The 72,089-nt window shown below is 42.3% G+C and overlaps 1 protein-coding gene across 1 annotated transcript; it reads left to right on the top strand.

Annotated features, from left to right (window-relative positions):
• Positions 1-45,929: 45,929 nt before the first annotated feature.
• FGG (fibrinogen gamma chain) lies at positions 45,930-68,361 on the top strand. The gene is made up of 9 exons (XM_086962331.1): positions 45,930-46,058; positions 46,151-46,198; positions 48,163-48,349; positions 48,717-48,810; positions 51,219-51,349; positions 60,404-60,537; positions 65,007-65,191; positions 65,356-65,633; positions 68,039-68,361. Exons 1-9 carry the CDS (start codon positions 46,008-46,010, stop codon positions 68,236-68,238), a joined length of 1,308 nt encoding a protein of 435 aa, XP_086818457.1. The 5' UTR covers positions 45,930-46,007; the 3' UTR covers positions 68,239-68,361.
• The last annotated feature ends 3,728 nt before the right edge of the window (positions 68,362-72,089 follow it).

Here is a 72,089-nt window from a genome sequence, read left to right as displayed (position 1 = left end):
CGCGGGTCGGAGCCCGGGGCGAAGACCGGGCAAAGAGCGGGCCGTTTAAGGCCGTTAGAGGCAGTTAGAGACTGGGCTGGGCCACCCCATTTGATTCTTCAACTACACTCTTCACTTTGAATCCATTATGGCAACACGCGAGTTTAGAGACAGAGCAGCCAAATCTAAACTAAAAAAAGGTACCTTGGACGATTTCATCACCAGGACCCACACTGCCATCGATAACGAAATAACTAAGATGCAACACAGGGTTTCATTAGAACTCGAAGCTGCTAGAAGACTGTCAGTCGAGTTAACTGCCGCCAAAAAATCCTTCCTTGGTCCTATTGCTTGGGCGAAAACACCAGAGCGCCCGCCAGGCTTCACACCCACCTTGATTGTTACAAACGCCGTCATCCATGCTACACAAGCAGTTAGTATATCTCCCCCACAGGGGAAATTTCCACAAAACCCCATTCCCTCTCCAAATTCTCATCTGGGTGCGATTGTATAACAAAAGAAAGGAACTGAGGAGGGCTTACCCTCCAAAGTCGAACCCATCCCCGTTTCACAAGAAAAAGGTGGTAGTTTACCCAAATCACAAAAGCACCCACACAATAAAAGGAAGCGTAACCCTACCTCGGCATACTCAAGAAAAAAGGCCAAAGTGGCGAAGGCGCAGCTACCAACAAAGGCACCTCCCCTTGCTACACTGCCACTACCAAAATCTTCTCCCCTGGTAACATGCCCAGAAAACACTCCCCTTCACACAGTAGTCATCCAAGAAAATAACGACCTTATCATAGAAAGTGACACTGCAGGAACCCCGCTATGTACCATTAAAGGGAAGGATGTTGAATTTCTCACTATTGTCTGGGAAACACTAAAAAAACTACTTTCCCCACTAGAAAAGAGATTCACACACATAGAAACACAGCTATTGGAAATAGAAAAAAGCATACTAAATCTGGCAACCATCACCATGCAGAACCCCAAACTTACATGCTCAAATGGACCCTTGCCGCCAGCAGCACCTTCTGATCCTACTATTCAAGTTGCTGTGAACCCGCGGCCCCCTCCCAAGGTCAAGTCATCAGGAACCATTAACACACTTCCGCCTGCTGCAACCTCTTCTTCTACTATTCCCACTGCTACACCCAAGGTCAAACCAACACCCAAACCCCGAACCAAGGTAGAAACCCATAATCCTCCTAGTAGGGTAATGTCAAATACCATGCAATCAGGGGCTGCATCCCTTCCGCCACCCCCCCTAGCTATACCCGGCCAAAGAGCACCTGTCCCGACTGACCTTCTCAATCTGAGGCAAAATGGCCAGAATACAAATCCCCCAACATCGCAGAGAGCCAGCACCAGTTTTATAAGATCAAGGGGATTTGTGGATCTTCCCCCTGAGGTTAGCCCCTATGTTGTGGTGCTGACTGGGGTAACCGAATTGACGTACAACCAGCAGGAAAACTTTGCCTCTCTAAAGAATAAGGTGATCCACTGGTTGGACGCCAATAAACCAATACCCAACCACCTAAGGAGCAAACTCCTTATGGTACGGAGGGTACCTTGGGTAAGGACCACACAAAAGTCCATCTGCGGAGACTGTGTGATCATCTCCTTTGAGGATTCTAACACTGCTCACGCCATTTACTCATGGATCAACCATAGTTCAACTGCATCAATAATAGCAAGACCACTCACTTTTTTCTATCCACCATGTGCCCCTCCAGCTCAGGGGGGGAATTGGAGTAGGATGCAGGCAAGGAACCACACATGGGGAGTACAAAGCAACTGGTGGGTAGATACACTCGGAGGATGGAACGGGGTCCCGACTTCCAATAGATACGGATGTCTCGAGGAAGTGGACTGACTTCTACACTCAACAACCACTGTACCCCCCCTCACCCACCCCAAACTGCGCCCGTATTCAGTCTACGGGCATCGCACCAACAACTAGTGTTCTAAATACACACATGGTCGGTCAATCTCTTCCATCAACACCAGCCCACATAGTGACAAATGATCCTAGAGTAGGGGCATGTAGGCAAGTCACATGCTCACCCAAGGGCGTAACTATTGATTCCAACCTGAGGCTGGAACATAATCCCCCCATTCCACACAGCCTCAAATTAAATAGTGCCCCATTGGACGCCCCCCCCCCACCCAACCAGTGTGGGAAACCTGTAGCACAAGAGCGCCTCGTAATACTAGATACTAGAAGTACACCAGAGGCTCAAGGCATAATTTCCATTTTGTCCTGGAATGTGGCAGGGCTAGCTAACAAAGTAGACACCCCTGACTGGACAGACCTAGTAGAGGGCTATGACATATGTCTCTTACAAGAGACATGGGCTAGAGAACAATTCAGCCGCCAGGGATTCGCTATCTTTAACACTGAAGCGAAATGGGGAGGAAAGGGCCGACCCTCAGGAGGACTTTCGACCTGGGTTGGGTCCCATTTGGCTTGTAGGGCCACACATCTGGAAACTAATTCCTGTGACTTCCAGTGTGTCTCCCTTGATTGGCCATGTGGAGGGAAGCTTGTATTGATTAACTTTTATTCAAGGCCAGTGGGGATTGCTGCAACATCGGACCCAGTGGAAGATTTAGCACAGTTCCTCGATACACATAATTTCTCTTCCCCTTAAATCATAGGTGGAGATTTTAACCAGCAATATGAACCACTTCCTGACTACATGGAAGGCATATCCATCGAGGAGGATGACCTATGGGACATTCCTACCCTGACAGATCCAGTGACCAAGGCATGTTCCCCTCTTGCCATTCAGATAATGTCCCTCACTCTCAGTCACTCTCTGAGGGCGTGTAACGGCCGGACTGAGGGTGATATCCCGCCTAAAAACACCTTTAATAGGTCGGGCTACGAGTCACGGATCGACTATATAATGGTTTCAACCAGGGATTGGAGGAGGGTGAAAGACTTTAAAGTTATCACCAGATACGATAGCGATCACAATCTGCTCTCATTAAAATTCGAGATCCCTGACCGGCAATCAGATAAGGTAGACACTAATGCACCATCACAGCCCGACCTAGTGCTATCCAGCAATAGGCGTAGAATAAAATGGACCAAATTGCTGGAAAATCACAATAATATTGAGAGACTCTATGCACTAGTCGCCCCCGCCCTGGAAAAAGTAGAGTGCTGCATGAACCATTCAGCCAGCGAATCCGAGACCAAAACCACGGGTAGCTTGGGTACTCAGGCACAATTGGCTGTTCTTGGCAACATCCATTTGGAGCTATGCACTAATCTTGCAGAGGTACTGAACCCAGTTGCCAGGCCTCGCAAGCCCAAACAGAGAAGAGCGACCTGGTTCAATGCCTCTTGCAGGGAAGCAAACACCCTATTGTTGGAATCACTTAAAGCACGAGATACTCCGAACACAATCAGAGAGAGACGAGTAGCCTATAAATCTGCCCTCCACACTGCAAAAATAGACTGGAACGAGGAGAATTGGACAAAAATAACAGCTGCCCTCGCTTGCCAAGACTCACGGACCTTTTGGCAAATTGTCAGGCACGGCTCGGCCGAACCACTTGCAGCAGTCGAGGCCTGTATAGCATCATCTGTTTGGGAGGAACATTTCAAAAACCTATACCATCCACACAGCAGTGATAGTGGAAGAAGTGAACTTGCTGGAGAGTCCCCCAAAATCAAAAATAGTCTAATTGACATGGATGGTTTCAGCATAGAAGAAGTCACCCTGGCAATTTCCTCCCTGCCTGCAGGTAAGGCGCCGGGCCTAGACAGGCTTCCAGGCGATCTTTACAAGCACGAACCTAAAGTCTGGGCTCCTTATCTTGGGGTATTATTCAATTCCATTTTGAAAGGTCTGCCAATCCCTTCCACCTGGCCAGGGGCAGAAATAGTGCCAATTTTCAAAAAGGGGTCCCCCCTCCTCCCTGCAAACTATAGGCCTATAAGCCTAATTGATGTTTCCCAGAAACTCTTTTCTAAGCTCTTGTTAAATCGCTTACATGAGTGGATCAGGGACTTCAACATCCTTAGCCCTTTTCAAGCAGGCTTCAGGGAGAAGGTCTCCACAGTGGACCAGGTCTTTTGCCTCGCCCTCATACACTGGAAAACAGTACAGCTGGAGGGTGGCAGCCTCTATACTGTTTTTGTGGACCTGAGGGCAGCGTTCGACCTGGTCCCGAGGAACAAGCTGTGGGAGGTCCTTGATAAACTGGGGGTCCCCGAAGGTCTCTTGAATATGATAATCCGCCTCCACACTAGTAATTTTGCCCAGGTTAGATGCGGTAGGATAGGGGAATTGTCTGAGAAGTTCCCCGTTGGCAGGGGGGTAAGGCAGGGTTGTGTGCTTGCACCAACCCTGTTCTGCCTCTATGTCAACGGGGTAATCTCCCACTTAGCGGGCGTATCCAACTCTGACGCCCCAAAATTGGCTGCTGAGAGGGTCTCAGCCATCATGTTTGCCGACGACACACTGCTTTTATCCAAGTCGGCAAAAGGCATCCAGCGCATCCTTGATGGTTTTGTGGACTTCTGTGAGGCCCATGGATTAGAAATCAACACCACCAAGACGAAATTCATGGTCCTCAACCCCCCACAGAAATTTCACTTCAGTCCAAGCATCGCACATATCAAGCTGGAAAGGGTAAAAACCTTCGAATACCTGGGAATCGTATTAAATGATAAATTTACCTGGAGCTCTCACCTGGAGAAAGCTGCACTGAAATTGACCCAGCATTCGGGAGGCATAATGAAGCTCTTGGCAAACAACAAATCCTCAATCAGGCCGATCGGCCCCCCATTACAGATTTGCAAATCCCAGGCCAAGGGGGCTGTCATCTATGGATCTGAACTCTGGGGCCATGAAAACAAATCAAAGCTGCTGAAGGTGGAAAACAAATTCATTCGTAACCTTGTTGGGCTACCACCGAGCACCCCCCTTGTCCCCCTCAGGATGGACCTAGGCCTATGCCCGCTTGATGAGGATCTGGCTCTACGCCCACTGGCCTTCTGGCGTAGAATATGGACAACTCCAGAATTGGCCATTTACAGGGAAGGACTCCGGGAGGTTCTTGCCACTCCAGGTGCCGGAAAAATTAAATGGCTCAATTCTGTTAAATTAGAACTGGAGGCCTTAGGTCTCTCAACTATGTGGTCTGACCCCCAGAACATGTGCCATATCCTCTCTAAAAAGGATCTAGCCAGGTCATACCGAGAAAGCAAACTTTCCCTGATACTCAACCACCAACACCTCGGGTCCTTGACAGCTTCCTTTTTGTCCCACAAGGTGAATTACAACATGGAACCTACTCTAGATAAAATGTATCCCTCACTACTGAGAAAATTATATCTCCAGTGGAGACACGGATCTCTCCCCATCAGAACTCTCACAACCAAATGGAGTCATGATCCAAGTAGCACCTGTCCAGCATGCAGAAAGTCGGACGAAAGTGAGCTCCACATCCTTTTTTTCTGTCCAGTTTATCATGGGATCCGTAGGCACTGGATTCTCCCCCTATGCAGGAATCTGGGATTCAAGAAGTGTCTGTCCGCATTTAGAGTCTTAAAAACTGATTTGTCAGACCATATTGTGTTCGCTATGGCCAAGTACTTGGGCGCCCTCTGGTCCATCAGAAGGAAATGCCTCAAAACATAGACTTGAGTACGGATCTGTTTTTAGTATATAAGGATTTCTTTCTAGCAATGTTTTTATGAATTTTACAAGTCACTGTATAAATCATTTAAATGAATTGTTTTATTGTCTTTTATGGTAAACTTTTACCGGAATAAAGATTTTTGAACTTGAACTTGGTTTATTAACCTTGTAGGAAATGCATATCCAAAGCAGGGCTTGACAACAGCAAGTTGCTGAAGAGCAGGGACCCTGTGTGGTAGTCAATAAAGGTGGGAAATCTCAGAGTGGGCCAAGTCCATGCCAGGAAAGGCCTCAACATTGATCAGATGCTGCCCGTCATCCCGCTAGGTCTTGACATAGAACATTATCTGGAAGTCGGATCTCCTGCAGGGAGAACCTGCAGCTTGAGGCCAACCAACGATTTGATATCGGCAGTTGTGGCGTCAATGGTGGCCCCAGTCTCTGTTGTTTCTCCAGGCACAAAGTTGGCTAAATGTTTCTTAGGACTACTTCTGGCAGTTTATGGACAAGAGGAGTGTGCTTTCACACTCTAACATCAGCCAAGGGTTCAGGACCAAGGGGAACCACTTGGTGGTCAGGACTATACCAGAGGCCAGAAACAGGGTCCAGGGCAGGTCCAGTTCTAACTGGTCAGCAGGACAGTCACAGGGAGGGAGTCCTCTGAAAGCTTGTGTCCCTGTTGCTCAAACAGGAGGTCAGCCGACTGACCCTTGCAGTCACTGCTAGGGTCCTGGATTCACGCCAGATCCAGTCTTAATTCACATTCTTCAGAAAGAAGAGCTGTTCTTCTTAAGATTCTTCACAGGCCCAGGAGTGTTCTGAGGAGAGGTGTGGGCAGTCTAATGTTATACCCAGTGCCAACCTGTGGGTGGAGAGCACTACTTTATCTACCCCCTAAACCACTTCAGGACAGTTCCTCCCCTCCCACTGGGTTTGGAGCCAGTCTGACCAGAGAGGCAAAAGGGAGTTAGGCCTAGGTGTGAGTTTCATCTGCTAGTGGCAAGATAGGCATCCTTTTATGCTCAGGAATGGTCTTGGCACAGTCCCTAGGCCATCCTGACAAGGGCGTATACCCTCCCCCCACTGAGAGCCCTATTTCCACTGCCGGAAAGCTATACATTGACTACAGGGAAACCTTCAGGGATAAGGTGAAATCTGGACACTGGCAGGAAAACTTGTTGGTTTTAGGCAGAAAAATGATAACTTTCTAAAACTGTTATTTCCAAAATGGTAATGTAAATTCCGACTTGTCCATTAAGTTAGATTTCAAATCACTGTTAAAACGAGTCCTTGAAACATTTTTCTAGCTTCTCCCAAACTGAAGTCATAGTATAAACAAGTGTTAACCTTTGGGAGAGCCAGTCTTGTCACAGTGAAAAACGACTTTTGAGATGCCAGGGCATGTAAAACATTAAATATAAATGTCATACTTTTAAATACAATAAGCATAAAATGGAAGGTTTAGGGCTGGCAAACTGTTTATTGAGCCAGGTTGAAAAGGCAGTTTAAAACTGCACACCCAGTGTGCAGTGGTCAATCTGGAGACATGTTTTAAGTGGGATTTTCTTTTTGAAAATAAAAAAAGAAATGGCTCATCTAACTATGGGAGTCCTCTCCAACGGTGAGTGGGGCATTTATGAGTTTTCAGTGCTTCCTAAATTCACTGTTTTCCTGGCAGTGACAGACAGTGAAAACTGACCTCCAATTCTGCCCATCCAAATTTTCTGGGCGGAATTAGAGGTCTACCTCCGATGGCCCTTACTCCATAGGGCCAACCTAGGTGTTTAATAACGGAAGAGACTAAGTAGTCTCCTTCGTGATTAAACCTAAGGTTCTCACGCTTTCAAGCTTGGATGGTGGATCTTTATCTTTGCCATATTTATGCCATAAAGATTGGTCCCTCTGTCTTGTGGCATAATAACTCCACCGATCCTCGACTAGAAGCTCAAGAAAATTGACTTGAAAACAATCCTTGAGAGACCGAAACCTCCCTGTTATCCAAACCGTCCGTTTCTGGCTTCTACATTGTTCAACAACCAGTATAACTCCTTCAAATCATAATATTTTAGTCAATGAAACTGAATAGCTGAAGCTCTTCCTCAAGTGAAGGGTCTTCCAATGCTTGTGCACCCACTATTTGCTTAAATGGATAATAGATCATAAAAATAGCACTCAGAAAAGGTCCCTCAGAGGTAAGAGCTTCTTATATAATATCAATTGAAAGACCTTCTTCAGGTTCCAAAGTCTCCAGCTGCCGTGATTCAGTCTGTGTTCAGGCTGCTCTTGAATGGGAGCTATTAGATGCTGAATGAATGGTTGCTGTGGATGGGAACCAGGCATCACTTATGTGATGGTGGTTAATTCCATAGAGACTTGTAGTTCATAAGTACTGTTTCCATCGGCCCTCACAGTTAGGGAGACAGCGCTATGGCATTCGATAAATGTTAAAACTCACAAAATAGGTAACCTGATGGTATATCTACATAACTCACAAAATGTAAGTTATGAGGGTGGGGGGATAGACACACACATGTGTTAAGACGAGAACCCTAACTCACCCTAAGGTGACATGCTTCATCATTGGGTTCCCTCTTGCACATTGTGACTGCAAGTTACACAGTATGGGCCACAACTCTCCCACAGGATTGGAGCGTGAGGTGTTTTTAGTCATCCAATGTAGGTCAGAGTGAGGAGCAGAGTGCAAAAAAAGTCAGAAAGTTGGTTAAAACCATCTCCTGGATAGACAAAGTCAATCCTTTATTCGTGTCCCCAGTGGATAGATTTTAAAACAGCTAAGTGAGAATAGGGATATGGATGTTCCCTATTGGGCTCTGGTCAACATGTTTCTGCCTAGTTAGACAGGATGGTTCTTGGCATTCTTCAGGACCAAATGCTTCGTCACTTTGCTAAAACAGTGAATAAATAATAAATAAAACACCACACTGTAACTGTTATGGCATTGATCAGTGGCACCAGCTTTAGTCAGGTCAACCTTCTGTAAGGATATAGGAACAAATATAAAAAATACTGTATGCAGTAAAATATCCCTTTATTTACAAACCACCACTGTCAAACACACTCACTGCACAAGTGAATAAAAGTCATAATCATGAGTAAGCAATTGTGTTTAGTCTCACCAAAAGGAGACTACTAGTCTACATCAGTAGCGGCTCATGGAGGGAGTGGTGCGGGCGGTGTGGCAGGGAGTGGCAGGGTGGGTTGTAGTAAACCACAGAATAGGGCAGAACGGAGGTAAGTACATAAATAAATAAAGAAAACGAATTACACTGCAATCGCTGCATCACCGTTTGGCGATGGAGCGCGCGCATTGTAATTCGTTTGGTTTATTTATTTATGTACTTAACTCAGTTCGGCCGTATTCTGTGGTTTACTACCCCTCCCCCTGCCCCTCCCCCACCTCACAACCCGCACCACTCCCTCCAAGAGCTGCTACTGGTCTACAGCCTCCTTCGAAAAGTCCTTTAGTAACTGGTTCGATAAATGTTTCCAACAAAAATTTGATTCCATGAGCAAATTGAAAGCCATGCTTTTTCAAAAGGATGTGGCCTTAACTTCAGCCAGAGAAATGTTTGATCTCCAGGTTGCAAGGTCTTCGTCTGAGATACAGACACTACTCCACACTAACTTCCCGCTGCATTTTGGGGAGCTGGTCCACTGTATCTTTAACATGTCTTATACAAAAAGATTGGTGCACTTTTTTAAATGTATCTGCTCTTGTTTGGTTATCACCTTTCAGATGATTTTCTGAGTTATATCACATTTCATACACTCATGTTGGGAAGCATTTTTGGAGGACTCCTGCTTGTCCTGCTACTTGTGCCGGGAATCCTGACTTTATTTGATCTACTCCCCAATGGGCGTCCCAGGTCAACTCGGAATGGAGACAGCACTGCTAGTGCTGCGTTTCCGTGAGCTCATGGTGCTCTGCTTCGGCACACCTCTGCTTTAATAACTGAACAAGCATTGGTTCACATCCTTCAGGCCTGTCTGGCTTGACTGCATATAACATGTCTTATGCTGTCTGCTTTGCATCCACCAATGTGTCCTGGATATATGTCTCAGATTAGAATTGGTTGTGCTGCAGGACATTGAAATACTGATGGACTCCTTAAAGACTGATGAGTATTGTTATCCCCAGCATATTCAATTAATGATTAATGCATTCTTAGAGCCACCCCGGGATGCTGCAGCTCCTGGTGATGTGAACTGTGGCTCTGCGGAAAACTTATGGGATACAATGATGGAGCAAGGATTCGCACGTAAAGCGCCTTGCTCTCTTTCAAGAACCTCGTCTAATGTATAATCGTACTAATCTTACTATTCGTCGTTTATTATACGTTTTCCCAAACACGCGGGTGTCCCCCGGATGCTTGCTTGTATGTCTTTTCCGTATTAACGAAGCTTGCACTAAAGCATCGGCTGCTTCGCTGAAATTCAGTCTGCGCATGCGTCGGTCATACCCATGTGATGTGACGCACTCGCATTCTGGAGGGAATCTGTGCTCATGCGCACTGATGCAAAAATGGCCGCTTGTCTCTCACCACGCATTCTGCTTGCCACTGCTGCTTTAGCCTATCTGTCTTTTCGCACTAAACAATAATGCTATAGTCATTACAAAATAAGGGTTGGTTAGAATTTTATCATGGTATACAGTGTGATCATTTTTTTTGTGATTTTAATTTGTTTTCGCTTACTTTTCATGTACCGCGTCTTTGTGGGCTGGGGCATACATGAGCAACGCCATGCTGAGGCTCCTCTGAACCCCGTCACGTGACTGGGGAAAATCCTAACTGCGCAGAAGCTGAAACCAGCCAGCTGGCTCCTGAAGCCCGATGCGCCTGGGAACCCGTCCCGAAGATGCAGTCTTGTACCTTGAACTGTCATACACTGTTGCTATATGCTGTACACTTGTATTGTATTATGTATTCCTATGCCTGGGAACGTGAACCCAAGGGGCGGGTGTGCAAAATTGAATATTAATGATGAGAAAGCCGAACTCTAGGACGTGGTAATGACCGCACCACCTCTCCTGACCAATCATAATATGGGAAACTGTCACTTGCAACATTAGTGGGTGGTCTGAGGGACTCCAAATTGGTATAATTACCCTAGTTTAGCTTAGGAAAATTGTCCGACTTGTCCGAGTAGCAGACCTGTCACTGACCCTACGATCTCAATAGGTGCTCAATCTGAAAGTGCTGCGGAGCACTCTGTCCATACTTTCCACAAACTCCTAAGGGGTGGAAATAATCCTAAGTGCTGGCGAAGCACTTTGCTGGGAAATTCGAAAACCCAATCGGGGCTACTGGCGGATTACTTGCAGGAGGGGGTAACGCAGGCGTTGCTGTCCGAAGCTGTGGGTGTTGGTCGTACCCTGGGAGGCCCAGTCCTTTGACCCGAACCTGAGGGGTATCCTGTCCTGATCTGTCCGTGGGTTGTACCTGTTCGCATTCTGGCATTCCTTTTCTGAGGGTCCCTGTCCCCGTCTTCCCAACTGACCCGTGGCCAGGGTTGGTCTTCGATCTGAATTAGGTAATTATTAGATTGTGGGTTTGCGTATCTCTCTTTCTCTCTCTCTCTCTCTCTACTTTTCTACTTTAAGCATTTTGCCTGTGATCTTGCTCTATTGCCATTGAAATATCAAGCACATGTGTCTGATTTTTAGTTTGTTCCTTCTCTCCCTCTCTCCTTTAGGAGTTCATTGATTTTATCATATGTAATAGCATGTTCCCGTTTTCCCCTTTCCTTTAGTAGATTGCAGTGAACTTAGCAAGAATAGTCTTAAGCACTTAGGATAAGTACATGTTTTAGGTCCCATCCATAACTCTTGTCTTAGTAAAAAAAAAATTGCAGTGACTAGTTCTGTTCTAAAATCCTACCCTTAGTCTTCCCATATATCCTAATGGTCATAATTTTAGTGCAAAGTTACCTATTGGTGTTGATTTTGATGTTTGATATATTATTCTGCATATCACTTATTGTCTTGGCATCTTCTCTTTGAATTCTTATATAAAGTTTCAAACTTCATCAGGTGTCTGTGGTCATTTTACAGAAAAGTGGATAAGTGTGTACTGACATATAAGAGAATATTTTTAGGTTCCTGTCTACTATTTCCCTTTTAGCTCCAGGTCCGTCGTAAATTTGTGCCTGTGGTAAGTCAGGTACATGGTAAGCAGAGGTAATCCTGAACCATTATTACTCATAGAAGCGTGCAGGATTTCACCCGGTTCACGTGAATCATTATTGAAATTGAATGCACGCCAGGGCCCAGTGCGTGTAAGAAATTGGTAAACCTTGGTGACCCGGGTGAACTGCGCGCTCTATCAGTAATGTCTGGTAGCAGAGGATGGTTTGGACTAGTTAGATTAGGTAGACAGGGAAGTTAATAAACAAACCGTGAATATAAAGAGTGCTGCTGATTTCTACTGCATTGGTTCAAATATTTTGAAATGTTTTAAAAATGTTATATGTAAATGTGCGTGATTTTTTTACATTGCTGCTATAGATATTACATGTTGAAATAACCCAGAATTGTTTGTAAGTGTTCAGTGTAGTCCGAATCCCCGGGGAAGTATTTAGCTAACGGTGAGCAGAATCCGGTTAGCTGTTGAAGTCACTAGTTTGAAATTATTAGTGCAGGGTTAGGAATAACTGGAAGCACTAATTAGGACCTTTGTTGCATCTGAATAAATGATAGCTACGAGTCCGGTATAAAACTTTCATTGCGATATCACCTAGTAAGGGTCGCATACGGAAGGAGTAGTAGGGTCTCCGAGGCTTGACTGGTAAGTAAAATAGTTCACTGGTGAAATCCCGGCTCAGTACATATCCCTGACTAAAGTGGATGAGTCGGAAGAATAACGGGTTCTATATTACTCGTGTGTGAGGTTAGGCAAAGAAGTCTATCCGGAGTGAATGAAAAGTAGACAGAAGTGGTTTACTTGCAGTGAAAGGAAGTTTTTCTATCTCTTTAGAACGCTCAGACATAGTGGCAGACGTTGTGTGTTAGTAACTAAGTTTTACATTCGCACTTTAGAGAGAGTAAAAAGTTTCCGTTACCTTGTGAAGGAGGGAGTCAGTCGGAGAGCTGCTCTGACGTCACTCCGTGCCGCGCTGATATTGGTCAAGACAGCGGGTGTGTAGCGGAGCTGAATTTGTGAAGGAGGGGTGAGTGCCGAAGCGTGAGACTCTGTCTCGCGAAAAGGCCGCGCACCCATTGGCTAAGGATTTTTTTGTATTCTCTGACCTGATTGGGTAGTGCGAAAAATAAGTCGCGCTAGCATTGGAAGCACAAAGGTAAACAAAATTAATCAAGCCGAGTTAGAAGCGAGTCTGGAGAGTTGCATGTGGTATCCAGATTTCATACCGAATCCAAAGTACCTAGGATTTCATAAGGATCAGCTTATACGAGGTAGACCGCACATGATGTATGGAGTAAAGAGGAAAATGTCATTCTCTGATAAAATAAAGAATTTTTTCAAAACTGACAAGTCCATTAGAACGAGGGAAGGCGTTCTCATTCCCCCGCCAAACACCCCTGCTTCTTTCATGTTGTTTGATAAAGGGTATCACACTTGTGTCTGGTTAGAAAATTGGGCAAAGTATACTGCCGAGGACGGAGTCTTAGCATTCCCTGTTGAAGGTACATTTAATGGTCGGATTTTGTTTAACTTAAGGACCCGCATGAATGAATTACACCCTAGACCTAGGCTGACCCAGTACGAAGCTCTGGAGGAATGGGAGATTGAGGCAGCAGAGCGAGATAAACCCCGAATGGATAAGGGAGTAAGTAAATGGTATCCCAGGCTTCCAACGCCAACCAAAGAGCAGAAAATGAAACAGTGGAGGCAATCCATGTTGACTGAAGGATTATTTCCCATGATGGGGGTATTAGAAGAAAAGAGAGGAAAATGTAAAGAAAAGACCCATCACATAATGCCCGCAGGGGACTCAGAAGATGAGCACCTGGAAGACCTGTTAATGAAAAATCCACCTCCCTATATTGCAGAGTCAGAACCTGTGCATTCTCCAAACCCTTTTTCAAAATATCCCAGATGTAGGAGGGATAGTGATACAGATGGAACAGGTACAGACAGTAAAGTCAGTGACGGGGATGGGTTTTGCAGACCTAAATCCACAGTCCCAAATTATCAGCCGTTCGGAGAAGGTCCACCCCGATTGGTCACTCCGACTGCTCCGAGTATTTATCCGTCCTTGGTACCTCAGGTATTGCACGACAATTCTGCAGAAAAGGCTCTACGAGAAAAAGAAAAGGAAGCCCTGGCTAGACAGCGAGAGGATTTAGTTCGAACAATTGCCCAGATACATCCCCATCCTGACTCTCTGACTATTCCAGTAACTATTGGCCCAGCTATTCCACTGTATAGAAATGACCTGACTAGTCCACGTCCTCCTGTTATCACCCCAGTGCTGCCTACTCCTAGCGGCCCTTCCCCGAGGAAAGAAGTATTCATTGATGAAGATCAAGAAAGTGAATGTGAATCTGTGGTGTTGATGGATTTGCCCATTAGAGAGCCTAGGGCTAGTACAGCGGGGGCAAAAAGTCAGACTAGACCCAAAGAGGTGTTGATTGAAGGTGCATCTGGGGTTAGGAGTGCTACTGTAGTATCCCCAGAAGAATTAGACAGATGGACCAAAGAGCTGGAAAAGGGGACCACTCCCCAACCCAAAGCATTAGAGATATATAAATTGAGAATAGAAATAGAAGAAATGATGGCTGGAAATGTAGGAGTTGAGCGCCTAAGCTCATACAATGAAGAGGAATTATTGTTTATCAGCAAAAATCTTACCCGAAACGCTAGAATACTCCATGAAAGGATAATGGATACAGCCACAGAAATGGGAATTGATGTTAGTCGCTCCAAAATTCTTCAGAAACCCTACAGAGTAGACTTTTCAGACAAAGATTTAGAAAACCTGAATGTGATGGGAAAGCAGATTCAAGTAAAAGAGTTGTTAAAGCTTTTGCAGAAGTGGGGAGAGGTGGGAAAATGGAGAACCCGGTGGGCGAAGAAAAAGGAAGACAGTAGAGCGAAATCACAAGCGTCAGAATATATGCTGAAAGAAGTAACTCCCGCAGAAAAATTGTGTCCCATGCGAGAGGTCCCGGGAGGCAAATATGTCCATGTCCCTTGGTCCCGACAGGATATTGTGTCATTTACAAATGACTTCCCGAAATTACGGGAGAAGCCTGTTGATTGGTACAGGCAGGTAGAACGCTTCATAAAAGTTCAGAAATGTCTGCTGAAAGACCTGGATGGGTTTTTCGACATTGTGGTCCCTGTAGATCTGTGGACCGACTGTAAAATTGAAATTGATTGGCCCAGTGAGGAATTTCCCAGAGATGAGAAAACAGGAGCGCCTGCACCTGAAGTAATGAGGAAGTATGAACAAGTCATACAATATCTCAAGAAAAAGGTTCCCGCAAAGGAAACAGATTGGACCCGAATAGATAGAACTACCCAAGAACGAGATGAAACGGTCCATTCCTATTACGAGAGGTTACTGCAAGTGTTTAAAACATACAGTGGTATCGATAATGTGGACATGAAAGACATGACCCATTTCAGTTACAGATTTGTGCTAGGATTGAGGCCCGAAATATCTCAATGGATTAGAGACAATAAAATCAGTTGGCAGGGAAAACCAATAGATGATGTCCTGAAATACGCAAAATACTGCGAAGATGAAATCGAAAACAAAAGGAAGGCTCTCAAGGAAAAAGTGATGTGGGCACAGGTGAAATTGGCTGAACAACAAGAACAGCAGTTAAGTAACTTGAATTCTAATAAGAACACACAGAATGCCACTGCTGGGGGAGGAGGAAAGCCCCGGGCTAAAATGAGTCGGGTGGAGGCTATGAAGAAATTCCCGTGCCACGGGTGCGGCCAGATGGGGCATTGGAGAGACGAGTGTCCACACCTGCAGGCCGGTAATGCCCCTGTAAATGGTTTAAATCCACAGGTGCAGAAAGCGGGGACAAGAAAGAACCAGCAGCAGGTAAAATTACCCCCAGTACCTCGCGCTCCTAGACAGAATTTTAAGAATCAGTGTCAGCAGATTGAAAGGGCGGAAGCATGGGAAGTCGAGAGTGAAAGTCATTCCACAATATTTGTTAAATGATACCTTCCTCTGTGAAGATCAAGATTGATGGGGCCTGAGAGGGGAGGATGAGGAGTGCGTACTTGGCGCCTCCTTGCCGGTAGACCAGACTGGACCATACATTGAAGGAAAGGTTGAAGGAAAAGATGTCACCTTTCTGTTGGACACTGGTGCTACCAGATCTACTGTAAGAACAGTGGATGTTCCTAACCTACCCCTCTCGGGAGAAGCGATCCAAGTAGTGGGCGTCTCAAATCAAATAATAAGTACCCCAGTAACTGAACCGATGGAAATTTCTATAGGAAATTTCAAGGAAATGCACAGATTTGTGGTCTGTGATTCCAGTCCTGTAAACCTGCTAGGACGAGATTTGTTGTGCAAGATGCGTTGTACCATTTACTGCACACCAAATGGCGTCGAAATTCAGACCCCGATGAAGATGGCCTGTACAAACTGATGTTAGTCAGACAAGATGCTGATATCAAACCTTTGACAGTTGAGGATTTACCTGAAGAGCTCCAGTTAAGAGTGGTACCAGAAGTGTGGGATTTCACAGGAAAGGATGTAGGCCTGATGGCAAATGTGGACCCAATTAAAATAGCGATAAAAACGAATGCTGTATACCCCAAAACCAGACAGTACAAAATGAGTGCAGAAGTGAAAGCAGGAGTAGCGACTGAAATTACCAGGCTGCTCGAAGCAGAAATAATAGAAGAAGTGATGAGCAGCCCCTGTAATTCGCCTATCATTGGGATCAAAAAGCCTAGTGGAAAGTACCGGGTAGTGCAAGATTTGCGCAAAGTAAACCAAATTGTTGTGCCTTGCTGCCCTATTGTACCCAACCCTGCAGTGATACTATATCAGATTCCCTGGAATGCAGAATGGTTCACTGTCATCGATCTGTGCCACGCATTCTTTTCCATCCCGTTGCATCCAGAAAGCAAGTTCCTTTTTAGTTTTGAATTTGACAGTCATATCTATGTCTGGAATCGTGTCCCCCAGGGGTACACCGAAAGTCCATCGATCTTTAATCAGATACTGAAAAAGTGCCTTGAAACCCTAGTACTGCCAAGAGAGTCTGTTTTGGTGCAGTACATAGATGACCTATTGGTGGCATCTAAAACCCAGACTGACTGTGTCATTGACACCATTGCCTTGCTGAATCACCTAGGAAAGGGAGGCCATAAAGTGTCGCCTGACAAATTGCAGTTTTGTAAGAACTCAGTGAAGTATCTGGGGCACCAGATAGAAAAAGGAATCAGGAAAGTAACTACTGAAAGAATCAAAATAATTAGAGCAATGGAACTGCCCAGAACTCAGAAAGAGGTGAGAATGTTCCTAGGAGTTGTGGGTTACTGTAGACAATGGATTGTAGGATTCGCTGCACTAGCAAGACCCCTGATAAAATTGACCAAGAAAGGAGTAGAAGACCCCGTCAGTTGGGACAGCGAAAGCATGAACGCTTGGGTAACATTGAGAAACTGCCTATGTACAGCTCCTGCATTGGGTATGCCTGACTACTCTAAATCTTTTGAACTATTCTGTGACACAAGAGAGAATTGTGCTCTTTCAGTCCTAACCCAGGAGCACGGATTAGTTAGACGCCCGGTGGCCTATTTTTCGGCCACCCTAGATCCGGTGGCTGCTGGATTGCCGGGGTGTCTGAAAGCAGTTGCTGCTACGTGCGTCAGTCTGGAACAAAGTGAGAACATTGTCATGGGACATCACGTCACTGTATATGTTCCTCACTCTGTTGTAATCCTGCTGACTAGAACTAAGACCCAGTACCTCACACCTAGTCGGCTGACTAAGTATGAAAGAATCCTGATTGGTGCTGAAAACGTCACCATTTCCCGGTGCAATGTCCTAAACCCAGCGACACTGTTACCTGTCCCCCTGGATGTAGAATCAGAAGAGGAAGGGGAACATAATTGCATTGATCTGACTGAGTTCAGTACCAAGCCCCGTCCGGACATCCGTGAAATAGCCTTACTTGATGGGGATGAGACAATGTTTGTGGATGGCTCATGTTTGAGACATGAGAGTGGAGGTCTGTGTGCTGCCTATGCTGTGGTCACATTGACGGAAACCATAGAGGCATCTTACTTAAGCGAGGTGAAATCTGCACAAGTGGCAGAGCTCATCGCGTTAACCAGAGCCTGTAAGAGGGGTAAGAACAAAAGAATAACTGTGTACACCGACAGCCAGTATTGTTACGGGGTTGTTCATGACTTCGGCCAATTGTGGTTGCAAAGAGAATTCATGACTTCCTCAGGCACCCCTATCAGAAATGGAAAGGTGGTGCATAACTTACTGGAAGCTATCCAATTGCCCAAAGAATTGGCTGTGGTCAAGTGTGCGGCTCACAGATCTGGAAATGATGATGTGACCGCCGGTAATAGATACGCTGACCAAATTGCACAGTTCTGTGCCCGATATCACACGTCCCTCCAAATTGCATTGTGGGGTGGAACCAGCTGCCAACTTATGTTGTTTGAGAATGTGTCTACGTGGGAAGAATTAAAGGATTTGCAACAGGCAACAGACAGGCAAGAGAAAGGCAGGTGGGCTGAAAATGGATGCAAGTTGAGAGAGGATGGTGTGGTGGTAAACCCGACTGGGGTGCCTGTACTGCCTGATAGTTTGGTAGACCCCATGATCAGAATGATACATGAACCAACACATATGGGAAGGGACGCAATGTGTCGGGTGTTTGACAAGGTGTTCTGTAACTCAAAGTTCAGGAACCAGGCGGAAAGGCTTTGCCAGAGGTGCCTAGTGTGTCAGCAATTTAATGCAGGAAAGAGGACTGTAGTAGAACAGAGTACCATTGGGAAGGCAGTAGGGCCCTTTGTCAGAATGCAGGCAGACTTTGTAACCATGCCTAATTGCAAGGGATATAGATATATCCTAGTCATAGTTTGTCTGTTCTCCAGGTGGGTGGAGGCTTACCCAGCAAAGAAAAATGATGCCCTAACTACAGCCAAGCTATTGCTCAGGGAGTTGATACCTAGGTATGGGATCCCAGAGACTATCGAAACGGACCAAGGTGGGCATTTTGCCAACGATGTCCTAGAGGAACTCTGTAAAGCATTCAAAATGAAGCAAAGACTACATTGTGCCTACCATCCAGAGGCTTCTGGAGTAGTGGAGCAAATAAACGGCACCCTGAAGTCCAGGTTGGGAAAAATGTGTGATTCCACAAAAATGAACTGGATAGAGGCTTTACCCCTTGTGCTGATGAGTTTGAGAAGTATCCCGAACCGAAAGACTGGCCTGAGCCCCCATGAAGTGTTGATGGGAAGAGTGATGCGGCAGGCATGGGTACCCGGACACAAACTGCTAAGCATTTCTGATGATATGGTGCTAGAATACTGCAAGCAGCTGGGTGACCAAGTGCGTTCTCTCTCTCAGCAGATTGGAGAGACAGAAGACGAGTGGCCAAAGACTCCAGCACATAAACTGCAACCAGGAGATTGGGTGGCGTTAAAGAAACACACCCGGAGCAGTTGCCTGAAACCAAGGTGGGGAAAGCCACGACAAGTGATCCTCGTCACTACAACTGCTGTAAAGTGCGCTGGTGTACCGAAGTGGATCCACGCCAGCCACACCAAGCGGGTAACTGGAGAAGACGCGACTGGAGCTGAAGACAGCACAGCTGAAGAGGCTTCCGAAGAGGAGAGTCCGGAACTAGCTGACATCGAACTGCCGAGCACAAGTCGAGACGTTGAGTGGTTCCCCGCCGACGACCAGGTTCATGATCCAATACGAACCAGGAAATATTCCTACTTAGACAGTGAGTGGGATAGTCCAGGTGAGCTAGAAATAGATGAAGAAGGTCAGGTCAACGAGAATCACATCACACCTGATCAGGAATTAGGCCAAGTAGGGTCAGATCAAGGCATCGAGACTCCTCCTGAAACTCCGGAGTCTGGAGAGGGACAGATAGTAATAAGAGCTGACGTTCATGCAGAAGAAAACGAAGAGATCGAAGAGCATGAACAGGAACAGATAGAGATAGATCAATGTGCTCAGACACCCGAAATAAAAGCAATTAAAAGGAAAAAGAAAGTACGATTTGAATCTGAGCAGGGTCAGACTAGGGACCAGGCAGAAGAGATAGATGAAAGACCTGGAACTAGTCAGTCAGGTAGGGAAACAGAAGTGCCACAACAAAAAGAAGTAAAAAGAGTGCACGAAGAAGGGCAAGTTTCCTCAACTACTGGGAGGAAAGGAGGCAGAAGTGCACCCCGATACGTTAAGAGACTGAGGCTCAGACTAAAAACAGTCGAAGAAAAACTGAAAGACCGAAAAAGGGCTGAAAGTGAAAGAAAGGCAGCCCAAGGCAAATCGCTAAGAAAGAGCGACAGAGTAAAGAAACAGAACCGGCTGTATCGGAGCCCTGAATGGACTTACTTTGTGTTGGAAGAAATTGACGAGCCACATCACAGCGGCAACAGTGACGACGAGTCCATCGCTGATCGGAGTTCTGACGAAGACCCACCTTGAGTGAGCCCAGAAGTGAGCCTCTGGTACAAAGAAACGAAGAGGGGTTGCAAAGGCCACCTGTAAGCTAAAAATGTCTGATCCGAGTGTCTCTGGGAGATCCAGATGTGGGTGTCTTAAAACTTGCTGTAAAATATGCTTGTGTAGTATAGCTATGCTAATAGTAATGTGGATAGGACTAACAATTTTCTTACCATTTATGATAAGTAAAAATCCTAACTTGTCCCCTACTGAACCTGAAGCAGTAGACGTAGGGGCTATACAGACTGCAGAAACACCACGAAGCTTAGAAAGACGTGACAAACAAGTGAGTCTGACACGCACACGACCTAACTTAGAAGCATCAGATGAGGATGGACTACATTTTCACAAAATGAAAAACAGGACACATTTAAATGTTTTTGCTAACTTGTTAGTGCATTACGTAGAAGCAATGGAAATAGAAGACTGTTATGTCTGCATGAAGCTACCAACTTCAGTGGCTGAACGCGTGACATACCACCATCTACCTTTAACCTATGGAATCTCTTGTAGTATATTGGCTAGCTTGTTCTATAGAAGCACTTTGCAGTACTATTATTCAAATGATGACGTAGTATTTTCTGAACTTCCTATTAGAGGACATTTGAACCGTGTACATACTACCAGTGACGTGACTCGTTATATGGGAGAATATTTTCTGACTATAGGCAATATAGATTTAGATGAAGCAAGGCAAGGAAATCTGACCTGTTCTCTACAAGAGCAGGAAAAGATGTTCATTAAGATGGCAGACAGAAGGAGAGAAAAGTTTCAAAAGAAAGCAAATGACGAAAAAGATAGAGTCCCTTGGTGGGCTGAGCACATGGATAACACCTCGCAAGGCGAAGCTAATCCTGCCTTGTTGCTGGATTTTGAACGAAAAGGGAAACTTTGTATCCATAGGGAAAAGACAGAGTACTATAACAATGTATTCATCGGTTCCAGCGAGTGTGAACATAATTACAAGGTAATTGGGGGTTGGGGTTTCAAAAATGGGTCAGAACCTGTGTTTCCCGGAATATATTATATATGTGGAAACAAGGCTTATTTCAAACTGCCGGATCACTGGTATGGAAGTTGCTACTTTGGCATTGTTTTCCCGAAAATATACCATGTGAATAATGCAGCTGGAAGCGATGAAGAAACTAATGGCTTAGTGCGTAGTAAACGTGAAAGTGTAGGTGAAATTATAGGTGATATTTTTAGTGCACTGATACCTGGAATGGGGGTAGTTCTGAACACCCATAGAATCTGCAAATTGTCTACAGTAGTGGACCTGCTATCAACGGACACTGCTGCTGGATTCCTGATGGTCAATACTGAAATGGTTGCGATCAGATCAATGGTTTTACAAAACCGTCTTGCCCTTGACACCCTATTAGCAAAAGAGGGCGGAGTCTGTAGAATGCTGAAGGCGCAACATTGTTGCACCTACATTCCTGATAAAAGTATCGAATTAAAGCAATATGTGAAGAACATAACTAATTTGGAAAAAGAACTCAAACCACTGGAGGTTGACAGTGCCTGGACGAGACTGACTGGAGGTCTCTCCTCTATAGGTAGTTGGTTTACTAACCTAGGTAGAAATCTTTTGTGGAAAATACTGATGCCAATAGTTGTGATAGGTGTAATTGTATTGATCATTTTTATCTGCTGCAAATGCCAGAAGTGTAAAAAGAAATATACAGTGAATCAGAGGGGGGTGAAAAGAAATATTGATGAACTGGAATTAGAAGAGTTAAAGAATGCGATTTACAAAAAGGCGAAAAATCACCACGCTCATAGAGAAGCTGAAAGAAAACTCAACAATAAATTTGTGGAAATAGAAATGGATGATGTGAATGAATGAAAAGTTGGCATCTGTTTCCTTCATATAGTGATGATAGTAAATATCATCAAAGAGGGGATTGATGGAGCAAGGATTCGCACGTAAAGCGCCTTGCTCTCTTTCAAGAACCTCGTCTAATGTATAATCGTACTAATCTTACTATTCGTCGTTTATTATACGTTTTCCCAAACACGCGGGTGTCCCCCGGATGCTTGCTTGTATGTCTTTTCCGTATTAACGAAGCTTGCACTAAAGCATCGGCTGCTTCGCTGAAATTCAGTCTGCGCATGCGTCGGTCATACCCATGTGATGTGACGCACTCGCATTCTGGAGGGAATCTGTGCTCATGCGCACTGATGCAAAAATGGCCGCTTGTCTCTCACCACGCATTCTGCTTGCCACTGCTGCTTTAGCCTATCTGTCTTTTCGCACTAAACAATAATGCTATAGTCATTACAAAATAAGGGTTGGTTAGAATTTTATCATGGTATACAGTGTGATCATTTTTTTTGTGATTTTAATTTGTTTTCGCTTACTTTTCATGTACCGCGTCTTTGTGGGCTGGGGCATACATGAGCAACGCCATGCTGAGGCTCCTCTGAACCCCGTCACGTGACTGGGGAAAATCCTAACTGCGCAGAAGCTGAAACCAGCCAGCTGGCTCCTGAAGCCCGATGCGCCTGGGAACCCGTCCCGAAGATGCAGTCTTGTACCTTGAACTGTCATACACTGTTGCTATATGCTGTACACTTGTATTGTATTATGTATTCCTATGCCTGGGAACGTGAACCCAAGGGGCGGGTGTGCAAAATTGAATATTAATGATGAGAAAGCCGAACTCTAGGAGGTGGTAATGACCGCACCACCTCTCCTGACCAATCATAATATGGGAAACTGTCACTTGCAACATTAGTGGGTGGTCTGAGGGACCCCAAATTGGTATAATTACCCTAGTTTAGCTTAGGAAAATTGTCCGACTTGTCCGAGTAGCAGGCCTGTCACTGACCCTACGATCTCAATAGGTGCTCAATCTGAAAGTGCTGCGGAGCACTCTGTCCATACTTTCCACAAACTCCTAAGGGGTGGAAATAATCCTAAGTGCTGGCGAAGCACTTTGCTGGGAAATTCGAAAACCCAATCGGGGCTACTGGCGGATTACTTGCAGGAGGGGGTAACGCAGGCGTTGCTGTCCGAAGCTGTGGGTGTTGGTCGTACCCTGGGAGGCCCAGTCCTTTGACCCGAACCTGAGGGGTATCCTGTCCTGATCTGTCCGTGGGTTGTACCTGTTCGCATTCTGGCGTTCCTTTTCTGAGGGTCCCTGTCCCCGTCTTCCCAACTGACCCGTGGCCAGGGTTGGTCTTCGATCTGAATTAGGTAATTATTAGATTGTGGGTTTGCGTATCTCTCTTTCTCTCTCTCTCTCTCTCTACTTTTCTACTTTAAGCATTTTGCCTGTGATCTTGCTCTATTGCCATTGAAATATCAAGCACATGTGTCTGATTTTTAGTTTGTTCCTTCTCTCCCTCTCTCCTTTAGGAGTTCATTGATTTTATCATATGTAATAGCATGTTCCCGTTTTCCCCTTTCCTTTAGTAGATTGCAGTGAACTTAGCAAGAATAGTCTTAAGCACTTAGGATAAGTACATGTTTTAGGTCCCATCCATAACTCTTGTCTTAGTAAAAAAAAAATTGCAGTGACTAGTTCTGTTCTAAAATCCTAACCTTAGTCTTCCCATATATCCTAATGGTCATAATTTTAGTGCAAAGTTACCTATTGGTGTTGATTTTGATGTTTGATATATTATTCTGCATATCACTTATTGTCTTGGCATCTTCTCTTTGAATTCTTATATAAAGTTTCAAACTTCATCAGGTGTCTGTGGTCATTTTACAGAAAAGTGGATAAGTGTGTACTGACATATAAGAGAATATTTTTAGGTTCCTGTCTACTATTTCCCTTTTAGCTCCAGGTCCGTCGTAAATTTGTGCCTGTGGTAAGTCAGGTACATGGTAAGCAGAGGTAATCCTGAACCATTATTACTCATAGAAGCGTGCAGGATTTCACCCGGTTCACATGAATCATTATTGAAATTGAATGCACGCCAGGGCCCAGTGCGTGTAAGAAATTGGTAAACCTTGGTGACCCGGGTGAACTGCGCGCTCTATCAACAACACCTCCCTCAGCGGCTGCAGTGGGAACTGGATGGATCACCTTTGCTACATAAACATGCAATTTGGCATCTTTTTTAAACAAAATGAGCCAAAATAGCTTTTACTTTTTCTATGCATTGTGGCTTTCTAAGAGCTTGGGATCTCAAACGATATATTGACTTGAAGGCTTTTAAATAAGTATTTTAAAGGGGCACCTGCTTTTTATAATCTTTTAAGAGTAGTTTTTAATGTTTTTAAAATTGTCTACTGGCTTTTTAATAGCTTTTTTAGACATTGACTCCTAGTATGTGGAGTGGGTGTTATATTCCCAAGTTAGGCCTACGTAGCGAAGAAGCTTATTTCTTACATTGTCCTCACAAATAACATTTTCAGCTGTGACCTTTTGCAGATATTTCCGTGCATGACAATATGGATTAGTTTCCCTGAAACTAAACTTGTTTACACATCTAGCTTCACACAACATTATCACAATGCCCTGAACACCATCTAGAAGGCCTCGTTTAGCACTATGTACAAATGTCATCTCTATCTTCAACCACGGGTGACAGGGCTATCTACATATCCATAACATCACTTATGTATACACACATAAAAAGGCTGATTTCTACTAATAAAGATGAGCATCATGATAGATTTGCAAAGGAGGCTCTTCTGCTGACACTGAGGGTCCCTGTATGTTGAAAAATCACCATGCAGCGATCTCACATTTTGTGAGTGGTGTCCAGTGGGTGACCAAGACAGGGTCCTTCATTCTCTCCCACCTGGTACTGGAGTTGGATTGTCCTTTGGGGAATTCTTGTGTCTGCACTTACACACTCTCTAGATACACTTAGAGTAGGGTTCGCATTGTAGGAGTATGCTTGATTTCTGCCTTGTTTTATATGCCTGCATATATGCATCGTTTTAGCACCATGGTAGAACTATATCAACTATTGACGCTTTTGGTGCTTGTAATCACTTTTATCTGCTTCTGTCTATTATTCATTGCAGCACATGTATGGTATGCAAGAATAATGTTGGTTCAATAAATATATTGAAAACGTCCCACTGTTTATTTTCTGTATACTTCTCTGAGAACTAGTGAGCACAAGCGACTGGGCAAAAGGTTCCATATGGTTTCTGCGACAATAGGGGTGGCAAGATTTTGAAATAATGAGCATGTATTTCTGTTAATTTTTATTTTAGGTGATGACAGATTAGGAAAGTGATTTTATCTGGTCTGTAAGGCCTACTTCTGCATTTGCAGTAGTAAAATTCTTGGTTATATGAAGTTCTATGAAGGTATTTTTTCTCATTATAGTCTTGGATTGAATTTGGTTTTATGTACATGCTGCCAAGCTAATAATACTGATATGAGGATATCACAGAAATACTACTGTCTTATTTATGCACACACCACAGCGATTCAACTAGCATCATATTGAAGCGCAGCTTGATGTAACAACACAGCCTTAAATGGGATAAGGTGGAGTTTAGCTTTAAATTTATTGTGGAGACTAATACCAACACAAGAGGGTTGAAAAAAGTTGGATCAAGGCAGAAATGGTCTTGTCTTACACCCTATCCACCACTTGTCAGATCTGTTAACCCTTGAGATAACTTTTCCTAAGAGATATGAAAACCTTCTCTGGCTTTAATAAAATAAATTATTTGCAATGATTTGGCATTCAGGCTTGAAAATAAACCGTTGCTTCTCATCAGGCCTATGAAGCTCCGTTGGTTAACAGGCAAGGGTCACTCAGAAAAAAACTGGTTGTATTTTAAAGAATAATATCAGAGAATCTTTGATTAAGGTTCTGTTATCATCTATCGTACTGAGCATAGAGATAGCCTTTGCTATATCTTCCTGTTTGAAAACCTTTATTAAGAATAATAATGATAACAATTGACATTAGCAAAGGAAAATATCAAACATACAAATCAGAGGAAAGTCACAACAGTGCCAATGTCAAACTAATTAACTAAAAGCATGTTATGAGGTTTTTAAGGGAAGAGGGAAGGGGAAAGGGGAAGGAGAAAAATTAAAATGTACAATAACATAATCATAATCCAAAAGACAACGGCAAAGAAAGGAATAATGCAAGCAATAAGCAACAATTGTATAATATGTGTAAAACAATAATAATAAAGAGAAGCTGTAAAACAGTATGAAATACAAAAGAAGGAGAGTCATTCAAGGGGGTTTAAAATTTGACAGGAACCGGTTTCTTTTGAGGTAAATGGTCTAGGTATGTGGTAAGGGGTAACCAATACAGGTCAACGTTACGAGGAGGTTTACAGTAGGAAGCGAAGGAGACATCAAGTCTATGATAATGACACAAAGAGTTCCACCAATGTTGAATGGAGAACTTGGTAAGGGATTTCCAGTTAGAAGTTATATGTTAAAATGCGAGTGCAAGCATAAGATCAAAGAGACCTTGTGAGTGTGAAGGGAGAGTTAGAGAATCTGAAAGACTACCAAGAAAAAGAAGAGGGAGAAAATATCGAATAGGAAGTTAGAAAATATGAGAAATGTAAGACCCCATTATGTTTTCAAAAAGTAGAAACCGTAGGACAGAAGAAGAACATATGTAGAAGATCAGCATTAGGTGATTTACAAGTCCAACAGTTAGAATCAGAGGAATATGTGAAACGGGATAGGGAAAGAGGTGAGAGATAAAGTCTGTGATATAGAAAAAACAGAGACTGAGTGAGAGATGCAGAGCGAGAAATTTTTAAGGATTTAGACCAGAATTTATCCTAACGGGTAATGGGCCAAGTACATCCCAGATCTGTTTCCCATGAGAGTTCCAATTTGGAATTGAGGCGGTCTGGGTTAGGAGAAGAAAAATATTTATAAATAAGATATGCTTTAGGAAGAGTAGAGAGTAGTACAAGAAGATGAGGAGGAGTAGTAGGAAGGGAAGTTGAGGAAGGAAGAGAATAATAACGATCAAGAATGATTTCCATGAGAAGAGTATATTTCTGTAGAAAGGAATGAGGACAATGGAATTGGAGTTGAAAATGGGGAAAGGAACAAGGCGACACACCATTAAAGAATTGATATATCCATTTGATACCTTTAAGTCTCCAAGAGGTCCAGCAAATAGGTCTATTATGTAAAAGAATAAGTGAATTATATCAGATGGGTAACTGTAGAAAGGATTCTCGCGAAATAAGCGACAAAGAGAATAAAGGTCGAAGAAGAGAGGAAGTGTGATTAAACAAAGGAAACGAATCATAAGGGGATCTAGAAGAGAAACGCACTATCTCTTTAAAAGAAAAGGGCGATAAAAAGGATTGCTCAATACAGAGCCAAAGAGGCGAGAAGGGGTAGGATTCTGATGAGAGCCAACGAGAAGCTTGACGGAAAGAGAAGGATTTGTGGTAGAGGCGAAAGTCAGGGAAGGTAACACCACCATTCGATTTAGGTCTGCGAAGAGATAGAAGAGAAATTCTGGATTTTTTATTTTTCCAGAGAACTTTTTGATATAGAAGAATCTATACGTTTAAAATACAGGGCAGGAACATGTACAGGTAGCATGGAAAGAGTGTAAATAAGGATAGGAGCAATCAACATCTTAATGGAGTCAAGCCGACCCCACCAAGAGAGAATGAGAGGGTTCCAAGAAGAAAATAACTGATCGATTCGAGAGAGAACAACCGACATATTTAATTTAACAGAGAAGGAAATAGTGTTTGAGAAACAGATACCAAGATATTTAATCTTAGTACTATTCCAGGCAAAACCAGTGGAAGAAAAGAAGTGAGGGAGACAAAGCTTAGTCAAAGGGAGAATTTCTGCTTTGTCTGAATTGATCTTATAGCCAGAAACAAGGGAGAAAGTTTGAATTCAGATAACAAAGTAGAGATAGAGGATTCCGGGTCTGAAATAAACAAGAGCATGTCATCGGCGTATGCAGAAAGTTTTAATTGATGGTCACCATAGGGGAAACCGGAAATGGAAGAATTCTGACGAATGGAGGACAAAAATAGCTCAAGAGCCAATACAAAAAGTAGTGGAGAAAGAGGTCAGCCTTGATGAACACCACTTTGAAGAGTGAAAGAAGAACAAAGCTGGCCATTCACTGAAACAGAGGCTTTGGGGGAGGAATACAATAAAGAAACAAGGGAGATAAATTTGGAGCCGAAGCCATGCCATTTAAGGGAAGCAAATAAAAAAGACCAATCTACTCTGTCAAAAGCCTTTTCAGCATCGACAGAAATAGCAGCCAAAGGTATGGAGAGAGTGGGGGCTTTATTTAAAACGTTTAGAAAGAGACGAGATTTATCAGAAGTGAGCCTCCCTTTATTAAAACCACACTGTTCCTTACCAATAGGATGGGGCATGAAAGAGTCTAATCGTAAGGCAAGTAATTTAGCGAAAAGCTTATAATAAACATTAACTAGCGAAATAGAACGATCATTTTTACAAAATTTGGGATTGCGACCTTCTTTCGGGATGAGACAAATGGTGGCATCTTGAAAAGTACCTGCAGCTGTGCCTGAGGAATAAAAGGATTGAAAAAGCAATAAAAGTTTCGGTAACAAAAGATCATAAAAATGCAAATAAAACTCAGCGGAAAGCCATCCGGACCAGGGGTTTTACCCTTAGTAAGGGAAGATAGAGCCACAGAAAGTTCATGAAGGGAAAGATCAAGATCAAGGGTTGAAAAGTTAAGGTGAGATTTAAAAGGCTTAGGCAACTTTTCAAAGTAGGAATGAAGCATAGATGAAGTAGGAGGGGATTCTGGAGTGTAAAGCTGTTGATAGAAAAGTTGGAACTGTTCGAGAATATGTTTATCTGTATGAAGAAGAACATTTTCAGAAGAAAAGATGGATTCAATAGAAGTGCGCTCCTTACAAGATTTAAGGTAATTAGCTAAGAGTTTCCCAGATTTGTTACGACCTCCGTAATAACCCGCACTACTACGAAGAAGAATTGAAGAGGCATTATCTGTGGTTAACTTGTTGAAAGAAATCTTCGCACGCAAAAGTTACTGAGACATACAGGTATCAGAAGAGGTATAGAATTGATGTTTGAATTTGCGAGAGAAGATTTACGTTTTTGAATAAATTGTTTCTTTTCCCTAGAGACAAAATCTATAATAAATCCTCGTGCAGTAGCCTTAAAGGAGTCCCAAAGAATATAAGGGGGAGTGTTGGGAGTAGAATTAGTTTGAAAGAAGTCCTCAGTAAAATATCGAAATGAAGAAGAGAAAATAGGATCAGTAAGAAGTGCATAATCAAAGTACCAACGAGAGGGCTTAGGATGAGGAGGATGTAAATCAATATCTGTGATAATGGGAGCATGATCTGAAATAACAATAGGTTCTATAGAGGAGGATAAAAGAGCTTGAGTAAGAGATTGAGAAAGAAAGATATAGTCTAGTCTAGAAGAAGAAGCATGAGGAGGTAAGAAGAAAGAATAATCTAGAATGTCTGGATGCGTGAGTATCCATGAATCGGAGAGATGTGTTTGAAGGATAGTGTTCAAGAATTGCTTATGGGGTTTGTGGGGAATGAAACGAACAGAGGATTTGCGATCAGGAAATTGATCTATTACCTGATTACAGTCTCCTCCTAAAAGAAAAACGTCATCTTTATGTTTTATACATTTGCTTGTAATTAAAGGCCAAAACAAACAGTCAGGTTGAGTAGGACCATAAATATTAAAAACAGTTAGAGGAATTGAGTTAATCAGTAATTTAACAAAAATCAATCTCCCATCTGAATCCTTCTCTTCGAGTAATACATTTAATTACATTTTACATTACATTTTAATTTCTTATGAATTAAAATAGCAACTCCATTTTTTTTATTGGAAGAGGGAGAACATAAGACTTTACTGACCCAGTTTCTTTTTAACTTAAGTGATTCGATATCATTAAGGTGAGTCTCCTGTAAAAGAGCAATATCAGGGGTGTAGGAAGATAAGTGAGAAAGTACTCGCTGCCATTTAATGGGTTTAACAAAACCTTTCATATTTCATAAGATAACTCTAAATTTGCGAACAAGATAAACATTATAACTGTAACATTTGCAAAAAAGTATGTAAACAACATGAAGCCGAAAAGAGAGAATAGCAAGAAGCTAGAAAAAAGAAAATAGGAACAAAGATAAGAGAAAAGTGGAAAGGAAAGGAAAAAAGGAGGGAATGAAGAAAGCAGAAGGAGAGACAGTACATATCCAAAGGATGACTGAAAGCAACGTACCTGAAAAAGAGAAACACAAGGAAAAGGGGAAGTGGCGACACTCTACAAGACGGACCAGCGAAGGGAGGGAATCCAACCGCATCAGGACAAAAACAAATCGGATACTTGACAAGTTGATTTACACAGACTCAAGGAAAAACATCAGGGACCTGTATGGGAGGAAAATAGAGAAATATCAAATAATATTTAGGGACGAACAATAGAAGGAATAAACAAAGCAAGAGATGCAATAGAGTAAGCAAATATTGAGTCAGGAAAATAATGAGCAAAAAGAAAAAAGGAAAATTAGATAATAAACTTGAAGATGAAGAACATCAAAAATTCCATGGAAGAACAAATACGAACACAGGAACAGCTAGATCAGCCACTTGAGGGGGAAGATGAAGTATCCATGGTACCATCCGAGGGAAGATGAATAAAGTTTTTAAGTTCTCCAGGATCTTGAAAAGTCCAAATCTTATTCTGGTAAGTAACTTTGAAGATGCAGGGATGAAACAATCCGTATCTTGCACCGATAGAACGCAAGGGTGCACAAAGATTCAAGAACTCCTTCCTTCAGGACGCACTAGCATTGGAAACATCTTGAGGTAAGAATACTCTCTGGCCCAACCAGGAAACTTGACGTTTAGATCTGCCCGCAGAAAGAACGGAGAGAAGATCCGTGAATTTCAAAAAAAGGATAATAGCACCTCTTGGTTTTGGGGAATCTGATGAACGCGGACCAAGCCTATGGGCTCTTTGAATGCTAATGAAAGTGAAGGCGGCATATCGAGCAATTTTGGAAGAAAGGAAGTGAAGAACGTCACAGGATCATCCCCTTCCAAAGATCCCCTTCCAAAGATTCCGGCAAGCCATAAATAAATACGGAGGTTGTTCCGTCTATTTCTGTTTTCCAAATCCTCAGTATGTTGTTGGAGGGCAAGAACCGACTTTTCCAGAGAAGATATGCGTTGGGAATAGGACTGAACTCCTGAAATTTGCTGTTCTACAGAAGTGATTCTAGCGTCCATGGACACCCAATTCTCTTTCAAGATTTGCATGTCTTTGCTGGTCTCTTCAACAAAGAGACGGAGGGCTTGTATCCCCTCAAGAATTAACTCCATAGAAATTAAAGAGGATGATTTATCTGGTGAAGGAGGATCATGTTTCAAGCGTTTAGAAGAAACATTAGGAGGAGAAGCCTTAGATGATGATGATTGCGTTGGGAAGGAGGCGCGAGGCGGCGCCGAACCAGCCATCTGATCAGCCGAATCAGGAGTACTGACAGAAGTAGAAGAAGACGATTCCTGAGTAGATTTGGAGGAGATGAAGACAAATTGTGGCTTGCGCAGTTTGCCCATATGCCTATGTACGCAAATACAGTGCAAAACAAGGCAGAAGAGACAGTGGAGAGGATCGCAAGCTTATGAAAAAGGGGCAGTATCTTCAAAAATTAAGCAATTCAGGTGTGAGGAATAACCAAAAAATGACAATAAGTGTTTAAAATATGAAGAAACATCCAAAGCACCATAAAACCAGAAGATAAAAGTTTGAACATAAATGCAGAGTCTGATGAAATAAAGAACATAAACACCTCAAATAGGTGTTGACCAGGCATACGGTGAAGGAAAAAGAATAATAGAAGAGATGAAGGGTAGTACCATCTTCGAAAGAGAAGCAGCAGCTTTGTCTGAGGGTGCAAACGTGAGGTAAGTAATAAAAAATCCACATGAGGCTGAAGAAGGCATCCGTGGGGCGCACCTCCAGGGCAATGGCTGCAAATCTTGGCAACACTTGACCAAAATATGAAAGTCAGGAGTCTAGAAGTGTTGCGCAGCAGCATGCGGTGGCATGACAAAGTGGAGAACAAAGCGTTGTAAAATGGCATCCATGAACAAATGGGGCGTACCTCCAGGGCAGTGGCTGCCAATCTTGGCAATACTTGACCAAAAAATGAAAGTCAGGGGTCTAGAAGTGTTGCGCAGCAGCATGCAGTGGCATGACGCAGTGGAGAACAAAGCGTTGTGAAATGGCATTCATGAACAAATGGGGCGCTCCTCCAGGGCAATGGCTGCAAATCTTGGCAATACTTGACCAAAATATGAAAGTCAAGGGTCTAGAAGTGTTGCGCAGCAGCATGCGGTGGCTTGACATAGTGGAGAACCAAGCGTTGTAAAATGGCATCCATGAACAAATGGGGCGCACCTCCAGGGCAATGGCTGCAAATCTTGGCAATACTTGACCAAAATATGAAAGTCAGGGGTCTAGAAGGGTTGCGCAGCAGCATGCGGTGGCATGACGAAGTGGAGAACGAAGCGTTGTAAAATGGCGGCGGCCGCTCCCGTCATGAGGGAAACGGACGCAGCCGATAACTGAAGAAGGACAAACGCTCATTATTCATAAAAGTGCTCACCGGCCGCGCCTCGCATTCCGATGCAATATGAAGGCGTCCGGCTCTGGGAGAAATGACGGGAAGCGCATAAAAAGGCAGAAGCGCATCCAGGTGCGGAGGAGAGCCCACGCTTAGCGACCATCTTAGCCGGCGTCGAAACTACACCCCCAGCGTTTACTATATCTTGTTTTCAAATACTGGGTGTACTCATATCTTGGGTGTAATTTAAACTCCGAAAGTCCCTGCAGTGCAGTGGTAGCAGCCCTTCAAAGGGTGAATAAAAGTCCCAATGTGAATAAATGTGAGATATAGGAGAGACCAAAGGCCCCCTCCTCACATTCTGCAGGGGGGTATCATTTTGTATTATATCATTGACTCATACAGTTATGCATAAAACACACAGGGTAGGGGGGTCTCAGGGAAGTTTAAAGACCTGCCCAGGTTAAAATCCCCTAATAACTAGCAAAAACCACCTAAGAAACCTGGGGGTCTAATGATCAGTGAACTGTGTACTCTGAAATACTAATAAGACTAATGCCCGATGATTCGGTGCAGGTAAATTACCTTCAAGTCTTCAAAGCTAAACTCATAGTCCAACATACATAACCACTAGTAACAGTAGGTGTGACCCAATGTCCAGAGATGGATTCCCATAAAAGTATTGTTAATGATCAATATTATCATATGGTAATCCAATTGTAGGGATGGTGCATCTCTAGATCATTGAGACAGTGTCCTTGCCCTCCATGAGAGACAGGGTTACGACCCTCAGTTACTCGTAGACCATATGTATGACCTTTAAATGGGAAAGAAAGAAAGTGCAGTGCAGAATACCAAGTGAAAGTGGGATTAAGAATAGAGAACTCATAGCAAAACAACTTTAATGGCTATAGGTCTCTTTCTGATTAAAAACCAAGAACAGCTCAAAAGGGCAGTTTCAACAAATAGCTGCAAAAAAGGGCCAACATGTTTCCGCCAAACAGGGCACAAACTCCCAAGGCTTTCTTCAGGGCCTCTGTTCTTACCAAATGTTGTCACTGCATGTGCATACTACATCTATAAACAAACCAAATGATAAAGGAACCATAAAGGATATATGTGATTATTCCTCCATGTCAATTGGTATAGTAATCACCTACAATAAAGGAACAGTGGTATCAGTATATTGGACATGACGGTATGAAAAATAATAAATAAAGAGGTATTTAATTTACCTACTCGCCCATAATGACAGGGGATGGGACCTCACCTCACCTGGACCAGGCTCAGGGTAGGAGAGGCCACGTGCTGTGAAAGCAAACAAAAGATGCTTGATAATAGAGCAGGCTGGGTTACTTCCTTACTACTAAAATCTGTCACCTCTGTCTTTCCTAGATTAACATTCCCCTTCTTGTTTGTTACTCCCCAAGAGAGCTCACCCGCAAGTCCACTCATAGGACAGTCACTCTGCATTTAAAATCTGACAAACAACCTTCAAAAAAAGGGTTCAATGGAGCATATAAAATACGTTTTTAGTGTAGCTCCAGTTTCCTGAATTCTGAGAGCCCCGTTGCAGACCTCCTTACCTTTCCGTCGTTGCCTCAGACTGTACCTAAGTCTGGGGGAGGCAACGCGTAGGAGGAAGGCAGGGCTCATTTGAATATTGTGACTAAGATTGACACTCTGCACTCCAAAATGCGAATCTAGTGCTCTGAGCTATATGCTCTTATTCCTATTTGTAATCTAGGTGCTGTCGCTTAACCTGACTGGCTCCTGTCAGTAACACAACAAATAACACAAACAGAGACTGTTTGAAAGCGACGCACTATTCACAGGCCCCCGCGGGGTGCTCTATAAACCACAGTGATACATGATATCAAATGTTAATGTTTCAAAACAATATATATGAAGGTTCATTCCACCAAAGTATTGTCCATATTCCTCTGCATCAAGAAGCATAAACAAATCAAATGAAGACCATCATGTTTTATTGGTAATTTTCTTTTCCTGTACTTTGTTCTTCCTTCTTGTGGTACATTACTTCATGTACATCCATTCATCTTTTTCAGTTAATCCCAATGCATTTCGGTATAACAATACCTTCATCAGGGGAATACTGTAATCAAAATCAACACAATAACAATAATCAAAACTGGGAATTAGGGAGCCACAGACTCCACCTCGTGTGCATGTCAGTTCTAGTGCAAGTTTGTCATAACAAGTACCAGCTTAGCTTAGCCTTCACCAGGGTGTCTGAAAGCAAAGTATAAAAACCACCACGTAACACACTGTGTCCATATCCAAAAGAATACTATAATAAGCGTGTACCTGACTCGATGCAATTCACGACTGTGCTGTAGATAGTGTCGTTTTCCTAAATTAGTTAAAAAAAGCTGGTAACTATCTATGCTCGCCATTTCTGAAAACTCTAAAAACAAAAAACAAGCTGCCGCCTACCTATATCGATGAGCGTTCTCCCATATGAGTGAGCGTCAATGCTGCCAAGACACTCGTATTCTTTAACTGAAAAAAACACACAGTGCCGTTAATGCCCCGCTAACGAGTCCTGTCTTCTCCCCACCCTTGACCCGCATCAGTGCCTCTCATTACCTTGCTACCAGAGATCTAACGCTTCTCTCGTCGTCTTGCGTTAAAGGCGCTGACTCTCCACCGTCTTTATGAGCTGCCTTCTATTTCCGCATAAACACAAAGAACGGACTCCATGCGCTAAACACTATGACGGGCGCCATTTTAAGCTAGTCAATAATCTGCTAGTGCGTGTGAACTAACATTGAGGTGAATAACGAGACATATTGGACACTAAAAAAATGTGTACGTAAAGACAGTGTGTGTCAAAAAATGAAATGATAAAGATGCTAATTCATGAGCCTCCACTAAGTAGGTCCTAGTTGTGACAAAGTTGCTGTTCATGCTGTCAATGATAATAACATTTATTGTACACAATGCATATGCTTGTTACAGAAAACACGCAAATTCAATTTTGTCGTTGAGTCCATACGGTTCTAGCGTATTCAAACTGCGAATCCAGTATGTCTCCCTTTGTGATAATTGGCGATTGGTGTCAGCATGTACCTCCTGATCTATACTTTCTAACACAGTGAATCGCAATTGTGGGATCGTGTGTTGTCGCTCTTTCCAGTTCATTGCTAAGTTGGATTTAGGATTGCAAGTTCTTATCAAGCTTTTATGCTCCGTTATGCAGACCTTAACTTTTCTAGTGGTTTTCCCCACATATACCAGCCCGCAAGGGCATTTAATGGCATAGACTGCCATACTGGTATTGCAATCTGACGTGTGCCTCAGCTGTATGTGCTTGCCTGTCTGTGGATGTGTAAAAACATCCCCTACCATTGCGTTGCCGCAGTGGCCACAATTGTGGCACTTCACCATGCCTCTATGTCGAACATTGCCTGTTCTGGTCTGAGATTGTTTTAATATCTCTTTTAAATTCTTGGATCTGGTATGTGCAAACAATGGTTTGTCAAAAAACACTTCTTTAAAATCAGTCTCTTGTTCAATCACTTCCCATCTTTTCAAAATACTTTTCTTAATGAATCTGCTATATGTGGATAGTTTGATTACAAATACCTCCCTCTGAAGTGGTTGTTTAACAGTTTTTACCAGCAGTTCTTATCTGTCTTTCTGACTAGCTGACACACGATCCCACAATTGCGATTCACTGTGTTAGAAAGTATAGATCAGGAGGTACATGCTGACCCCAATCGCCAATTATCACAAAGGGAGACATACTGGATTTGCAGAATGAATGGAGATATGCAGAACGATTTTTGGTGTTCTGCCAGCTAAAGCTAGTGAATTGAGTGTATTTTTGTTTTCCTGCACATACAGCTAGTGCTGTTGGGCTGTTTATACAGTCTTTTGGAAAACTATTGAGAAGTGTTTCTTGTAAATATGACTTACAGCTACTTGGTTTAAGTACAGTCTGGGCTGCCCTGTTTTCGTCCTGAGTGTTGATTTGTGGGTTTAATGTATGTTTAAATGTTTATGTGGCTTTTTCTCATTAGTGTAACTTCGGTCTCATTAGTGTAACTTCGGTATGTGGATAGCGTTCGCGCAATTTATGAAAAAATGCCAAAATGCGCTGTATTGTGTGTCCTGAATGTTTCAACACTTTCTGTTTATGTCAGAAATGAGCTCAATGTGTGTGTGTGGGTCACATTCAACAGATATAAATAAGGCCCGAATAAAAACGAAATTATCTATTTTTGCAAAAATAAATAAATTTTACAGCATTTTCCTTAGATGCACTGTATTAGATGTTCACAGGCAAACATTTCAGCTGCAGTATATTTGATAGGAAGGTTCATTCAGCCAGCACTTTTTCCAGTTAAACACGGGTGGAATTTTGCATAACAGTCCTTTTAAATAAATGTGGCGCAAAAATGTGACGCAGGAATGTGACACGTTTTAAGTTAGGCATATGCGCTCAGGTTTGTGAGTCAATGCATCTAAATGATAGGCAAGGTATGCAGCGGGCTCTTATATGTAGAACAATCACAGAGAGGAATAATTGGTTTTATTAGAAGGTAAAAAAAATGATTAATTATGAAAAATAATTATTAAAAATAAGTGCTACAAAAATCGTTTTATAATATTTATAAAGCTTAACACCCATACTATGACCTCCTATCATTAAAATTTGATTTAAGTTATGTTGCATCACTAAAATGACAAGCATTCGTGTGTATAATTTCCCCTTGGCATAGGCGCAAGCAAGCTCATTTTTATAAAGTATAAGTTATTATTTTCAAATGCCTGACTCATGGGTTATGTAATAGACATTCTAGTAATGCATATTATGCAAGAAAATTGTAGGATATTCATTTTTTTATGCCCAACATATGAAAGTCGATTTTGAGTAAAAGCACTGTTTAAACTGCATTTTGCTTTCATTTAGAGTACTTTTTAAAGTGTCTCAGGCTTAAGCAAATGCATACACTTAGGTTTTTGATATATATATATATGCAGGTTGTGCCTTCTTATGATTCAGTGGGTTATTGTGCCAGTACAAAGGCTTGTTTTAATATCAGGGTTGAAGGTTCTAGCTTCAGCTAGGCCTACGGAAAAGTTTGTTCATTTAAGACTGATGAAGTGTGTACCATAGGATTGCAACAAGCATTTACTCAAAAAAAAATGGTCTGTGTGTCTTTAAGGTTTTGAGAAACATTGACAGTAAATGTAGTTTAATAATCTGGGAATAGAGATAATTTTAGCGCCTAAAAAAGAGAAATTATTTTTTTCAAAATAGAGTGAATTATTGCAGGTTAGAGCCTTCTGGCTTTGGCAGCTGCAGTGTGGCAGAAGCTGAGGGCTGAGATGATTGCAGAGGCTGGCTCGAGCCGCGCTTCTGAGATGTTATCTTTTAGTTTCCCTGTAAATAATGGAGAAGGCCGTCATGCTGACATTTGTGACCTCTTAATTAGGACTTTGCCTCCGAGGAATGCAGAATGACCTTGTTGAACGGGCCTCTAAGGGTGGGGTTTCTGGTTTCTCCGTGAGAACATCAATAAAATGAAAGAACTTGATTTAAAAGGGAAAATAAAAAGGGGTTTCTTTGAACCTCGTGTTAAATGCTCTGCAGAACTGATACATTTGTGTCTCCATGCTAAGAAAAATAATGTTTGCTAGTTGCTTTATTTGACAGAAAACGAAGTGTTGCATTAAGTCTTAGATAAAAAAATAAGATGCAGCCTTTTTCCAAAATTTTGAAGGCTACAGGCTACAGGCCTAAGTAAAAAAAACGATTTGCTAATTAGGAATTATTTTTCAGTGGAAATTATAGGTGCCAAATTAATATGGAGTGTCAGTATAACCATTTCTTTTAGAACGGTAACAATAAGGTGGCTTGATGTTGCGAGGTGAACTGACAAGAGAGTAACAGTTAAGTAATGAAAATTTATTTTTGTGTATGTTAAAATGTGTTTTTTTTGTGTTGTGTATTTTTCTGCCTCTGCCTACAGATTATTCATGGATTGTTCTGAGGCTGACAAGACACGTGAGTTTGGTTAGTTGAAAGGAGATGTGTTTTTGCGTAATTTCTTTGAAAAAAAATGTTCATGTTGTTGTTTGTGTATTTGGCCCTATCATGAAATATTTTAGTTGGTCCTTTATGTTAGAAGAGAGACAGTAAAGTTATACTTGACAGTAGACTCCAACTGCGTTGTGTTCTACTGTCAAAAGGAGGGTATGGATTTTAGACCTGACAAATTTAGACAGGCCCAAATATTGGGTTTTTGGCTGCAGGTTTTCAGTGCATAAAGTACATGTGCCATGGTGCTGTGTGTCACCGCTTATTCATATATGCTATTGTTTTGTCTGTGCTGCTTATTTGTGCTTGATATACAGCAGGTATATCTGATGGCTTGACATGTGCATTTTTTTTATTTTGTGTATGTTTTGTTTTATGTTGTTACTATTACAAGCTCCCCAGTGTTGTGCAGGGATCCGTATGACGATACGTATCGTTGCACAACAGTTGGATGGATTTGGTATAATGATAAATTTCGCAGATATGGTTTTCATACTGTGAGGAAGACAGGCAGCATTTTTACCAGTGCATGCCTAAATTTGGCTATAATGATATTGAAGAAAACTAAAAAGATATACAGGTTCAAAGTGTATCACCTGATGTTAGTCACTTACTGCACATTCCCTTAAAGGAACATGCAGCCCTACATTTTTATGTATCCTTGATTGGACCTAAGGATAGAATTATAGATCTGTGACTCAAGGTGGCCTAATTTCTATATTGCATTACTTAATCATGTTCTGTTTCCAAATAGCATATGGCTTTGTCCCTTGAAAGGAAACCAGGTTTCATTTTTTTCTCCCTGAAGAGAGAACAGGAACATTAGTTAGGATTACCGTATATGGTGTAGTTGCCAGCGGTAGAGTTAGAATTTGTGTAACTTTGGTCTTTTGTGTATCCCCCGTACTCTTGGTGTTGTGTCACATGTCTGAGGCACCCAAGCAGACTCTTGTTCTTCCTATAGATTTTTCTTTTGTTGCTTCTCCCCTGACCAATGTTGCATCATGCTCAGTTATTGGGGATTTTAGTTGTGTCCTAGTTCCATTTCCCCTTTTCCATATTCCTTTCGCCAGTCAGCCCATTTATTATTATGGGTGTATTGTTTATGTTCACACCTCTAGACTGTAGTGATGTATCAGGGACCCCCCATGTTATGTATAATTCCCTTTTGTATGATCAGACTGGTTTCCAAAACTTTTCCTTAGGCCTACTTCAATGTTTTTTCTCAGACTGACTGTCGGGGTAGTGATAGGCTGGTTAACTGACCCAATATTGTAGTAAGACAAGTTTTCCATCTCAAAAGGAGATATCTTAAGTTTACCTTTTGAATATGACGAATTTTCAATGCCTATTTGAATTTTTCAGTTCCCTTTTGTTCCTGCTGCTTTAATTTTTGGTGGGATCAGATGTGTTCTAATCATGCAAATACCAGGACTTTCTAGTGCTTGTCCTTTTTTCTGCACATTTGATCATTAGCCTTTGTATTGCATAGTGCACCTGATGCACATTTTTTTAAAGGGACTTTTCTTCATATCCTTGATAATCTGTATCATGTTATTTCTCTATTTGAGATGTTCTAGATAAGGAATTTAGGAACACCTAGGCTTAATCATTGAGGAAAATATGTATTTACCCCATTAGACAATGCCACTGTGTGAGGACATCCATTTAGATTCCCATGGCGTATTGCCACTCCCTTGCAGATTGAAGGCCACCATCTTGCAGTCCCCTTGTTAAAACCCATGAACTGTTTTTTGTGCTTGATTTGAAGGAAACTAACAATTGTGTTACATTTCCTATATCACTTGGTTCTGCGGGATCTTCCAGAGTCAAAGGAAGAGTGATACCCTGCAGACCTGTGATCGAGACTAAGCCCACTCCCCATCAGTGACCGCTACAGATGAATGACAGATTTCTTGGCTCTACAATTCCTGCAACCAGAAAGTCGCGAGGCTGGACAGTGATCATCAGCGTGCCGTCAATGGTACCTCCCAAGCAAGGCATTTGCTACATCGAAAGGCGTTGCAGAGAAAAGAGGAGCTGGTTCCTTGTTTGCCACAGAACGAGAGCTCCTGTTTGTTTGAGCTTTCTACCTGTTATGTGCTGGAAACATCTGACAGCGTACAGTCCCTTCAGCCCTTGGCCCGAGTTTTGGACACACACACACCTCTTTTGCTTTGCTCCAGCGGAAAGGCAGTGCACCCAAGGATCCACGTTTGGAAAAAGGCACTACATTCTGGTGCCCTTGGGAGAGCAGCTTGAGCATCCTCTGACACTAAATAATGAGTGTTGGAGTCTGAAAGTGCTGCTGATCTTGAGAGGTTGTTCCTCAGTAGTGCTCGGATCTGCACGAGATGTTTTGTGCCCTTGATCAATGAAGAGCACACCATTTGTAGTGTCTGCCACAAAGAAGAGACACTGGTGCATTGTTTTGAGACATTGAGACTTTCAAGTGAGCTGTGGGTGTTTGCCAGGAGGGCACTCCAACTAAGCAGTACTTTTTCTCATGAAAAGGCCTGAAATCGAGAGGCCCAACGCGGAGGAAGACATTGGAAGCGGATTTGATGGACAATAGAAGCCTTCCAAAGAGGCTTATAGCGGACTTTGGGCACAGTTGCAAATATAGACTGAGTGATTGCCTATGTAAGGGCAAAAGGATGGTCTGTGGTACTGAAAATTCTGAACCTGTGTTTTAAATATCATGATTCTGTTATGAATTTGGTATCAGCAAACCGCAAATGACGAATGTGGTATGCATGAGTGTTTTCATCATGTTACACCAATGGATTCACTGTGTATTTGAAGGTTTTGTTTTGTACCCTCGGGTTCCATCTTATGCATAGCAGCCATTTTGTGAATTACCCTTACAGTTGGCCCTCACTCTGGTAGAACAAGTATTCAAGGACATAACCTTAGCATGGGTTTGTGCTGACTCCTGCATGACCTGACGAAAGCTGACCCTGTTGCTTGAGGCTAACCTTGCCAAGCCAGTTCCTGCCCTTTAGCTGATCAAGATTATAGATCAGAGCACAGGACATTGTAAAGATTTACTACACACAAACGTGCCTATCTTATTTCCATCTGTTCCTGTTCCTGCCTCCACGAGCTATTTATGACATGGGCTGTGATTTTACTGTTTTGGGTTAATCCGGCCTTGTCAGCTAGAGAATGTACGCATTATGTGGACATTGTTTATGGCCTGGACTTATCTTGAAAGTGGGTTTTTCATCATACAGTGCTTTGTGTGCACGTCCTGGGAGTGACCAACAATAATGTACTTCAAAGAGAAAATGTGTGCCTAGGGCACAATAAATGGTATAAAAGGTCTGTGCTGAGACCATTCAGCAGGCTGCCTCATTCAGTTGCTTTAGGTGTGACTGGGCGACGTAGCCTCACAATTAATTGTAATAAAGATGTCTTTTCATATTTCAGATTCTCTGTAGATTTCTTTGCTGCTTTTGAATGGACTACTTATTGGTAAGACCCCTGAGAAGGAGTATTGTGGATTTTTGGTACTACATCATTAGACCCCCAGGTTTCTTAGGTGGTTTTTTCATACAGTTATGCACCAGGCAAGGATTCAGTTGCATGTCAGGATACCGTGCACAGAAGTTTTGTCTCACGTGAATGTCGTTTAGAAAAATGTAAACTATATTTAAGCAAAGATATTTGTCAGACAAGAGTCTGACAACAGTATTCTGGCACCATATCAAAGCAGCTCATCCCACATAAACATCCGAGTGCTGTGTTTGCTTGAACACTTCAGAATGACAATTTAATTTGAGCACATCAAAGTACATAGAAGGGAAATATCCTGAAGATAAGCTCATATATCAGGCGTATCAACTACTATAACCCATTACTGAGAAAGGCAACTGGCGTTGCCAACGTCTTTGGACCAGCATTAAATATGGCGCAATTACTGGCATTATAGTCCAAAATCTCTACTTTACCAGTAAAAACTGGACTCTTCACACGTATTCAGTGATCTGAAACATGGCTTAATTGACAGTACAGGCATTTGAATGAATTAACACCTTTTTGTGTAAACGCCTTTTGAAGTAAGTAAGCCTTATTACAATGCTGCCTGTCATAATCACACTGACTGTTAGTAAAATAATTTCACCAGCATTGTTAGTGAAATTAGAAAGAATCAAATGTAAACTCCTGCCCTTAACATCAAGAATGCTGTTTTATTTGTTTCTTTCAGTCCTGTAAGGAAGGCCAATGGAAGTATGGAATTCAGCGGCTGCAGTTTTTTTCCGCATAACTATGAATTTGCCACATTTCCCTCATAATGCATCTTCTGCTGCATAATCTGCAGACTTTAACAAAAAAATTGTTTCTAGTGCAAACTGATCCAAAGGTACTAAAAATATGACGAACAGTGGCAGCCGGCACTGATAAGGAGTGGTGCGTCGGGGCTTACCTTATTGCATCATCTCTCCTCCGTCTCTCCTCCACGTCAGGACGGAACAGAAAGCCCCCATGCTCCTATAAGCCAATCACAATGCTGAAGTACAGCGTTGTGATTGGTCTGAGCACAGTGGTTTGGTGCTCAGATGGGGACTGGAAGCCTTGGCATGTGAGAACATGCCAAGAGCCTGGGTCGAGAGGCTGCAGGCTGTAATGCAGCCTTGGTGGAGAACATGCAAAGTGTGCATTACTTTTTGGCAAGCCAGAGACGGCCGCCCGAACATTCTTGCTCACTTACATAGTGCCCACCCACCACTCCCCGCCCCCCACACTATGAGCAGAGCAGCCAGCCCCACAAAGCTGCTGCAGCAGGAGAAAATAAAATGATAATAACATTGAGTTATTATTATTGAAAAGCAGTGGGGTGACGCTCCCCTGGAGCCGCCACACTGGCTACGTGGGATTGCATGCAGTAGAAGCCCATTTGCAAATGTTAACTGGGCATCTTTCAGTTGCTCTTTTCTATATTTGGTTATTAAAGTGGTACTAATGAGGTGAAATCTTTGCCCAGGCAGTATTACCATGGGTAAAAATTACAAAATAATTAATAATTTTTTTTAAAAATTGCCATATTTTGCTGCACAATTAGTCAACCCTGCCGCATAATTTGGTGCTCCGCATCATTCCAGCGTCCCTGCCTGTAAAGTAGCACAGTACTAAGAATATTCATGGAAGTAATAATCGTTTCTGAGTTTTTATGGGTTAGGTAGTAGTGATTTTAACCGTTTAGCCGAAGCCGTTCTTACATAATGTGGCTGTGATTTCTTTTGCAAAAAAAGCGGCATAAAAAAACTACAAAAGAAAAGAGCACTGACGAAACGAGGTTTTGCGACACTGCATTTTATAACGTTTCGGCAGAAAGTTGGCGTGATGACTTGGATGTCCGCAATTAACATCGCGCATTGCCACAGTACCAGAAAACTAATTGAAGAAAGAGAACGTGTTTCTCATCAGAACTATACACCGAACTCGTTGAAAGGTGTCCATTGCACCAAAATGTGGAGAATGTACGATCTTCCTTTTTCAACATAAAACGCTTTATTTTCCGACCTTCACAAAGGCGCTTACTTCAAAGGTTAACCAAGTATTAAGTAAACGGTTAACTACTATTTAAAAGCAGTTGAATGAGAAGTACAAAATCAAGCTAACGCTAGTCTCAAAGGGCTTACGTTAAACAAACTGTATTTTACATTATGTTGTTTTGTTTAAATCGTTGTTTTCTTGTATCAAGTAGAAATAGAAATTCGTTTCAAGATAATGTCAAGAAGGAAAGGGAGTCGTCGAACTCCAAAGCAGTAAGATCAACCAAGGCGACACATTCCGTTAGGATTGCACCTCCTGGTCTCAAATTGAAGGATGTTAGGAGCTGCGCGACTCACGTTAAGAAAATGTGACAGCATTTTTATGGCTGTAGATGGGTGTCCCGTGTCCGGATAGTAAAGTGAGGATAATTTTAAGGAAACGAGCGAGAATATAAACGCGAATATACACCGAGAGTGTGCCAACAATTTTCTAATGTAGGCTGTTGTGAGGGAACATAGTTTGAGTACAGAAGACGGAGTTTTAGCTCACAATAAAGCTCTGTTTAAAATCGGCTTGCCAATACGCGCCGCTATACTTCATGTTAAGAAATGTGTTTTAAAAAATTGTTTGAAGAGTCCGGGGTCCACCTTGTTTGAAGACTGAGTGTTTTAACGTAATTATTGAGGGTTTTTTCTCACACATTTGGATTCACGCCTATCACACTAATCACCACAAGCTGCACTGACTATAATATTTAAAAGTTTGTTTCAAAGTGGGAAAAGATGTGCCTAATTTAACTTTGTACACATAGTGATAAGGGCACAACCCCCCATTATTTTTACAGGCAGCAAAACTGGCACCGCGCTACAGTGTTTTCATTTTGCACCATAAATATGACTACCCCGAGTGGAGTTGATTCGTTTTTTAATTATTTTCTGTTCTCACAGTAGAGGACACATCATCTCCCTACCCAGCTGCTCTGACAGAAGAACATACAAGCTGATGTTATTTCAGCGATTATCATATGACAACGAGATTCGATTGAGAAATCAAATTACAAGGCTAAAATATAATGCACCGTGGGTGTGTATAGTGTGTAGGCTTCGCCAAGTGCGGGGGTTGCATTTGCCAGTAAACACGCAGAGAAGGGAACAGGACGACCAGGTGACGAAAGGTCAGGGACGGATGTTACTGCCCGTGTGAGTGGGCGATGGACGAGGCAAGGTCCAGGGGCAGCATTGCTTGGGATTCGAATGTCTCCTTCCGGAAACCCTCGTCGCCTCCTGCAGCATTTACTGGGACGTCATACCTTCCAGCTTCTAGACGAGGCGAGTTGAATCGAGACTTTAAGTGTGACGCAACGACGCAACGACAGCTCACTCCCACGTCACAAAGACCTCCCCGCTCCCAACAGAATCTATCGTGGCTTCATGCCTCAGTCACTCCCACACTGGGCTCCGCCCCTTGGTGCCTGTTGACTGCTGCTGGGCAGCGCGTGCCCGCTCCAGACACCAGGTGCAGCCCCATAAAGCTGACAGTAGCCGAGAGGCGCCTGTCACTCGCTCACCTGACGGCAGGCAACATGCTCCTGCTGCTGCAGTGTGCCATACTGCTGCTCCCCGCATGCCTAGCGGTAAGTCACCCTCGCAGCCGGACACCTCCCGCCACAGATTAGCTTTGTGGTCTTAAGAGCCCGCCTTCACCCTTACACTTTTCTCTTTACAGCAACCGCCACCCAACGCAGATAACTGCTGTATCCTGGACGGACGATTTGTAAGTACAATGTCTATGTTATGTTATTTTGATTTATCCAGCGCACAGCTACTCGGAAGTGTCCCGGCGCTAACAGCAAAAAAGGCAGGGGAAGTCAGTTACCAAATTAGAGCAGAAAAGGTTTGTAGGGCTTTCCTGAACAGCAGAGGGTCAGGAGTGGCTCTCAAGGCCAAGGGTAGCTCATTCCAGGCCAGACAAGCCTTACGAACAAAAGAGCCTCCCCCCCACCCCCCACCCCCCAATCGCTGGCGCTTAAACTTCGGCGTCTGCATTAGCATTTATTGCATATGTGCAACGCTCATCAAAGAGACCCCCGAGAGTCTGCAGGCGTGAGACCTGAGAGTTTTGCCCCCCAAGCCTGAAGATTTGTCAAAAAAGACATAGTTCCCAGGTATCAGCATCCATTAAGTATATCAGACTGGCCAAGACTGAGCCTAAGGAGTCTAATGTCTAAGGAGTGAATGTTACTGAAGCCTGAGCTATCTATTATCACAGCAGGACAGCAGCAGTGTCTAGACTTGTTTTAGGTGGGGCACATAAAAGGCCACAGATAAAACTGGCAGGGCTACCTACAATGGGAGATTATATAGATTGTGCGCATGTGTGCTAATAACGCAGACACAGAGTAATGTAAACGTTTTAAGCAGACTGTAAACTAAACATTACTATGATCTGTGCATGGACAGGGTCTTCGGAGTGTCTCAGTTACACCTGTTATCTTCAAACCAATCTCTGCATCAGTCTATTTGTTAGACATTTATGCTCCTTTTCTCCTTATATCTTTTCTGAAGCACTCAATCCGAAAATTTCACACCTCATATTTTTTCTCTTTAGCACTCTCTTTTCACTATCTCCTGCACTACTTCTTTTCATCTCCTTCACTAACATATACAATGCACACACTCACATATATGCACTACATTTTCTTTAACTTCCACACTGTCAGTCTCTTGATACCTGCGTACCTTACCTCCTTTGCACATAATCACAATAACTGTTGGCACTCCTGCCCACTGCACTGTGCAATCCTCAGAGAGGCCAATGGTTTGACGGATGAGAATGTATTCCAAACCCCTTTGTAACCCACTGACAGTCACTGTGAGATATTTGCAGTGCTCATCCTGAACTCTGCACCTCTCACACGTGGCCCACCCATGAACTCACACAGATACATAGGAGTGTTTTTTCACACTATACATGAGTAGTATGTTGAATGATAAAACTACAGAAACATACCATTCTGGAAAATGCAAATACTCTTGGGGAATGAAAGACTTGCTAAAACGTGTAATTTAAACAGGTACACAATCTCTGTTCCTAGGGCTGATAAATTGTGTCTATTTTTGTTGTCACCGGTGATGGGACACTCTGGGGAGCCTAGACATTTACAGACATCCCCCCTGCGATGCCTGTACAGGGAAGGTTATCAAACAAGACAAGATGTACTGATATTTATATAACACTTCAGTGAGCCCATAATGAGTAATTATTTGTCCCAGTAGAAGCCCCCCTACCCAAAGATGGAATGACTCCTTCAGTCTTTGCCACATTTTGTTCGCCCCCACCTTTCCAAGAAAGTGACCTTGCTTGACTTTCTTAGTGAGCATTACTTTATTTTGAGAATTTTTCTAAAAAATCAAAACACCTTTTGGTCACTTGGGATATTAATGTGAAAATATAATCTGTCTAGAAAACACTCGCACACCTTGCAGGTGCTTACAACGAGCCCATTCCAGACCAGTGTGAGTGATCGAAGCAAGGGATTGCTTTGAACTCCCTCTGTATAAAGACATAATAAATCCCCAAGGATTCAGTATTGCAAACACTTTCTGTAATTCACTTTGGCTAGAAAGGATCATGTTGATATGGTCTCTATTCTTACGGAAGGTGCATCTTCAAGTTGATTTTGTTTCGGATTCCATGCCATTCAGCCATGTATTTATTTGTATGTGCTATGAATGCAGGGAGAATATTGTCCAACGACATGCGGTATTGCGGATTTCTTGGAGAATTACACGCCAGACGTAGAAAGAGAACTTCAGATGCTTGAAGGCCAGTTGCGGCAGATCACTAACCACACTACTGGAGCACAATATCTAATCCGAGAAATAAAAGAAACGAGTCCACAGCTTGTCACCTTTCCTCCACAAGGTAAGAGCTCTTTTTTTTACTGTTTTCTTCCTTCCTTTCCCCCTCACTTCCTTTGTCCCTCCCTCTTGCTGCCATTTCTCCCCTTCCCTATCTTCTTTGCTTCGTTTCGCTCCATTGCTTTTTCCACTTCCATCCTTACTTCCCTCCATGACTTTTTTGCCTCCTTCCCACACTTCCATAACTTTTTTGCTTCGTTTGTTCCATTCCTTCACTTACTTCCTTGCTTTCCTCCCCCATGATTTCTTCCCTTTCTTTCCATGTGTCATCACTTCCTTGTTTCTATTCGTTCCTTTCTTTTCCACCTTTTTAATTCCTCTCTCAGTAAACGCCATCTTTTAAGGAACTTAATGTGATCTCCTTCCCACAGACTTGGTCGATCCTTACATCAAAAAGTCCAGAACCATGGTGCAAGACATAGCTAAATATGAGAACATGGCGACGTCCCTGGAAAGTCAAATACAGTGGGTGTTTCAACCTTAAACACTATTTTATAATTAAATGCATCAGACCAACACATTTGTTAAATACTTATAGCAAAATGTCATGTGACCCTTCTCATGTTGTTGATGTATTTCATTTTCAACCTTCGGCTGTCACAATCCAACGAGACCCTAATTCACAACTGCATTTGTCAGTGATACCAAAGTATCATTTAGCACAAACCAGCTTCACAAATTAAGGCAGGAACCAAGGGCACTCCACAAATCCCCAGATGGTTTGTGGTCCAAGGTAGGGTGCTTCTAAAGCACAAAGCTTCACGGTGCTGAAGTAGACATTGTTCAGAAAGACGAACTTAATATTTAAATAGGTAGATCTTTAAGAAGTTCCTGAATTATAGCAAACTCGGCTTTGGTGCTCCATTCCTTTGCAGTGAGCGTAGAGAGCTCTGTAACTGAATCTGACTGTACTGATTTTGGTAACTCAGAAAAGTGATTGTGAGTCGGATGGCAGAGGGTGATTGGTTTTGTCAAAAACTCTGGGGCATAAATATTGCAGATTTGTGTCTTGGATCCAATGATGACTAGTATCTTAATCCTCAGCCTGTCCACTGATCCGCCCATTGAGCTTACCGTGTTAAGCTGAGACAGTGGCGAAGCAGCACTCGGTCTCGCTGCACCTATCTTGCATCAGTACCACCCTGCGTCACATTACTTCATTATAATTCTAACTGCTGCCTTGAAAGCGGGAACAACATAGGGGCATATTAGCAAGAAACTCGTTTAAATTATCGCCGTTTTAGAGGCAGGAAACTGCAGCTAATATGGCGATAATGGGCTTGATAATATGCCTTATAGAATTCCAATAGAAGCCCAGGTTAGATGTGCAGGACATAGATGTGCAGGACATCAAACCTGGGCTTCTATTGGAATTCCATAACGCATATTATCAAGCCCATTAACGCCGTAACAATATGCCCCTAAGGGGCATATTAGCAAGGGCAATATCGCCGCTTTAACAGGACTTTTTGCTGCAAAGCGGCAATATTTTAGCGTCCTATCAGCAAGCTGTCGCTAACAGCAGTTAGCGACAGCTTTTAGGCGATAGCGACCGGTTTGGGGCCCGCTTTGCATGTCAGCGATATTTATCGCTAATGACAAGCAAAGTGGGCGTACCCAAACTGTTAGCGACTGAAAGCAGGCGCTAACACAGCTATCGCCTATTAGCAAGGCAGGCAAAGCGATAAAAAAAATCGCGCTAAGCACGATTATCACTATAATCTAACGCCTGCTAAAAACATGACTTACCTGTTTATCCAATGGGAGGTGGATTGTCAGATTAAGTCCCCATTGGCGTTTATGCGTGAATATCGTTGGATTTCCAGCGATATTCACGCATTTCTCCGCTATCGCTGGATATTTTAGCACAATGGAGAAAAACGTTGTTAATAGCATGTTTTCTCCGCTAACATATCCAGCGATAGGCAGCGATAAAAAAAAATGCGCTAAGCACATTTTGCAATAAATATCGCTATTTCTTGCTAATATGTCCCTTAGTTCTTTATTTTAGGTGTTTGCTGCTCCACACACTCTTTGAAAAGCAAAACAGATTTGCCCAGCTTTCCCCAGTAACATCGGGGCATATTATCAAGATCAGAGTTAAAATTATCGCCGCTTTAGCGGCAGAAATCTGCCGCTAAAGCGGCGATAATGGGCTTGATAATATGTCCCTGAGAATTCCAATAGAAGCCCATGTTCTGGTGTCAACATGGGCTTCCATTGGAATTCTCCAGGGCATGTTATCAAGCCGATTATCACCGCTTTAGCAGCAGTTTTCTGCCGCTAAAGCGGCGATAATTTTAACTCCGTGCTTGATAATATGCCCCTTCCACCCTATCCGCGGTCAGAATTATTAACCCTTTCCCCGTATTTTAAGTCGTTTTTACTCTGTTTTAGGTCAGACTGAAATATACACACTCTAGTTTGTTCTTTGCTATTTTAAGTAAAGCAGATTTGATTGCATTGATTATCTTGTGCAGACTAAAAAAAACTGTGAAACACGAGGCAAATAGAGTCTTCCTCAATGGCTTCATTTTTTAAGGTCGTGTTATATTCAATGTGGTAACGTGACGAGTAGGAAACTCCAGGCCTCAGGACAGGCTGTTCCTAAAGTGTATTCAGATGGAATGGAGAGAAAAGCTTGACATCTATTTGCAGAAAACATGCACAATGCTTTCATAAAGTGCGTTTTTTGTGTTACTGAAAGTAACAGAAGAGGACCCAATTAGCATTTTAAGTTGTTGTAAGAAATACAAAAACTGTACTTGTGTACATCACTTCCTGTTGAATGTAAACAACATAAATAAGTTAGTTGTGTTCTTGGAAGCCAAGCACAACGTGGGTTTTAGTAATTTTCATCTGCTTACCCGCAGGTATATGCAAGAGCTGTATTCAACAAATACACTGAAAATTACGCAACTGGAAGAGAAGGCGGTCAGACTAGCAGAGCAGTGCCAGGAGCCATGCAAGGACTCCGTGCAAATACAGCCAACGACTGGGAGAGGTAGGAAGAAGACCTTGATGCTGTGTGCAATGTTTGCTTTGGCTAACATTTTCACTAAATAGACCTGAGCGGGTAGTTGCTTTGCTAATCTTACAGGGTAAACAGCTGTGGCTAAAATTTCGTAATTCACCTTTTTGTTTTTGTTGGGGGGGAACACCAATGTGCACTGAGAGCCAGGATACTGATTTAGAGACCATTGAGTTGATCCGTACATAATGTCCAACACAGGCCCAGGGCCAACTTTAGCGCTGATGGAGCCCTGTGCAACAATCACTTTTTTGCGCTCCCAAATTTCATGACCACCTCTCCGGATTCTCTCGCTTCCACCTGCAAAAGTGCCCCTTATCTCTCCCATCATAAGATATTTATCAACACAGCGCCCACCTGAGAGCACAGCACCCCCCTCCACAGGTCAGTGCCAGTGCGACGGCACCAGTCGCACTGCCCTAAAGCCGGCCCTGCACAGGCCCCAAGATGAAGAAGGATTATCAGAAGATAGATGCCTCTCTACAATTTCTCTGCCATTTCATTGGTTCAGCAGACTTCAGAGAATCTATATGGCCACAGAGGTTCATGCAATGATGCAGGTTTCAAAAAAGTCTTGAAGACCTATGTTACGCACCTTCTTTCATACACACAATTACTGAATGAGTAAATCAGCAAAATGTTGTACTGTATCTTTTCGTTGATGGCATGGCATAGGCATTCAATGACGGGAGCCCAATGACACATAAATCATTGAGCAAAATGTACCTCATCACTTCATGTATTCATTTTAATCTTTAGTCAGTTTCATACCCCAGTGTAATTTGGGTCTGGTAGGGTTTAGCTACTCCATAGCTTACTGTGATACCCATGGACTTTTGATAGATGTCATTTTGTTAATAATGCTGAGACCACAAGCACATTTTAATACAAGGATTGTGTCAGTGTGATGAAGAGGCAGCAGAGTATGATGGTACAAAGGTTATAGTGTACTAGACACCAGGAGCTCGTCATTTATCCTTAATGTTTGGATTTTGATATTGATAAAACCCAAATTCAATTTAAAGTGGCATTGCACAGCTTCAAATCAGTGCATTGCGTGATTACTCAGTGCTTCCAGATTTGAGTTTCCAATCAGGCCCTTCAGTAGTATAAAGCAAGATTCTCCAGTCAATACTCGTGTACCCACTCGATAAACCTGCCTTTCAAAGAATTGGTGCCATGCCCAGGTATTTTCTTCTCTCGTAATACTGGAGTTCACGTTTTCCATATTGCTTTTTCGTGTCTACACTTTCCATTTCATTTTGTACATTATTTTATGCGTGATTTTAGGTTATTACATTTTGATGCCCTCCTTATTAGGGAACTCAATGAATGTTAGAATTAACTGGAAGTAATGACAATGCCACTTCACGAATAGTCAAACAAATCAAGGTACTTTTTTTCAATCATAAAGAAAACAGGGTAAAATCAAATCAAAAAGCAGTATTTCCACACTTCATGAATATTTTCTGGTGGTCTTCGAATACTCCAATCCAACCAAAACCAATCCACGGAAAAAGCTCATTGTAAAACCCTTGTCAGTATAGCGTCTGCACTCCATCATGTAATTTGATCTCTGAGCAGAAAACAAGCATTGACTTTAATGGAAAAACACCTATATTTAATACTCTTTTACTATCCTGAATTAACCTTGTTAATGTTGCAGTTTCATCAAGAATAAGAGGGAAAGATCACTTTGGTTACCAGGGTGTCTTGGCCTAATCAGCTGCAGCCACGGCCCGTGGATGGAGTTTCGGTGGGGCGGAGAGGAGGGGCTGGGGAGGAGCAGGGTGGGGGAAGCTAACAACTGGAGTATGGATAATTGAAGGTAAGTAAACAATTTAATTAATAAAACGAATTTCGTAGCGCGCCCTTCATCGCAAAATGCGATGCAGGGTGCGCTACGAAATTCGTTTTATTAATTAAATTGTTTACTTACCTTCAATTATCCATACTCCAATTTTTAGCACCCCCCACCCTGCCCCCCTTCCCCGCCCGCCTCTCCGCCCCACTGAAACTCCCTCCACGGGCCGTGGCTGATCAGCAGTTACTCTACCTTACATTCTAATCCGCCATTACACGGTCAGGGGCACCAACTTTCCATACCCCTCCTTCAAGAGTGAAGAACATTAGGCTAGTAAAAGATTAAGAACTCTCCCTCACACCCACACTCTCACGTTAACAATGTTCTACAAAGTTATTTTGTCCTCTCCACATCATCATCTATGTTTTCCCTCCTGGCATAGTCTCAAACACAGTAGGCCATAATCTCACTTGTTCTCCCTTGACTCGGTTACTCAAATACACTCTTCACAGACCTCACAGCATATCTCACAGTAAGACTCTAAACATTGCAAAATGCAGTGGTCAGGCTTCAAATTCAAAGCCAGCTCAGAGAACACATCTCCTCTACCCTCAAGTCTGAATTCTGGCTCCATATCTCTCAGTGTCAGATTGAGAACCTTGTTTGTCATTCACAGAGCCTAAGTAGAAAAGAACCTGAATTATTAGAACTGCATTGTTTCAAATATAAACAATCACACTCTCATACCCAACAGTGCTAGTAGGAAACTGCATTTTTTGACATGGTTAGTCCACTTTTAGCCTGATACCTGATATGATTTCGAACTGTAAGTGCACTGGGTTCATGCTTACCAGGTTCCCAGTGCGGTATCTCTTTCCCAACTACTGTACCATGATTGTCACAGCTTCAGCGACCCGTGTAAGTTCCTAGGAAATGGTACCTCTTGTCCAATAGGGCATGGGTACTGAAGAGGGTCCTCTGGGGCTGATGCACTGATTGTGCCACCCCAAGGACCCCTCACCAACACTATGCGTATAGTCATTGCAGGCTATGTGCCTTGGTGTAGAGAAATACAAAGAGTCGACATGGCACACAGCCCTGTGTGTCATGCCCCCCCATACACTGCATAAGGCATAGGTAAGTCACCCCTATTACAGGCCTTTAGCCATAAGGCAGGGTGCACTATATCCTATGTGTGAGCATATAGGCATAAGCTGATAGGTCCCTACAATCTACAGTCTATTCTGAGATGTTGTAAGTGCATAGAGAAGCCATAAAGAGTACATGGGCTGGATACTTGTCAAAATGAGTTTCCTAGCTCCATGATGTCTTCACTGATTTCAAGGATGTTTGGTACCAAACATCTTGTTTTATTAAATCCTCACTGATGCCAGTGGTAGATATATTAATAAATTCATACAAGAGACCCTTTCAGAGGGCCCCCTGAAAATCTACAAATCACTGGTGTGGTCTCTAACTTGTTTTTGCCAGTCTGCCACCAACAGGCATGTTTCTGACCTCCTGGGATGAGAGCCAGTGCTCTCAGAGGACAAAGGCAACGCCTGCTCTGGGTGGAGATGCTTCACACCTCCTCCAGGACAAGATAGCCTTCCTGGGCAGGAAGCTTCAAAGGCAATGCCACCTTTGAAATCCAACCCAGGAACCTCAAGATAGTGGGGGAGGCCAAGCCCCGTTCCTGCTCCACTTGTGGCGGGAGAAATGGCGGGAAACTTAGTTAAATTAAGAGGAGGGTCCCAATTTAGCCTCTACATCCCTAGGGTGGGGCAGGCCAGGCGACCCCTCTCCTGAAAGTCCACCATCTTGGGATGGTAGAGAAACAACCAATCAGGGTTAGGGTAGTGCCTCTCCCCGCAGGAAGTGGTTACTAGAGGGTAAAGACACCGTAAATATAGGTAGCCCATTGGCTACTACCTTTCTTCACTTGTAACACCCCTAAATCAATATTTAGTTGACTGTCTGAGACCTGAACATCAGGTTGGATGGACAAGAGAAGACGAGGACAAAGAAGACCCACTGCACAAGAACTGAAACCCTGCTGCAGAAGAAAAATCCGCCAAACCCTGCCTGCTGCCTCAAGGACTCGACAATCTCTGCCTGCTGTGTTGTCCTGAACCTGGAAGGTCTTCAAGAACTCCATAGCACTTCCAGCCTTCAGGAAAGAAGCTCCCTTGGAGTGAAGGTATCACTCCCTTGCACACCTCAGGTACCGATCCTGTGAAGTCCAGTTTGTCCACTTGCTGCTCTACGACAACCTTGATGCAGAACTGAAGCAAGAAAAGGTACAACAGATTCAGAGGGTCAGATGTGTTTCCCCACCAAGTTTGGATATACCAGGACCTACTGGAGCCTTTGCGTACCAATATCGGGGGTCCCGGACTCCCCAACGGCAAACACCAAAAGAACAGTACACACCAGACTCCAAAGACACCAGAGGCAAGCCCCTGTTGAGGGACGTCGAGACATCTGAGACCCTTTTACCGAGTGGCCCAGCTGTCCCGAGATCGTCTCTCTAAGTTGCCTGGTCCTGACTGAGAGGACCTCAAGATGCACAATGCCCAGCTGACCTGTTTGCTTTGCACCCGGCCCCACCGGCCCTAGCACGACTAACCAGCTGTGCTCCCATGGTCCGCATGTCTTTGCAATTTCCTGCCTCAAAGGCGCCCCATCGGACTTACCTGTAATTCCTCATGTACAGTGTGTTTTCAAGTGCTCCCTTCGTCTTTGCTCACCAGCTTTCAAGATCCTCAGTACTCTGCTCCTGGCTAAACCGGGATGGTCCCAAACTTTTCCTGCAGGAACTTTCGACCAGGTCCTAACATCGACCTAAAATGAGATGGTGAACTTTGTGAAAGCATTGCTTGACTTTATATGAATATTTCTTTTCTCCATTGTTTTCAATAGTATGAAATTGCGCACGAAAGTGCAATATTTTCCAAACTTTGAAAAATCATAACTCTGAATGAACTTACCATAGAACTGTGTTCTTGATCTTAAAAATTGCACAATAGCAATATTATTTTTATAAATTGGACCCGGATTTATTCTTGCACACACTACCAGAAAAAGAGCATTAGTATTAACTGCTTTTACCTCAGTATACCAATTGTGGACTCACTGGTCTCTCTATACAGTGTACTTTATGTTAGTACATTATTCAGAGAGCCAGATTCCTACAATGCTCACCTCCATAAGAGGACAGCATTTAAGATGAAAAGTGAAGAAGGCCTGCGCTTACCTATCCTCATAGCTTACTTGTGCAGCTCTCCCACTCTTTTTGTGTTCAATTTTAGACCACACATACTTCAAAAGCACACTGAAAACATGGCTATTTGAAAGCACATAAAAACTTCCTCAAGACTTACACCCCACACACAATAAGGTAACCAATCAGCTCACCTCCTCCAATAGTTCTCCTCTTCCTGGTTCCTTTTTTCTCTATTCTTATCTCCCTGTTTTCTCCCTCTCTTTTCACAACTCCCAGCTAAACAGAGACACTCTATCTCTCGCTCTCATCCCCTCTCATAGTTTGAAAAGCTCCAGACCACACTCCACTCGCTCAGCATCTCTCACTTTCCATACTTATAGGCATGACTTGTTCTGCACTACTTCATCACCAATTCATCAAAACTAAGCTGGTCACATTGCTTTTAAAGAAAGTTATTCTGGACGATGTGGACACATCTAAGTACCTTCCTACAATACAAGTAAAAGAAATATAAAAAAATTGAACAGTTCGTGTTTTGCCAGCTACAAAGCTATCAATGCACCACCCAATTTCTCCAAAAACTTTGGTCAGGCCACCACATTTGAAAATTGGCAGAGGATGCCTTGGCCCAAATATAACACAAGTTATTAGCTATACAGACTAATGGGGGCATTTGTTTGCGCCTCTCTTGCTTGATCTTTCTGCTACCATCAACGTGTTAGACCGTTCATGCTTTTTCTCATTTGTTATGGGGGGTGAGAGTTGGCAGAGAAGCTGACCAGTAGTTCCATTCCTTCAAGGAAAGTACATTTTAAAGTGTTGTAAAGAGTAAATTTTTAAAGAATATATTCGCTCACAATAGTAACAAGTATCCCACACGAGGACTTGCTATTGTCAGTTGTGGTTAAAATATATGTGTGCCCTTGTCTCGCTCAGATATCCTAATTTGATATGGCAGATCTTTCTGGAGGTGTATTAGAGGGGTAGTATGAGAAACACACTTTGAGTCCACAAGAAAGTTTATAAGAGTGGATGGCCCAAAAGAATTTGCAACAAAATACCATTAAAAATGAATTCTTGCTCTCTCGGCAAGTACGGTTAGGGATAATTAGCAGTTTGTAGTTATTCTACCTGGATTTTTTTCCCTTACCTGTGCTAGTTTTTCCAAAAAATAAAGAACATAGAGGTATGGTGTGATCGGGAGCCAGCCATGAAAGATCAAATTAATGGTACTGTAAAATGGATCTTTTTGGAGTTGAGGATTTATTCTGTTTCATCTGCCAAAGGAAGGCCAAAGCGTTATTGTAGGTGCTATTTGCAATTGAAGGCTTGACAACTGTAATCTAATCTTTAACTCGTGAGTCTGTCCCAGGACATCGCTCACCAGTTGTATGCTGCTTAAAGTTGCTCTGTAAAACTAGTGCAGACATAGATGGAGGGCTTGTGTCTCTGAAATAAGATTGACCAGGCACTGGCTGCTGGTTGGAGCCAGAATAAACCTAAACGGGCCTTTAACAAACCATGAAGCATTGGTCGAAAAACCACAGAATAGCTAGGAAATAAAATAGGAGTTATACATAATCACCCAAAAAGGCTTTTGCTTGGGGTATTTAAGCCTTTTACCGCCCGATTCATCAAACAAAATTGCGCTTGCAAAGGGCCAGATTCTGAGAATCTGGCCCTTTGCGAGTGCGATTTTTGCATTTGGGATTCAGCATCCCAAATGTAAAAATCGCAAATTGCGATTTCGCAATTTTGCGAGGAATTACATTTAAGGAATCTCTATTTGAGATTCCTTAAATGCAATTCATCATCCAATTTTATTTTGCGAATTCGCAATTTCTGGCCGCAATTTACTGCGAGGTCAGACCTCGTGGTAAATTGCGAAAACTCAGAAAAATGCATTTAAATGCATTTTTCTGAGTTGCATGTTACACACACACATGTCCTTTGGACATGTGTGTGTGCAACACCTGTGTAAAATTTCATTTGAGGGGTGCTACAGGGTGTCCTTTGGACACCCCTGGCACCCTTCAAATCGCTATCTTATTTGCGATTAGCAAATTGCTAATCGCAAATAAGGAATACTCCCCATTCATTCCTATGGGCCTTTTGGCCCATAGGAATGAATGGCGAGTTATTCCTTATTTGCGATTAGCAATTTGCTAATCGCAAATAAGGAATATGTAGGAATCGAATTTCTTTATGCAATTTCTACATGAATCCCGTTTTGCGAGTCCTTAATAGCGATTCGCTATGAATCGCTATTAGGGGCTTGCAAAACGCGAGAATGATGAATCAGGCTGTTAGTCTTTTGGTTGTCAACTCACGGTAACCGAGATATAATGATAAGTTCATGCAAAAATGAAACATTTTTATTGCCCTATGGTTGGTGATGGAAGAGAGGTAGAAAAGTTCAGAAGGGCAGATGGCTCGTGCCTAGAGTCCGATTACACGCAGTTCTGGGCTGTATAAAATATGTTCACTTTCACTCATTCCTTTTAAAAATATTTATTTATTGCCATTTTTCGAATCGAAACATTAGCATTCAAAACATTGGAAAATAACAGTCTTATCAGCACAGATGACAGTAGAAATTACCATATAAACAAAATCACAAAGTGATAGCATTAAATTACATGGCAGTAAGGAAAGATTTGTGGTATACATGTAGACTAGAGTTCTAGTGTTCAAGCTTTAGCCCCCAAATACGGAGGTAGGTGGGTTCACACAACCCCCACACTTACACTAACTAAGCATATCTTTTTACAACAATAATAAAAATCAAACGATTTCTAACACGTTCGAACAGTCTGGGAGCTGAGAAATTGGGAACCTGGGGGCAGCCATGGAAGCCCAATGGTGAAACCTATATAAGAGCAAAAGAAGAGAAAAGGTATACAGGCGGAAGTGGCACCTCCGTTAAGGCGGAGGAGCGTCTCCCTACTGCTCTTAGAGCAGTGAAAAACCGAAAAATAAAATGATAATAGCAAAGTTATTAACATTTTATTTTTCGTTGATGTGGGACTGGTGGCTCAGGTAGGAGGAGTGGTTTGTACACACTAAGTGCGCATGACTGCTTGGCCAGCCTTCTTGGGCCAGCCAAACAGTCATGAGCACTTTGCACGTTCCCCATAAAGCTGTAATGCACATCCTGGTGCAGTACATGCACAGGCTCCCTGTCCCCATCTGAGCGCAGATCTATGGCAATCAGACCAATCACAACGCTGCATTTCAGCGTTGTGATTGGCTTAGGGGAGTCTGTTTGCTTCCTGCTTGTTCTTGACTGGAGTCAGGAAGAGAAGAGAAGTGGAGGTGAAAAGGAGAGACGGCAGAAAGGTGTAAGGAAAAAATATTTTTCAAACTTCCACCCTCCACTTCCTCTCTGCCCACCACCCCCGTTCCCTACTAGCCACCACTGTTTTTTTCTGGTGCATCAGTCACATGGAAGGACCCCTTTTATCTTTATCATACAATGCCATATCATATTTTACATATGTCAAAATGGAAACAACCTTTACAACGCAGTCATTACAACGCACTACCTATTCAACGCAGTCATTACAACACAACATCCTTTACATCGCATGCCATTACAACGCAGTCATTTCATCGCATGTCACTACAACACATGTCATTACAACGCATGTCACTACAATACATGCCATTACAACACAACATAAGGTAAGTAATGGGGAATAGTAATTTTTACCCCTACACTATCCAACACTTACCCTACTGTAGCCCTAAAAGTAATATGGGTTGTAATGGAATGCGTTGTAAATGTAGTTTATAAAAATGCGTTGTGATGGCATGCAATGTACAATCATTCGTTGTAATAGATGTTGCGATGTAAAAACTGCATTGTAAAGGCATGTGTTGTAAATGTTTGTGTTGTAACATCATACATTTGTCAAAATAGATTATTGCATTTATGTAAACAGACGACGAAAATATGTTGTCATTGTTAAACACAGAATTTATGTTTTATCAATAGATTGTCAAGACGTTGCAAACAAGGGTGCCAGAATAAGTGGACTTTACTTCATCAAACCCACCAAAGCGAGGCAGCAGTTTTTGGTCTATTGTGAGATAGACACCAATGGCAATGGCTGGACCGTTTTTCAGAGGGTATGTATGTAAGTTATAAATGTAGGTCTTGACTCATCTGGCCATATATTAGCTTGGCATTATTGTTGTGCATTTTGTATCTAAATAAAGTAGCTGTATGTGTTACCACATTGGTTATAAACTTCCAAATCATTTACTTAAGAAATTCGGATTAGAAAGAAATACTTTACCTTCCTCATTTGGAACATAACTGCACAGCGAGTTTTTCGCTCAATTTTGGTTTGCTTCCATATCACCATTAAGATCAATCCATCTAACCACTTCAGCGACCCTCTACCACCTCCTATCCTCAATGAAATAAAAGCTACCATCCTCCCCTTATGGTCTAAGATCGTTAATGCTTTACCAGTGCAATCCCTGACTGTCTAAAAGCAGTGCAGGTATCCCCCATTCTAAAAAACCTAACGTAGACAGCTCTGAATAACTTCCATCCCATTTCAAAACTCCCCACACTGGCAAAACGTCTTGAAAAGTGCGTGCAATCACAACTCTGTTCACACATTGAGCAATTCCAACTGTTGGATCATCATCAATCTTGTTTTCAAAGAGGGCAAAGCACCAAATCTACTCTCACTCACATCATGGATGACATTTAAAAATTTCTACACCAAAATGTATCTTGCCTCCTGATCCTCCATGACCTATCTTCTGCCTTCTACACTGTTCCCCACATCAAACTACTATCCACTCTAGAACACAGGATGGTATTGAAATGATTCACTTCTTTCCTCCAAAAGAGATCCCAAAGAACCTAGATGAATCACTCCCTATCTCAGCCCTATACAGTAACTATGGGGGTTCCACAGGGGTCTGTCCTGTTACCCATACTCTTCAATTTATTCTTGGAGCCATTAGCAAATGCTTTGAACTCTACAAACATTCTTTTTCATACGTATGTGGATGACACTCAACTTTATCTGAAAATTACCTCCCCTGAAGACTTCATTTCACTCAACTCCATCCTGATGGACACTCAAAACTGGCTCACTGACAACTACCTCATGCTCAACACCTCCAAAACAGAATTTCTTCTCATCGATCCCCCTAATCACACTCCCAAGACTGACCTTTGAACGAAACACCTTACAGCCTTCAACTGCTCCCCCCACATCATAGAGTCAGCTTAATCCCTCAGAATCACACTAGACATGCACTTGAACATCAGGGGCCAGATGTAAGAAGCCTAATACCGGTCGGTAACGGCCGAAATTACCAAATTTCGGCCGTTACTGACCGGTATTAGGCTTTTCTGATGTAGGGGCCTAATCTAAGGATTCGGTAATTTACCGAATCGATAATTTAAGGATTCAGTAAATTACCGAATTCCTAAATACAGATTCGGTAAATTACCGAATTCCTAATGTAGGGAGCACTTAAATGAGTGCTTTTCCCATGTTAGGATTCGTTATTTACCACCAACTAGAAGTTGGTGGTAAATAACTAAACCCCCCAAAAAAGCAATTTAATGCACATTTTTTCATTTCCATGTGGCAGACATACATGCCTTTAGGGCATGTATGTGTGCCACATGTGCACCCATACACAATTGAGGGATGCAACAGGGTACCAAAGTGACACCCTGCCACCCTTCAATGTTTTCCCCCTTTTACTGAATCATCATTTACTAATTCGGTAATTCCCATTCATTCCTATGGGTCTCAAGGCCCATAGGAATGAATGGGGAATAACAAATCAGTAAATACCGATTCGGTAAATACCGAATCTTAACGATTCGGTAATACTTACCAAATTTTTCCCTACATAGCATTTACTGATTCTAAAATACCGAATCAGTAAAATTCGGTATTTTAGAATCGGTAAATTTCCCTCACCTACATCTGGCCCCACGAACCATATCATCAATGCAACCAAGGGAGCTAAACATCAGCTGAATATGCAAAGGAATCTCAAACCATTGAAGTCTTCCATAGGAATACTTCAGATTGGAAGTACAAGCTCTAGTTTTGCGAAGACTAGACTACGTAGTTCCACACTCTGTGGTCTCCCCAAACAGAACTTGGCCCACTAAGGGCTCACCACTCTGGTATTCTAGCAACATGCCCCTTGGAGTAGATTTGCATTAAGCTGGCATACATCTGAGCGAATCCACTTAAGGGTGTGCATTTAGGTTAGTAGGCATTCACATGGTAGAAAACCTTCCCCACTCTGGAATGCTCACAATTTCCCTTATTTATGCAGATTGTATTGCAGTTGAATTAAATAGAGCTGAGGAAGTGTTGAAACTGTTAATTTTGAGGACCATGGTACTCCACAGCACACATTTAGGGGGTCATTAGGATGGCGGACGGACTTTGCCCGCCCGCCATCCTGGTGGTAATAGGGACTGCCTGCCATAAGGGCGGGGGTCCCATGGTGGGTATTAGGATGTGCCCGCCACAGTGGCGGGCACATCCTGTATTTTTAGCATTGTGGCGGGCGGTGCTCTCTGCACCGCCTGCCACAATGCCAAAAATGCATTTCTGCATTTGCATTTACAAAGCGGCAGGCACCGCGCGGTGCCTGCCGCTTTGTCAATGCAAATGAAGGGGGGTACCACAGGTACTCCCCCCCCCGTGTGCACCCCCTACCCTCCTTCACTCTGGGGGCCTGCAGGGGGCCTCCAGAGTGAAGTCCGCCTGCCTTTCCGTGGCTGCATTGCCGCCACGGAAAGGCATTGCCAAAAGCCCATCATAATATGGCTGGCGGTGTCTGATAGACACCGCCACCATATTATTCCTTTTCCGTCCGCCGAGGTTCCCCCGCCATACTAATATGGCGGGTGGGAAAACGAGAGTGGATGGCGGGCGGATTGCCCCCGCCATCATAATGGGCCCCTTAGTGTTAATCAAGTGGTTATTAATTATTGTTGTAGATTTGATGGTTATTGGGTTAGTCTTTTGCTGTAAAAATACTGAAGAACTTCCTCCATTTTCAAGGGGTGATTAAGTTAATAGGAGTTAGGTGTAAATATTAGAGGGAGTCAATTCAAGTGGAAAAAGCGAGGAGAATAGGGTGGAGGAGGTTAGATATTGTGAGATGGCAAAGAGAGATGAAATAGAAATTGACGTGGTTTATGAGAGCAGAATGAGTAGATAGGTTAGAAAGGTTTTGGTTTTGTGTAAATGGTTACTCAAAAGGAGAGTTTATGGTTTGTAAAGAGGGTCATGGCTAGCTAGGGAAATATAGCAGATAGAAAGGTGGCAGGGATGTTAAATAATCGGGTCAACTCAGAGGTACTAATCCATACAGAGTGGAGTGTAAAGAGATTTTCCTTCAAATAGAAAAGCAGGAGAGAGAATAATCCCTTGTTATAAATCAGGTTATTTTCATGCGGGGTTTGGGAATGTTGAGGTAGGATGCAATCTGATTAAATAAAAAGAGTAGAAAGAATCAAAGTTTATTAGCTATGGGCAGGTGACATAAATTCTTCCCTCTTATGTTGTTCTGTTTGGCTGTTGGTGGTATTGGTACTCTCTGTTATTTTTATATAGATAGTGAACATTATTGACATTGTTTGACTTTGAACTTGATTTTTAATATATAGTACTGAGTTATGTGTTATGTCTGGATAGTGGTTTGTTAAGTATGTCTTGAGATTTTGTGGAGTTTGTGGTTTTGCAATGATCATACTGGTATGTGTTTTATTCAAACAAGAGTAAATACCTTTTTCGCAGATGCCAAATGCACATTTTCCCCTGTGTATGTATATATTTATGTGAGCAAATTCATCTTGAGTGCTCAATTGCCTTTGAGAATTAAACTCTGTTCTTGTCGAGAGTAAGAAAAGTATTATGGAATGTTTTTTGTTAGTACTTTTAATTGATTTTTTACCAATAAACATTTAGTTAAATTGCAAAAACAATTAACAGTTTAGTGTGTTAGGAAGGTCGTAAACATATAAGAAAAGAATTAAAATGAACAGGAATCCAATTTGGATTTTTACTATCCTAAAGGTTAGTTTAGGTTTGCATGAACGTAAATGCCTTTTAAAAAAGAAAACATTTGAAAGCTTACCATTTTTTGCCTGTACGGGTGGAGGGTTTGATCACTACTATTTTGAGTACTGAACTAACTACATACAACTCCTTGCATAGGAAGCTTATGTATTATTTACACACCATGGGTAGATTGCTGATTAAACGTAGGGGAATATGGTTTACATTAATTATTCACTAGGGAAAATACTAGAAACAAACTAACTGTTGACAGGAGGTAGTACACATCAAATCTGTATTCTGGGTGCAATATGTGTATATTATCTTTAGAAATGGTTCAATTAATGTTTGGACTAAGACATTTTAGCAGATGTGTTGTGTATAATTCCAGCTATTCTTGCACGGATACTTAACTCGTTAGTTTCACATAGGTGTATATATGTATACATAGATGTATACCAAACAGTAAGTAAATAAGGAATGATGAACACATACTGAATCTGATCATGAAACGTTATTCTGATCCGTTTGTAGAGACTGGATGGCAGTGTGAACTTTAAAAAGACCTGGATTCAGTACAAAGAAGGCTTTGGATACTTATCTCCAAACGACCAGACCGAGTTCTGGCTTGGAAATGAAAAGATCAATTTGATAACCACACAGTCGGCCATCCCATATGTGCTTCGGGTTGTACTAGAGGACTGGGATGGTGTAAAGAGGTATTGTATACTTCGTTCATCACCACAGCTACAATAAATAATTGGATCAATAAATAATCAGCGATGTAGATCAAAATTGCCCAGTTATTTTCAATGTTCTTGCGCTGCGAGTAATTTGGTTGTGCTCCTTTGACAAATAACTCATGTCATTCCTCACCCAACAGCTCTGCAGATTACTCTACATTCAGAGTAGCACCAGAAGCAGACAAGTACCGTATGACCTATGCCTACTTCATGGAAGGTAGTGCTGGCGACTCCTTCGATGGCTATGACTTTGGAGATGATCTCAGTGACAAGTTTTACACTTCTCACAATGGCATGCAGTTCAGTACGTATGACAGCGACAACGACAAATTTGAAGGCAATTGTGCCGAACAAGATGGATCTGGGTGGTGGATGAACAGATGCCACGCAGCTCATCTAAATGGCAGATATTACAGGGGTAAGGAATTTTTTTTTGTTTCAGTATAGGTATGCACATTATTTACACGTTGTTTCCCCTAAAATTCACGTGACTATGGTTTGCATGAACCAGACGCTGAACCCTAATTTACTGAAAGGTAGAGAAGTCTTGATGATCACTGCAAGTAGGTCATTCATTAAAAGGCCAACATCTGTTTCTGTTGAATTATCTCCGTTACGTTAACTTTAAGAATGTTCTTTGTTAATTTACAGTCGAATTCGTTATAAATTCTGTGATTTAAAGAAGTCAGCAGTGAAGCAAGGAAAAGATTGACATTTAAAAAAACTTTTTACAAACTACGTGTGATAAACTATGACAAACAATATAAATGAAAGGATTTCAGTCGGGTGAACTTTTATTGTGAGCCAATTGCTAAAAAATTCTGGAGTCAACCACAAAAACCTGCTTGGATGCACAAATGTCATACTCAAACATTATTGTGTCTATGTTATGTAAGCATGTGGTATTCGGATACCACACATTTAACCAAAAGGCAGTAGACTGGTGGTGAAGCTGCTATATTTAAAGCCATTTTTTGCATGCTATTTACATATACTGTCGTTAGGATGTCTTTGATAATCTATTGCATGTATGATTTGATCAGAACACTTTTGTTTAAAAGCACAAAGAAATAGCAGTGTTTACATTAAATAGCAGTGTCCCACAGAAGCAACCGTCTTCTAACTGCCTATTGCCTGTGGACTCCTCAACTCCCCATTCCCCACAACTTCAGCTGAGCAATAAAACACTTTTCCTGCTCTGTTATGTGTTTCTTTGGGTGACCTCTAGGTCCAGTGTTTTGGCCATGAATGTTCTTCTCCCCTTTCAATTGAGGAATCATGATTTACAGTATACAGGTTTTGAGTGGATAGTAGCTTATTGGGCAAGCTGACTTTTTCACTTTAGAAAGTGTAGGAAAGGGTAGGGAAGGTTGGGGTAGGCATTTGTACATGTGGGGGGCGAGTGGGTGTGTCAGTGCAGAATCTGTGTAAAAGTCACAAATTAGAGATGTCGTGGGGTTCTGAAAGGCCTTGTCTATTGTTACTCTTCCTGAAAGCCTGCAAATGGAGACCAACAAAATATATGTCTAAGTGGGTCTTTAAGATGGGCGAAGAAAGGCTGCACACCCGTATTTCTTGGAGATATTGAGCAGTACATTCTTTCACAGGAAAAATGTTTTCTGTGTGTGGTGAAAAATAAAAATTCAATACAATACAAATAGAATATTAACCATAATCCTAAATCTGGTCAATCATCAAAAAGTATATAACACCTCAAACTTAAGTGTTACCAGAAAAGCAAGTCCTGGATAACTACAAGAGTCATAGCTTTCCAATGTGTTTTTACCTGATGTGAATTCCAGATAGTGACTTGAATCTATTTGGTCCAGCAACAATACGTATGCACTTTTTCGTAAAGAGACCCCATTCTAAGTGCCAAATTCCTTTCACCTCCAGTCTAGTCACAGCTCCTGGCTCTTTGCTTCTGGGTTACACAGTGAGAGGGGAAGGGAGCCAAGTGGCGGGCTCTAAAACCGCCATTGTTGGACTGAAGCCTCTTCATCAGATTTGTTTTCACCGAAAGTCAAATCTGTAAACAGTGTGTACTTTACAGCGATTCTCCTAAACAAAGTATTACTAATTCTGATATATTTAAAGGGATCCTCTCTGGTATCCTGTCAAGCCTCTTGTACTAGATTACATTGCGACATATGCTGTCTTCCTGGACAGCACTTACGGAATAAGTCAAAACCATCTTCTACAAAACCACTGTCTGTAACAAAACATAGAGGAAGGTCTCCATTGAATGTGTTGCCAAAGAGTCTCCATATTTTACTTGCACAAGATTTTAAATTATATTATATTTTTATTTCAGGTTTCCTGACCGCTAAACTGTCAGGCATTAGGTATAGCACAGGGACTTACGTTTAAAATTGCGTTTTATAGTTCCTATCCAAGTGTATGTGTAATCTGAGCTGCTTCTATAATTTTGAATGGTATATCATTTGATTTCATGAAAGAGTTGCCTTTCAAACCCATATTTTTAACATAGGGAGACCTGGTGATAAGCACAGTTTCCACTTTTCGTTTAGATGCCAAGAAATAGATCATATTGCAGAGAAAATCACGAAAGGGCTGTTGATATCAGAGAAGAAAAAGGTGTTGCTTGCTGGCATGACAAAGCATGTGTCTCGTTATACAAATGGAGATTACCGTAATTAGTGTATCATTCTAATAATGGGCTGCTGATATCATAGAAAAAAAAGGTACTGCCAGCATGGGAAAGCATGATCTTCTTGTGTGCTGGTCTCTTTGTCAGGTGGTTTCGGGAGGTTTGGAGCAGTATGTTGTGGAATAATTGTTATTGTATTATTTACATTTTAGGTGGAGCATACACGGAGGCTGACGCTGGAACAAGTGGCTATGATAATGGCATTATTTGGGCGACATTCCGCAGTCGATGGTATTCCATGAAGAAAACGACAATGAAACTTCTGCCTATCAACAGAATTGGAATAGAGGGACAGCAGCAAAATCTTGGCGACACCAAGAAGACTGGCGCAACAGGCAGGGGAGATATTTAATACAAAAATCTATTGAATCCACCTGGACAATTTTATAAGGAAACAATACCTACAAATTCCAAATAAAAACACGCTGCTTGACCTTGATGACAAATAAATGGATAAAGACTTACAATCAGAAAAGTTTAATTGTGTCTTTATGCACTTAGTGACGTAGAGAAATGCCTCAGAAGATCACAGTGAATAGAACTGTGCCATCATACAATAGCCACGAAGTTGTCCTGGAAACCATGTGGGCTGTGTTTGTCGGGGGAAGTATATTAGATGTGCTCGTAATATACGTCTGCAGGAGACTGTGATATTATGTTAATTAGGCAGTGCATTATCACAGAGTACTACCTTTCAGCACAAAAAGAAAGGAAACACCTGGAAAACATCTATAGAACAGAATTTCTGTTCTTCCTCAACAATTTAGATACAGCAATCACTCTGGAAGTGTTTTCTGTTGAGAGACTTCCCTGTATAGCTCTTTTTTACCAATAGCATGGCACCATATCGCTTTCCTAATCTAGGTGCCCTTTTCATACGTTTCTGGGGTTGACATTGTTCAGTTGTGCATGGGTGTTTGGTTGTGTTTTGTTAGAAGAGATGGTAATGGTTCTTACTGGTTAATGTGAAAGTACAATGATCTTAATGCAGATAGAGATCTTTGTAGTGTGTTGCCTAAATGGGTAAGTATACCAAATGACTTTACAGCTTTTGTGTTGTGCTTTCTGGTTTGTTGTCTATTGCAAGGACCGTGCATAATCTTTACTATGAGGACATCACTAGGTAAGATTACAGCCCAAACCAATTTTGTGATTGTGGTGTTATGGTATTTTAAGCTATTTTTATCTAAATGATTCTAAGATGCATGTATGCTGTTGAGATGACAGCATTATGCCAACTACTTGGTTTTGGTGCTTTTTTCAGTGCATGAACCTGTCAATGTTCAGTCTAGCGTTTTCTATTTTGGAAAAGATAATTATAGGTGTAATCGGATATGCATGAGACCAGTTCTCCTGGGTCTGTGTGAATCAAGGAAAGGTAGGGTATCCTTGTTATATTGAATGGAACTATCCTTAGAAAAACAGAACTACTCACTGAACTGCCAAGTACCTCCTCGTTTGCTTGCAAGGTTTATTCCTATAGGTGATATGGGGTAGAAATCCTACTTAATGTAAGTCGTGTATCACAATACCATTGATGTCTAAGCAATGTTCTCCTTTATGAAAATATATATTACTTGTTTATATTAAGGAACTATGCTTAGTAAGCTTAAGAGGTTTTATGGCACAAACATTACTTCTGAATGATTAGCTAGATATTGTGTACCTTCTCTGAGGCTTACAAGAGTTGTGCACATTAAAGAAGAAGTAGAGTTGAAGTACTAACATCTGACTACTGTCAAGCATTGTGCCTTCTTCTGCTTGTTATTGCACAGCACCTGATTCAGTTCTCTTGTGGCAAACACAGCTTCTCTGAGGCCTGAGCAGGGTATTCGTCTGGGAGCAGTTTCACAGTCTCTAGATGGCCACATGAAGAGGAAAGAAGCGTCAGTCTCAAAACATGGTGATCTCGGGTTTACTGCGGTGTCGGATAAACAAGGGAGCTCATGTACTGGTGGCTAGTCGATCAACAATTCATGATTCAAACTGGGGTGTGGTACTTGATCTCCCACTGACCCTGGTGTTGCTAAAGAAAAAGGTGACAAACAACAATGCAGGCTTGCAGGCATAAGCACTTCACACTGGCATTAGTTGAGCAGAACAGTGAGTGCAAACTGCAATGTGGAAGGGCAAGTTCGTAGGTCTCACACTGATATAGATGTCACTGAAGAAAGCAATGCCCTAGGCAATGTGGCAGTGGAGACATACTGCCTGACTTTGATGTCATCAGTGCTATCAAAAGTTTGCATAATAAAAAGCAGAGGTGTAAGGACCCAGTCTCAGGCTGGCACTGATATTGCTGAATACTTTCTTCAGGAGCAGTAATGGGACTGAAACATTCGTGCTCTCAAGCTGACATTGGTGTATTCTTAACAAAAGGCCTCTGGTCTGATGGATGATCACAGGATTCCTGTTGGGATTTGAAGAGGGCGCTCTTCTTGGTTCTCATACACTTATTAAAAATGTAATAATAATAAATAACTGCATTTCACATTTGTCATTTATTAAAATAAACCCACTAAAGGAAGATTGCAAAATGTTGTGTATTATTATCCTGGTGCAGTCGATGCAGTTTATTTAAGCTCCCCCTTTTTATGTCCAACAACACAAACACAACAATAGTATACTTACATTTGACAACAGGCATTGGCAAAACTCAAAGGTCTCTCCTTTTGACAGCCAATGCAGACCTATTTGCTTTGCCATTGCTTTTTACCAATGCAGTTCAGCATAGACAAACAAAAAAATTTGCTTTCTACCAATATGGGTGCTTGCTTTGATTTTGTAAGTGTTCTGAATTCATTTAGTAAGTTTAGTTAAGAGTGATGTAGATATTAGTCAGTCAAAATATGTTTATTGGGGGATTAACCACATTAAACAATTCATATATAAAAAATAAACCATCATTACACTTACAATGTTCGTGTCAACATAAAATTCATAAATATAATACAAAAACATATGTACAATTAGCAATAACATTTAAATGCCATGATTGTTTTAAAAACAATCAATGCAGCAAAATGTCCTCCTTTTGTGCTATGCAGAGGTTAAGACCTTAGTATCTGTATTTACAATTATGAGAGCAGTCCTATATAGTATCACCTCAAGCTGCTGACAGATCGTATTGACAAATAGCATGTTCCTTTCTGGTGTGCTACAGCTCCCCGTTGACTAGTGAAAGGGGAGCTGTCACTCTCTGGAAGTGGATTGAAATCTAGACGAACTCTGGACAATGAGGTTTTGCTTCTGGAGTCTCCTGTCCATCAGAACAGGAAACCGCTGTTAATGTACTGTCTAGGCTGTGCTCTTAGCAGCTGTCATTGTGGGTTTGCTCCTGACAGTCCACAGGCTAACCTGCTGCAATTGGCTTGGTCCATGGCCAATGAGCACAAAAAACCCTTGCCATTCAACTATAACATGTGAATTTAGAGCCAGGTAAATCCACTTGGCTAAAAAATAATAATTATACAGGTTGGGGAGATCTGAAAAGCAACAGTAGCGATCATGGAGGGAGAAGGAGAAAAAGCTGAAATTACTACGTCTGAACCATGTGAAGCACCCTCCAACCTATGAGGATGCATATATACAATGGGGGACCAGGACACCACTTCATAGGTACCCAAGTACTCTTATGCACACGACATACAATAAGATGGGATTAGGGAGCCCAGTTCCAACATGGTGCATAGAACTTCCAAGAATCCCAGTAGTCCATCTTCCCAATAGGATGCAGGTAAAAAGGTCTGTACTTAATTATAAATAAGGTTCTGTCTTCAAGTGCTATTAGCAAAGGCATTAGTGTCATGACCTGGTTATCTAGTAGTAGAACAATTATTAAAAGGAGCAACATTTCAGGTCTACTTTTATCATTGGTTGAAATGGTGAGCAACATGCTAGAGCAATGTGAAGGTCTTTTTGGAGATTCAAGAAACAGGGCTCCTGTACAAGAACATTGGGGCATATTAGCAACAAATAGTGATAATTATCGCTAAATACGCTTAGCGATTATTTTTTTATCGCCGCGCATCGCCGGATTTTATCGCAGAGATAATGTGCTATTAGCAACGTTTATATCTCAAATGTGATAAAATATCCGGCAAGAGCGGCTCAATGCGTGAATATTGCTGGAAATCGAGTGATATTCAGGCATCATCGCCAATAGGGTCTTAACCTGAATATCCACCTCCCATTGGATTTACA

This window comes from Lissotriton vulgaris, chromosome 3_1 (genome assembly GCF_964263255.1).
Source record: "Lissotriton vulgaris chromosome 3_1, aLisVul1.2, whole genome shotgun sequence".
Lineage (NCBI taxonomy): Eukaryota > Metazoa > Chordata > Amphibia > Caudata > Salamandridae > Lissotriton > Lissotriton vulgaris.
Note: the sequence above shows the minus strand (reverse complement) of the source record. Positions and strands in the feature narration are given on the sequence as shown.

Bases quoted from the DNA above. Each gene is read 5' to 3' on its own strand.
- FGG (XM_086962331.1), top strand. From the start codon at position 46,008: ATGCTCCTGCTGCTGCAGTGTGCCATACTGCTGCTCCCCGCATGCCTA. The intron at 46,199-48,162 runs GTAAGTACAATG...CTATGAATGCAG, and splicing joins GTATCCTGGACGGACGATTT to GGAGAATATTGTCCAACGAC. The intron at 51,350-60,403 runs GTAGGAAGAAGA...TTTTATCAATAG, and splicing joins ACAGCCAACGACTGGGAGAG to ATTGTCAAGACGTTGCAAAC.